A 71,465-nucleotide genomic window follows, 5' to 3' on the forward strand; every position below is an offset into this window, starting at 1 on the left:
ATTTCCTTTCCCATATTCGGGAAGTTTTCAACTATAATCTCTTCAAATATTTTCTCAGTCCCTTTCTTTTTCTCTTCTTCTTCTGGAACCCCTATAATTCGAATGTTGGTGCGTTTAATGTTGTCCCAGAGATCTCTGAGACTGTCCTCTGTTCTTTTCATTCTTTTTTCTTTATTTTGCTCTGCAGCAGTTATTTCCACTATTTTATCTTCCACCTCACTTATCCGTTCTTCTGCCTCAGTTATTCTGCTATTGATCCCATCTAGAGTATTTTTTATTTCATGTATTGTATTTTTAATCGATGCTTGATTCATCTTTAGTTCTTCTAGGTCCTTGTTAACTGTTTCTTGCATTTTGTCTATTCTATTTCCAAGATTTTGGATCTGGGAAATAGAATCTTGGATCATCTTTACCATCATTATTCTGAATTCTTTTTCAGGTAGACTGCCTATTACCTCTTCATTTGTTAGGTCTGGTGGGTTTTTATCTTGCTCCTTCTCCTGCTGTGTGTTTTTCTGTCTTCTCATTTTGCTTATGTTACTGTGTTTGGGGTCTCCTTTTTGCAGGCTGCAGGTTCGTAGTTCCTGTTGTTTTTGGTGTCTGTCCCCAGTGGCTAAGGTTGGTTTAGTGGGTTGTGTAGGCTTCCTGGTGGAGGGGACTAGTGCCTGTGTTCTGGTGGATGAGGCTGGATCTTGTCTTTCTGGTGGGCAGGTCCACGTCTGGTGGTGTGTTTTGGGGTGTCTGTGGACTTTTTATGATTTTAGGCCACCTCTCTGCTAATGGGTGGCGTTGTGTTCCTGTCTTGCTAGTTGTTTGGCTCAGGGTGTCCAGCACCGTAGCCTGCTGGTCGTTGAGTGAAGCTGGGTGCTGGTGTTGAGATGGAGATCTCTGGAAGATTTTCGCCGTTTGATATTATGTGGAGCTGGGAGGTCTCTTGTGGACCAGTGTCCTGAAGTTGGCTCTCCCACCTCAGAGGCACAGCACTGACTCCGGGCTCCTCAATTTGGGATGATGTGTTGTCTATTCATGTATTCCGCAGATGCAGGGTACATCAAGTTGATTGTGGAGCTTTAATCCGCTGCTTCTGAGGCTGCTGGGAGAGGTTTCCCTTTCTCTTCTTTGTTCTCACAGCTCCTGGGTCTCAGCTTTGGATTTGGCCCCTCCTCTGCGTGTAGGTCGCCGGAGGGCGTCTGTTCTTCGCTCAGATAGGACAGGGTTAAAGGAGCAGCCTCTTCGGGGACTCTGGCTCACTCAGGCCGGGAGGGAGGGAGGGGCACGGAGTGCGGGGCAAGCCTGCAGCGGCAGAGGTCGGCGTGACGTTGCACCAGCCTGAGGCGCGCCGTGCGTTCTCCCAGGGAAGCCGCCCCTGGATCCCGGGACCCCGGCAGTGGCGGGCTGCACAGGCTCCCGGAAGGGCGGTGTGGGTAGTGACCTGCGCTCGCACACAGGCTTCTTGGCGGCGGCAGCAGCAGCCCCAGCGTCCCACGCCTGTCACTGGGCTCCGCGCTTTCAGTCGCGACTCGCGCCCGTCCGTGGAGCCCCTTTAAGCAGCGCTCTTAATCCCCTCTCCTAGCGCACCAGGAAACCAAGAGGGAAGAAAAAGTCTCTTGCCTCTTCGGCAGCTCCAGAGTTTTCCCGGACTCCCTCCCGGCTAGCTGTGGCACATTAGCCCCCTTCAGGCTGAGTTCTCGCCGCCAGCCCCAGTCCTCTCCCTGCGCTCTGACCGAAGCCCGAGCCTCAGCTTCCAGCACTGCGCGCCCCGGCGGGCGAGCAGACAAGCCTTTCGGGCTGGTGAGTGCCGCTCGGCACCGATCCTCTGTGTGCGGATCTCTCCGCTTTGCCCTACCCAGGTATGTGGGGAGTTTCTTGCCTTTTGGGAGGTCTGGGGTCTTCTGCCAGCGTTCAGTAGGTGTTCTGTAGGAGTTGTTCCACGTGTAGCTGTATTTCTGGTGTATCCGTGGGGAGGAAGGTGATCTCCGCGTCTTACTCTCCCATGCTGAGTTCTTAATTTTCCAAGTGAATGGCCTTGTCTTATTTATCTTTTTATGCCCAGCTGCAAGTACAGGCTTGCAGAAACGCTTGTTCACAGTGGCATGTCTCCACAATGCTAGCTTTCAGGTCCCTCCATAGCCCTGGCCTAACCACTGTTTCATTCTGACCTTTTGCCATTCCTTTGACTCTCCGTGCTGTTCCAGACTGCTTTCCACAGAGTAACAGCATCACACAGGACAGGTGCAGTGACAGCATCCACAAACATAAAATGTATGATTAATGATAACAATGACCATAGTCAATGTAATTAATAAATACATTTCCAGGACCCAAGAAGTATGGAGTAACACTGCGGTTCTCAAAGCAGAGTCCAGGGAACCCTGGAGTCCTTGAGACCCTTTCAGCTGGAGTCTACAAGATCAAATCTCTTTTCTTTTCTTTTCTTTTCTTTTTTTTTTTTTTTTTTGCGGTACGCGGGCCTCTCACTGCTGTGGCCTCTCCTGCTGCAGAGCACAGGCTCCGGATGCGCAGGCTCAGCGGCCATGGCTCAGGGGCCCAGCCGCTCCACGGCATCTGGGATCCTCCCGGACTGGGGCACGAACCCGTGTCCCCTGCATCGGCAGGCGGACTCTCAACCACTGCGCCACCAGGGAAGCCCCAAATCTCTTTTCATAATGATGCTAAGATGCCTTTTGCACTTTTTCCCGAGGGTAAGGTAGAGTTTTCCAGAGTCAACCTAAGTGTGATGTTGTGGCTGACTGAAGTCAGAAACAGACATGATTACCCAGCTGTCTCCTATGAAGCCAGACATCAAAGTGTCGCAAAAGTGTAAAACAATGCCACTCTTTCCACTGAATTTCATTTGTTTTATAGATTTTTTCCATAAAATATGTTATTCATGTTAACATGTAATGGTTTTATTACTGTCATCTTTAAATGAATGAACAATTTTTTTAATTTCTCATTTTCAATTTTAATACAGTAAATATTGATATGTGTATAACCCACAGAAACAAGAGCTCTTTGAGGTCCTCAGTAAATTTTAAGAGTGTAAAGGGGTCCTGAGACCAAAATGTTTAAAGACTTGCTTAATTTGATGCTCCACAATGGAATGAAGAAAAACATTTCTCATGGTATCTTAGGTTATTGGGGTGGGGGTGGTCTTTACTCTTTTAACAATGACTTTATGTGTTTTTCCTCTTGATGATGGGGCAGGTACCACAGAATGCAAATTTAGGAGGGCAAACATGGAAGATTTTTGTAATCCATGCAAAACATCAGATGTTTGTACTAACAGTTTTTGTGCCTTAAAATTCTCTTTATTTGTTTCTATATGGGAAGGGTCTATAAATGGAATGCAGATCAGGAATCATGGATTCAGCTTGAACACTGCCTGCAATAAAGAAATGGGTTGTATTTGTTTGCTAGGGGTGCTGTAACAAAGTACCACAAACTGAGTGGCTTAAACAACAGACACTTAGTATCTCAGTCTGAAGGCCAGAATCCTGAGATCAAGGTATCGGCAGGGCCATGCTACCTCTGAAGGCGCTAGGGAAGGATCTGCGCATCCTAATAACTTCATTATAACTCAGTTATCTCTGTGAAGATCCTGTCTCCAAAATAAGGTCACATTCTGAAGCACTGGGGGTTAAGATTCCAGCATATCCTTTTAGGGGGAACTCAGTTCAACCCGTCACAATGGCCAATGGCACAAGTTAGAGAAATTATACAGAAAAGAGATATGAGTTAAAATCATGGAGCTCAAATCAAAGAAGCCAATTCCATATTTCAGTCCATGATAACAAAAAGCTGAGGTTGTCAGGCCCAAGTCCCTTATTGCATTGTTGCTTTTTGTCACCATGTGCTTCAAGACTTTACTTAGGGACCTGGGTCTTCTGATGTTAAGTTTCTTGCTGGACCTCACAGAGACCTGGAGTGTCTGCTGGGCTGGGGGAGCCAGTTCACGTTAAGTCAGCACTGCTCAGATGATGCAGATGGGAAGAGTGATCTGGACCTGCAAATTTTAGAACCAATTCCAATACCCTTGCGCCAAAAGCCTGGGAGAGGAGGCGGGATACGGAGGAAGAGAAAGAAGAAAAACGTGGAGTCTTCCAAAATTCAAAATCTTCTAAACCTTGGGACCTCGAGGCCATTTAAAGATGCAGCTTGCAGTGATGAGAAACGTCGCTAGGAATGAAATGAGTTTGGTCAGGGAATTTAGGGAAGGAGATCTTGTAAAGAAAGACAAACGAGGGCAAAAACACTGTCGAATTGTGGTAGTGAGTTGAGCCAGGAAAATAGCTGGAAGCTGACCAAAGGAAGCCCAGAGGCTGAGGAGTGCTGAGCCCCGCATCCACCACTCCGTGTGGCCTTGATGACGAGAAAGCCACACCCATGGGAAGGAGCTGCACTTACCTAATCCAGCCTCGTGTACCCTATAGCTACAAATTTCGAAGCTTAAAATAGTGCCCATTTATTATGCACAGTTGCCCTGGGTCGGGAGTCCAGGCACAGCCTAGCTTCCAAGGCTGCACAGAGAGCGTCGGCTGGCTGGGGTCTTCCAAATTGCTTTCTAGCCAATCCTGGCTTGTAATTGCAGGCTTTTCCTTTGCAAGAACTGGAGCTAGCCGCCTCCCTCCTGATGCAGACCACTGTTACGCATTTTTGCACAGAATGCGCCTCCATAGGGGATATCAAGAGAGCTCTCTGCTGATTTTGGAAAACTTCATTACCAGTCCTTGTTTGCCTCTCCAGTCTCTCTCGGTGTGCCAGGCCCTCCAGGCACACATGCATCCTGGTGCACATGGATCTCCCCTCTGACAGAACTGGTGACAGTTTCTCCGCTAGTCTTCCACCCTTTAGCCCTGGCTGGGCCTTTAAGACCAAGCTCAGAACACGTCTCCTCCATGGAGGCCTTGTGGATCCCCCTCAGACTGAGTTCCATGTCATCGAAGTTGATCTCTCTCTGGCCCACACACACACCCCATGCCAAGCACACTCAGCCCCAGGTGCTCTGTGCTGCCCGAACATAGGACACCAGTGCCTACAAAGTCCTAAGGAGGTGCCCAGCACTTAGCGAGTACTCAGTGAGGGCAGCTGCATTCCTGCCACCACTACCTTTATCAGGGTGCCTGGTGGCACAGGTGCTGGCCCTGCCAAACAGAGCAGCAACCCCAAGGTGTGAGTAAACAGGCCAGCAACAAACCCCACTAAATGCCTCCATCTCTTGGAGAGGAATGCACCAAGCATGGGGCCCTTTGTTGATAAACAATGAAAGAAACAGACCCCCAGGATCTTGACCTCTCCTCTGAACAAGTGTGTCCTATGTAAGTGTGTCTAGCATCACTAGATCTGCCGGGGCTCTGAGTCACCATGGGGACCACCTGCAGGGCAGGCAGGATGATGCCTCCCTCTCTCCCTCTAGGCCATTCTGGCCTTGGCAGCTCCTTTGGCCCCCCAGGCACTCCCCCCTCTTTGGGGGGTGCCTAGATACCAGCATCAGCAGGAACTTGCCCACAGTCAGAGCCCAGGGCCCTGAGGTCTGCAGGGCCCGCCCTCCATCCCCAAGTACCAGGCGTCTTTGTCTCTACCCAGGTGTGTCTCGGTTCTTCCCCCACCTGCTCTCAGGCATGCCCCTTCCAGGGCCTCCAAGGGGCCACTTGGGCCACTCTACCTGTTGGCCATCAATCACCCTATGCTCCCGCTAAATCACGGGATTCGCCTGGCATGGTTGGCAGAGAGCTGCCCGAGGGAGGGGGAGGGAGAGGCACGCACACCTTCTGCCCCTCTCAGGGACCCTTTCCCACGTAGCCAGCGTGCTTTATCGTTTGTTCCCAGAGCAGCTCCCCTCTGGGAGGAGTCAGGACCCGACCCTGGAACTGGAGCCCCCATCCTGTGCCCGTTCCTTGTCAATCAGACCCCGGGGGTGCAGAGACACAAGTAGATACACACGTGCCCCATCCAGGCAGGAGTCTGCAGGGGGCATGGAGTGGCAGGCCGGACATGCCCCTCCTCCAATGCCACCTCAACTCCAGGGCAGCCCTTCATCTGCAGCACCTCTCAGTGATTCCAGATCACTGGCAACATGCCTGCAGAATTGCCCAGAACATTTGCACATTGGTTCTCAGAGAGGTGTGGTGAAGGGCTGAACTGATCCAGGCAACAGGGGACTTCTGGGAGTTTGCTCCAGTTGCTTTTTTCATATGTAAACATGCAATGATTACATGGGAAAGCGATCCCAAGTGACCTCACTGTGGTCTTATCATCCTCAGTGATGGGGACAGGGGGAGCTGGATGTGGCCTTTCCCCTGTGCCGTGTAGTACTGGCCGTGGGTGGTACTCCCGAGCGCTGCACAGATGTGATGTGAGGATGCACACATGGCGCGTGTGTAGGGAAAAGCTGTGACGGCACTGCAGTTCCACACCCACTTCTGTGTGCACTGCTGTGGGCTGACTCAGGAGCTGTGGTGGTCTCCAGTATAAAGAAATCACCTGCTTTTGTTTTTTTTTTTTTTTTTTGTGGTACGCGGGCCTCTCACTGTTTTGGCCTCTCCCGTTGCGGAGCAACCATGGCTCACGGGCCCAGCTTCTCCGCGGCACGTGGGATCTTCCCAGACCGGGGCACGAACCCGTGTCCCTAGCATCGGCAGGCAGACTCTCAACCACTGCGCCACCAGGGAAGCCCGAAATCACCTGCTTTTAAATCGAGATGGAATTCCCTTTCCATACAATTCAGTCTTTTGAAGTGGACAACTTCACAGCGTTGTGTAGCCTCACCTCTATGCAGCCACAGAACACTTTCATCCGTCCAGACAAGACCCCGTCCCCATTAAGTAGTTACCCCACAATTCCCCCTCCGCCAGGCCCTGCCAACCACTACTCTTTCATTCCCTATAGATTTACCTGTTGTGAACATTTCATATGAATGGAATCAAATATGTTGCATTTTCCATCTGGCATCTTTCACTTAGATAATGTTTTCAATGCTCGTCCATACTGTAGCATGTATTGGTCCGTTATTTTTCTTTCTGGCTGAATAATACTGCACTGTATGGATAAAGTACATTTTATTTATCCATTCATCAGTTAGTGAACATTTGGATTGTTTTCACTTTTCAGCTATTATGAATAATGTTGCTGTGAACATTTCTGTGCAAGTCTTTGTGTCAACATATCTTTTCATTTCTCTTGGGTAGGTACCTAGGAGTGGATGCTGGATCCTATGATAACTCTATGCTTCATCTTTTGAAGAACTACCAGACCATTTTCCAAAGTGGCTGCACCATTTTATGTTCCCACATATGTATGAGCAGTGTGTGAGGGTTCCAATTTCCTCACATCCTCGCCAACACATGTTATTGTTCATCTTTTTGATACCAGACATCCTGGTTGGTGTGAAGAGCTACCTCATTGTGGTTTTTTTTAAATATGATATTGCTTATATGCAGAATCCAAAAAAATGGTACAAATGAACTTATCTACAAAACAGAAGCAGACTCACAGATGTAGAAAACAAACATATACTTACCAAAGGGGAAAGGGGGGGAGGGATAAATTGGGAGATTGGGATTGACATATACACACTACTATATATAAAATAGATAACCAACAATGACCTACTGTATAGCACAGGGAGCTCTACTCACACTCTGTAATGACCTATATGGGAAAAGAATCTAAAAAAGAACGGACACATGCACATGTATAACTGACTCACCCTGCCGTACCCCTGAAACTAACACAACATTGTAAGTGAACTATACTCCAATACAAATTTTTTAAAAATCAACTAAAATATTTTTCTATTAGGATTCACTAAAATATTTGACATCTTATAGGGGAAAACTATTTTCTAAGAATTCCATTTTACTAGTCATGATCATTCATTCATTCATTTCCCAATGGTTCCACACCCACCCTTGGGCAAAACAATGTCACATTAAACAGTAAAACCAAATTTTACCAGCTAACGACTGCCATCTTTTTAGCAGGAACCCCATTGCCTTGCAAATCTCAACCATATATTTTCTAGGACACACTGGGAGCTGTCTTCCACAAGTCCAGGATCCCTGGGAATCATTTCCAGCCCCCACGGCTATTCCAGGCATAGAGGAAGCCTGAGATTCTCCAGCATTGCTACCCTTGTCTCTACAAAGCTGGGAATCCTTTTCCACAAGTGCCTTTATCTCCCCTGAGCCAGAGTCTGAGGAGACAAGATTCAGCAGCTGCCACTGAGAACGAGGTGACACAGGGACCATCATCTCTCTCAGGCTCCATCTTTGCCATCCCTGGTATCCTTATGCCTCCTGAGGTTGTGACTAAAGGCTGCTCTAAGACGAGGTGGCATGCTCTGCTGGTCTTGGAGAGTCTCCTGGAGTGGCAGGGGGTGGCTACAGCTCACCCTGGAAACATGGACACTGGTGTCAGACATATTGGGGAACATTCAACCTCATAAACACTCCAGGCAGCTGCCATCTTGGCTATTAGCGCCAATACCTGGCCTCACTGTGGTTTTAATTCGTATTTCCCTGAAAACAAACGAAGTTGGGCATCTTTAATCCTTAATCCATTTATATTTAATGTAATTCCTGATAACACAGGATTATGTCTGTCATTCTTTGCTATATGTCTTATGTCATTTTTGTCCCACTATTCCTCCATTATGGCCTGTTTTGTGTTAAATAGATCATTTCTAGTGTACCATGTTAATGTGTTCTCATTTCTTTTACTATATTTTTGAGTTATTTTCTTAGTGGTTGTGCTGGTGAATACAATTCTGCCTTCCCTCTGGAGCGTCTCCCTCCCTGGCCCCACTGCAACCCCGAGTCACGAGAGGGAGTCACTGGGCTGAGGGCTACAGCAAAGGGAGACAGTGTGGGGAAAAGGGAGAGGGCTGGGTCCAGCTTGTAGAACAAGGGTCCTGGAGGAAGGGGTGAGCGCAACAGGGCTGGAGAGAAAGAAGAGAAGGAAGAGAAACCTGGGTCCGCATGGGGAAGGAGGGAGGACCCTTCCTAGGAGTGGCAGGGGCTGCCTGGAGGAGGCCCCTGGGCCCAGCTCTCTTCTCTGTGGCTTTAGAGAGAGGCCCCGCCCCCTGCACAGCTCGGAGCTGCACCCCTGGAGCCCCACAGAGGGAGGAGTTGTCCCGGAGCAGCCACGGATGCAGATGAGAGGCTGGGGGGAGCTGCCCTGGGGGCTGTGCCCGGCAAGATTGAGGGCCTCCAAGGACAGGGTATGTGCTTGGCTCTGGGTCAAGGAGGCACAGTCCTGGGAACATCAAGTACAGCCGAGGGGGACAGGAGGTCCTTGTTTCAAACCTCACAGGTGCTGCAGGATGAGGGCTGCGGCCCACAGCCTGGCAGGGGCACGGAGTCTGGAGTACACATGTGGGCAGTGGCTCGGCCCTGCTCACCCTGAGGCCCTCCTGCCGATCTGGAGCCTTCCCCAGGCCTCCCCCAGGGACCAGTCCCACCCCGGGAAGGACCCCGCAGGCCCTGAGATGAGGTGGTCAAAGACGTCCCCTCATTCAAGCTCAGCCCTGCAGGGCAACCCCCGCCCTCCTGCACAGCCTCATCTTGCCCCTCCCCACTTGTCCCGGGCTCCCTCCAACTCCAAGACTGTGCCAGGCCCCTTTTCGGCCCCTTCCTTGGCCTCTACCATGGAGCCTGACTCCCGAGACGGGTTGGGTGCCAGTGGGGGTCTGAGTCCCCCCTGCCTGGCGTGCACCCCACACCCGCACCACCGATCCGGCCCCCCCTCTGCTGCCCCACCTCATCTGGGCCCCCCACAGAGCCCGGGCGCTGGTCTCCGCATCTTGTGGCCTGCGGGCAGCTGCAGCATGAGACAGCACGTGGGGGAGGGCACAGGGCCCCCCAAGGTCAGGATCTGGGGTTGGAGCCTACATCCGCAGGCCCCCAGCTGGCGTCTGGCGAGCTGTCCAGAGCAGGGGCTCAGGGAGGTGAGCTGAATGGCCTGTCTCGGTTTCACCTCGGCCCTCTGCCGCTCTCTTCCTTCTCATTTTCCATTTTCGCCAGGACCTGGCCACCCTCACTTGTCCTCTCACTTGGGTGGGGAGCCTTGTGTGAAACAAGCTTGTGTTGCCTGAGAACCAGCCGGGCTGTGTGCACAGACCGCGGTGCACAAGGAGATACCCAGCGAGGCCCTGAGGATGTGAGGGGTGACATCCCAGGGGATGCCAGAGAGACACCCCAACACCTGCCCCGGAAGAGGCAGAGCGCCAGCAGCAGGGCCGTGCCTGGGGTCAGGGAGGAGCGGAAGGCCACGGGCCCTCACTCCCTTGTCACCACTGACAATGTGCCTCGAAGCCCTCAGGTGCGTATCCAGGACTGGCACTGCTAGCCACGTGTCTCCAGCCAGGGCTGTGACTGCTCTTCCAGGGCCTGGGCTGTGTGGTGTGCCGGCTTAGCCTGGAATCCCTGCACCTTTGCTGAGGAGCTGGGGCATTGCAGGCAAGTCTCTGAACCCTCCTGTGCCCAGTGTTTGCAACAGGAGCAGAGGGGTCGTAACAGTGCTCACCTGCCCCCCAGAGCTCCTCTAAGGATTTGAGCAGCGAGTGTGGCCCCAGGGGCTCCGCCCAGCGCCTGGTACATAGTGAGTACTCAGAGATGCAAGCTTTGGGGTGTAAGGCCGACTCTTCTCCCAGGCTCCAAACCCTTCAGCACCTTTGTAGTGGTGCGGGGCCATTAGTGCCAGGTTTCTGCTGTCCCTTGTTTCATCAGGTGGGATCATGGCTCGCAGACTGCCTTGTGGGACTGGAGGCAAGTTGCAGTAGTGCCATGGAAAGCATTGCCATGAGCAGCACACACAAGCACAGTGTGGACGGCATACAGCGTGGGATCACCCTGTGCAGGGCCCAGGTGGCCGTGTGCTAGGACACAAGCATCTGGCCTCAGGGAGAAGGTCAGGGCCCAGTCTTCAGCAGCACAGCGTGCCCTGGAACAAGGCCACAGGCCACAGGGGTATTCACTGGTAGTCTGGGCTTGCTGGCAGCCCTGGTGGAGAGAAATCTGCCCCAGCCATACTCTGGCATAGGAGAGCAATCTGTTAAAGGGGCTGATCTTCCATCTTTGTGATGGGGACCATGGCTTGCAACAAGGTGCTGGGGAGATAGAGAGCTAAAGCTTTCTACTGTGAGATAGACAGCCATGAGTTTGAGCCCAGGCGGGTAGCTGGGGAAAAAGCAGGGCAGGCCGAGGTGCTGACAGCCAGCGTGCTCATGGGAACCACCCCCGAGTACAGGGACAGCAAGCTCAGGCTCTGGAGGCAGGCCATGCTCCAGGCTCCAGGAGGAGGACGTGGGGTCTGGAGCAGGATGGCGGCCTTGAGAAGGGCTGAACCCCAAATGATGGGGGCTTCAAGTGGGGAAAATCTCAGAGGGCAGAGCCAGCTCCCGGGCACGGGGCCCACCTGGATATGGAAGAATTCGGGGTGCACAGCTCTGGGGGACCCCAGCAGCCAGGGGATGTGGGTCCATCTCCCAGGCCTGGGGAAGTGGCTCGAGATCACCTGGTCTTTGAACCTTGCCTACTGGCCCTAGGCGAAGGAGCCAGCAAGTGGGGGTGGGGTCAGGGAGAGGGGTGGTCCCACTGAACAGGCAAAGGAAAAAGGGAGCCGATGGGGGAAAAGTGCACATTCCTCTTTCCAAATCCTCTCCCTGCCAGGGAAAGGCTGGGAGGCAGGGGCCTCCAGGGGCTGGGGGCGGGGTCCTCTCTCTTCTGTGCCAGGCCCAGGAGGAGGAGGGCTGATTCCTGGGGTCCCTCTTGGGTCAGCCTGCCTGGGGGGTCCGGCCCTCCTTGGGAAGCCCCTGCCGTGGGAGGGGAGGGAAAGTGGCTGCCCCTCGCCACCCTAGGAGGACTCAAAACCAACAGCCACTCAACACGCACACACACTCTCACACACATTCAGGGACACACACCACTCCCACAAGCACACACTCAGATGCACCTGTGAGGTCTGACACACTCTCTTGCACACTCCCACTCACTCACACACACTCGCACCTGCCCAGGGAACACGTAAACACAGGTACACTCTGAATAAGGGAGAGACAAGGGACCAGCCCCCTCCCATCCCCTCTCTTCTTGTCCTGCCCCCCAGATGCTCAGGGGCTGCTGGAAAGGGGCTGGTTGCCATTGCCCTGCTGACGGGCACGGGCCCCACCTGGGGCCTCTCCTGGATCCTGCAATGCAGCATGATGGGACACATGCAAGTGTCCCCACAACAAGGGACCAACCAAGCCCATTGGGCCGAGGAGGCTGCAGGCATGGCCCTCGGGACCTCCTTCCCAACAGCCCCCTGCAGGGAGGGGCCCAATCCCTCCCTCCCTCCCCTAAAGACTCTGAATCGGTTCAAAGGCAAATGGAAGGAAGCCCCCAATTTGCAGCGGGCTCAGCCATCCCCTGGGGTGAGAAGGCAGGACCTGGGCCGGGGGCGGGAGATGTCGAGGAAGACGGTTCCTGGCTCCTAACCCGATGACAGCTGCCTCCGAAAACTGCCCCACCAGCCGCGGCCCTCCGGGAGGGGTATTCCAGATCAGCAGTGCCTTCCAGCCTGGCCGATGCCCTCCTCAGGTGGCACCGAGGGCCCCAAGGGTCCAGAGTCAGCCTCTGGGTAGGAAAGGGTCATCCCCGGGCCCCATCTACAACCTCCCACTCACAGCACAACCCTCCCCCGCCTCCTGCCTGCTCCCAGGACACAGGAGTGATGCAGGGGAATGGGACAGGGAGGGGGTGCCCCTGCCCCTTGGGGGGCCGCCCCGCCCGGGACTTCAGGTGGAGGACAGCTCTCCCTGCCTTTCGTGCCCCTATCCAGAGCCTCAGGGCTCTGGAACTCCTGTGGCCCCCTTCCCTCGGCCATCCCATAGCCCCAGGTCCGCAAACGTCCCTCAGTGCCTAGACCAGGGCAGGCCACTGCGGGCCGGCAGGGGTAGATGGAGCTCAGGCAGGTGGGCAAACACCCCCCACCCGGGAATCCTGCACCGCGTTCCTGGCAGGGGCCTCTGACCTCATGCCCTGACCCTTTTGTGGCCGGCTGGTCCTTGGGAGGGCACACGTGACCTCTCTGAACCATCTGGGTGCCCCGAGCCCCCACAGAGCTGCCAGGGATCCTGGAGCTTCGGGTCCTGCCTGTCGTCCCTCCCCCTCCCCCCGACGCCTAACCCACTGGTTCCCGGGGACACCCCGAGATTCCTGGGGACACGACCAGCCACGGCCCGTGCCCACAAGGCCCTGCCGCCCGGCTCCGTCCAGCCCAGGAGACCACACGAACCCTCTTGGACCCTGCCAGGACCGTACTTCTGTGCCGACTTGGGGTGCCAGGCCACTGCTGTTGCCCCCAACCCCGACCCCACCACAGCAGCCCCTTCCCTCCATTGCCCACAGCAGAGGCCAGACTCAGCTGAAACTTTCAGGGAAATTTATTAAACAGAAACATTGACTGAAACCATTGAACAGAGGGCATAACAACACACAGAGGAACTTCTAACGGCCACCGGAGCCAACGGGTCCCGGCACCCCCACCCCAGGGTCCCCAACAAGGTGCCCCCAATACACCACACCCGGCGGCCCTGCATCCCCCCCGTCTCCCTTCTTGAGGTCCCCGTGGGTGGCCTCTCCCCAGGAAGATGGGCGCCGGCAATGCCCGCTCCCCCCAGGGCAGACCCTCTATTTCTGGCCCACATGCCCGGGGCCTGGCCCTGCCCGATGGCGGGCACAGGACAGTCCCACAGCAGGGCGCGCACCACCGAGCCGAGGACGTGGAGTCCCGAGGAACAACGGGGTGGCCCAGCAGAACACAAGCCCTGGGGGGCCTCCCGCAGACCTCCTGCAGCCGCGGTCCTGGTCTTCCTTCCCAAGGTCCCAGGTGGGCTCCCAGGTCCTGGGATGGGCGCTGGCTGTGACCACGTCCATGCCGTCCTCCCCGCGGGCTCCTGAGACTGGCCTCGGGGTCTCCGTGCCAGGCAGGGGTGGGGGGGAACTGCTCAGAGGAGAACACACGCACATTTCCACAACAAGCAGCACTGGGCTTGAATGTACTCCCAGAAAGCACACGTTGAGCTCACGACACTGGCCCACAGAAACCAGAGCCTTGGCTGACACGTGGCGCACCTCAGGGATCTGTGGGGGGATGATGGCTAGGGTGTGTGTGTTGTGGGGAGGGGAGCGGGGACGCTCCCTGGGTCCCTCTGGGGCCTACAGGGACACATCCGGGCTTGCCAGTACAGGGAACAGCCTGCCCCAGAGGGGGGACACTGAATAGGGGTCCCCTCTCGGGAGGAAGGCCCAGGAACCTTGAGTGGCCCCTAACGCCTCCCAGGCCAGTGTGGGTGGCAGCCATCTGCAGGTGCCCCTCACCTAGGCCGGGGCTGGCCACTGAGGGCTGCTCCTGGGTGGCAGGCTTTGGGGCTGGCGCTGGCATTGGCAGCTGGTGAGTTGTGGTTCTCCAGGCCAGTCCCAGGTCTCCAGTGGCCATGCACAAACCTAGAGAGAACAAAACACTCCTCCCTCCCTCCAACAAATTCTCTTGGACCCCGCACGGACCCCCTCCCCCTCCTGCCCCTCCCCCTCCTCCTCCTCTGGAACATGCTTCCCTGCACCCCCACTCACACCAAAGCCAGTTGTGGGGTACTGGGCAACCAGCTACTCAGCGCCCTGCCGCCAAGCTGAGCTGACGCTCTCGCCTGGGATCGTCTCCTCAGTGTTTGCTGTCCTTGTCCCTACTGCCCTTTCAGGCTGCAGGGGGAGGAGACTTGCCCCTGCCCTCACTTGCGCAGAGGCTCCAGGGTGCTGCCTTCCTGGGGCTCCCCTCGAGCGGTGTAGATGATCCTGAAGTTGGACCCTGTCTCTGCCCCACAGCCCTTCCTCATCAGCGCCGGCGCCAGCGCCGGCTCCTTCTGGCAGGGGCGGCCCCGGGGGAGGCGCCTCTAGGCCCCGCGTGGCCTGGGGGCCCATCAGCGTCATTAGCTCAGAGCCCACAGGGTGGGCGTTTGAGGGTGGCCAGAAGACAGGGCTGATGCCAGAGCCCCCGACTATACCTTTTTCAGCCTCTGCTGTGCTGGGGTCTCTCTCTGAGGCTCGGGTACCCCTCGTGCTGCGTATGGTGGCTCCCCTCGTGTCGCCGGTGCCTCCCTGAGCTGATTTTGGCTGGGTTGGTGGAGTCCCTTCCAGCTGGTGGATGCCGAGGGGACTGGGCCTGGCTGCCCTGCCCCTCTGCCCCAGGCAAGGCCCCCACTCTTTCTGTGGACTGCCCCTTCCCCTCATTAAAATATTTGTGTTGCCTGCTAGGGGAGGGGGTGCCTGGGTATCTTGAGCCTATGCTCCCTAGGGCTTGGGGTGGCTCATGGCCCCAGCCCCCATCTCGTTTCCCAACTCTTCTGCTGCAGGCTGAGGCTTCTGCTTTGCCGGGGATTGGCCCTCATCCCTAGGACACGCTGTCTGGCTGTGGCCTTCCTCCCCAGTCCCGCAGCAGCATGGCACCTGCGTGCGCTTCAGTGACAGGGTGGCCCCTTCCTGGACGGTCTGCGTGCTGCTCTCACGAAACAGCCTTGCCTGCTCCCTGACCGGAGAGACGAGGACACTGGTTTTTGCCAGTACCTGGGCGCCAGAGGCCGTGCGGCCCCTTTCTACTTGCCTCTGCTTCTCCCTGATCAGTGCCATGGCGGCCTCTAACTCCTCCTCATCTCGAATGAGCTTCATTAACTCCAGGAAAGTGGGCGCATGCCCTCGCTGCTCCATGAGCTTGAGCTTGCCCTGGAGGGAGGTGCTCATGGAGGCCTGAGCCAGGATGTATTTCAGGCGAATCACGTCTGCCCTTCCCACTGACTCGGGGCTGTGCTTCACAGCGTTCTGCAGCATGGGCTCTAACCGTACCAGAAAGGCAGAGACTTTCTCTCTGGACTTCTGGAAGATCTGGAGGAACTTTAACTGTGAGGTTCTATAGTCCTCTTTATTCCCGAAGATCTGCTTCAGGGCGTCCAGGCACTGCGCTACAGTCATGGAGTCGCTGTTGGCCCGGAGCGCCCGCATGATGGACAGGGCGGGGCCGTGTAAGCCTTCCAGCAAACGCCGCTGCTTCTCTACCTCAGACACCTGCCACATCTGCATCAACTCAGTCACCTGTTCTAGCCAGGCTTCAAAGTTCTCTTCGCCTGGGCCTGGGAAAGTGTTTCCCGAAAACACCTTCAGTTTTCGGTACCACATGCTTCCTTTCAGAGGCTGCAGGTCTGGTGGCTTGACTTGAGCCAAGCCTTTTGGCTCTATGTCCTCAAGGTACGTCCCCACGGTTCTGACCACATCTACCATTCTCCGGCCCTCATGTTTCAGGAAGTACTTCAGTCTGTTGATAAATTCATCATCTGACGTACGGGGTTTCACCACCACTTCCCAGGTACCTCCCTTTCCTGGGATCTGACTGGGCGTCGAAGCATAATTGACCGTGTCGGCCAATGCAATGAAAACTGCCTTAGAGTTGTCTTCCCTTCTGAACATTGTGCCCAGCACACTGTAGGCACCCAGGGGCTGTAAGCCCGCCTTCAGGGTCTCTTTTACTTCCTCTTCACTACACTCCACAGGGATGCCCACGATGAGCAGGGCCTTCCTGGGGTCCAGGTCCATCCCTTTGCACCAATCCTCCAACAGATTCACAGCCATTGCTCCCTCTATCTACGGACTGATCTAGTACAAGGGGCAGTAATCAGCTCACAGAGTCTGACCAGGACTCAAGGAATTCTGAGTCAATGCCAAGTATGAAGGCAGAATCGTTCTGGGTTTGCACAGCCTATAATGCAAATGGGGTGAGAGCATCATTAACGCCCACCCTCCCACCCCGACTAAAAGCCCATGCACTACCCCCACTTCTGGTCACAGAGATTCAGGCCCTGCTTTTCAGGGCTTCCCCAGTCACTTGGTGGAGAGGTGTCTTTAGGCCAAGCTCCCCGCACCTCACCCCCTCCCTGCTCACCTCTGCTTGCCGTGGACTCCTCCTCAAAGTCCAAGGACTCTTCTGTGTGTACTGGAGGTGCCTGTGGTGAAAAGGCCAGCGTCAGGAGGAGGGGCCTGACAAAGCCCGCCAAACGGGAGAGGACAGCGGGCTGTCCCACTCCCTGGCTCAGGGCTGTTCAGGCCCAGGGCACCTGGTACCCACTTCTCTGGGGCAAAGGTTGGAGGACGGAGATGTGGAGTTCCCTCCTTTCTCAGAAAATGTCTGACAAGTGAGAAAGATGGTTGGAGCTCTGCACAAGGCAATGAAGCTGGTGGCTGTGGAGAACGTGTGACAAGCTGCAGTGTTGCCATGGATACTGAGAACAGCGTGGACCATGGGTTTCCATCGCAGAGGGCTGTTCTGTGGTAAGGTGAAGGGGCAACAGGTGATGTCACTGGCCTCCAACCAGAGAAGTGTCCTGTTGTTGTTGGAGGGGAGGGGAGATGGGGGGTGGGCAGCAAGGATCAAGTGCTGAGAAACAGTAGCCTACCGTTTCAAACTGTGTGGAAGCTAGAATCAGGGAGAGAAAAGGGACCCAAAAAGGGTCTACAGTGCCACACTGCTGAAACAGACAACTCTCGCCCTAGGTGTGACCCTACCCTGCAGACCCTGTAAACCTTGGCAGGCAACCCCACCCCTCCTGCTTTTTGCCAGGGTTACAGAAGCCTCTCTCAACATAGGTCTACGTCACAGCTGTTCACCATGCTGATTAGGGACCCACCGGCAGTGCAGATACGGGGATTCCACCCACACTCAACACTAGGCATGCCCTCCAGCTCTGCCCAGAGGCAGTTCCTGGTGCTGGGGAGGTGGTACTGCTTCGCTGCATCTGTGCAAGGCAAGGCAGAGGTACTTTGCTATGGTTCTACCCCACACGCCCCTGCTCAGGCTGTGCCAATTCTGAGCCTACAGAGGCTCTCTGGTACAGGGATACACGAAACGGCTCAGGGGGCTGGGGGGTGTGTGTGTGATGAATTGGGCGATTGGGATTGACATGTATACACAGATGTGTATAAAATGGATGACTAATAAGAACCTGCTGTACAAAAAAATAAATAAAAGTCAAAAATTCAAAAAAACTAAACCAAAACTGCTCAACTGGTATTCAGGGCTAGTACAGGAGGAATCCTACAGTATGATTATTGCCCCGCCCTCAAATCCACCCCCTCCCTCAAACTTTGCCCCCACTGACGCACGACGTAGGCCTTAAGCCCCACCCCTGATGCCAAGCCTCCCCTCACGGAAGTTTGATCCCACCAAGACCTACCCCCAACCCAGGCGCCACCCCCACTTAAGCCCAGCCCCTGACGCCAAGCCCCACGCTTATGGAAGTTCGATCCCTGCCCCCACCGAGCCCCACCCCTTCCCATATCCCAACCCCCCTCACTCAAGTCTGATCCCTAACAAAGCCCTGCCTCCACCCAAGCCAAATCCCTGCCCCCACTCAAGCCATGTCCCACCCCTTCCCAAGCATCATCCCTGTCCCAAGCCCTGACCTCACTCAAGTCCAACTACCGTCCCCAAGCCTCCCGCCCTCATTCCCCTGTTGTCCCCACCCACACCTAAGCCCACCTCCCTAAGCCCCGACGACCCCTTCACACACCCGCTACCTCAAACATTCCTCATTCCAGAGCAGGAATACATCTGGTCAGTGGAAGTTGCTGGAGACCAGGGGAGGAACGGCTGAAGCCACTCTCCCTCTAGGATAAGGCCCAGAACCACTAGTCCTGACCGCAATGGCTGTGAGCAGGGTTAGGTGTGGAATAGGTTCCCCTGCAATTCCTAGGCTGGTCGCGGTGCCCGGAAATGGCATGGAATTGATGCGGCGCCATGCCTGATGTAGTGGGATCCCACGTCCAGGGGAAACCTGTAGCCACCAACCCCTGGGACGCCAAGGGAGATGGCAAGGGTCATTGTGCGGAATCCCATGGGGTTTGGATGGCTCTCTGTGCCCCGGGCCCCGACCAGTACCTGCTGGAGATGCCTACAGGCCGAAACGCCTGGGCTCCACAACCACCACGCGACCGTCACCACTGCTCGCGCGGTGCACACTGGGTCGGGAGCCCGTGGAAAGGGGCTGTCCGGCTACAAACTCCCCGCCCACCCTCGCCCCGCAGAGCTGCACACGGCCCGCTCGCGCCTGCGCCCTAGTAGCGTAGCGCCCACCATCCCCCCTCGAGAGGTGGAGCTCTCGCCCCGCCCTGCACCAGTGTACGCAACTAGGCGGACAGAGTTCGAATTCAACCGGGGCACCTTAAACTGCAGAGCTGGACAGAATCCAGCCTTGGACTGTGAGCAGGGTTAGGTGGGGAATAGGGTCCCCTGCAATTCCTAGGCTGGTCCCTGGAAGGAGACCGCCAGAGCCACCACGTGCCACGCCAGGCCCAGCAGCCATCGTGGCTCTTGTTTAGCATGTCTATTCCCCATTGGACGGGAGCTGTGGCGTGACAGTCACCAGTCGCTCTCCCTATTTGAATATTCCAAGCGGTCAGCGCAGGGCCGGGTGCAAAAGTAAAAGCCCGGTGGGTGTTTACTAAATGAAATCCTGATCTTTTTTTTTTTTTAATTGGTCTGTTTTCTAGAGGAGGACGGCAGAAATACAGCTGCTTCCGGTAAAAATGCAAGGGCACGAAAATTTTTCGTATTCACCGAGACCGAAAGCTTTCAAAGAATTACATTCTCCCATTATTCCCTTGACTTCACAGCCTAGTACTACCCACCTAGTACCCAAACTGCTTCCCGCCCTTTTCCAAAGAAAATTTCTTCCACAGAAGGAAGACTGGAATATTTTCCCTGGGGCCCGCGGGACCCTAACTTGCTATTCCGGAAAACGGCGTGGGGGGAGCTCAGGTTATCGCACTGGAAATCTGCAAATCTGGTAGATCTTGATAAAAATGCAAGTTCTGATTCAGGAGGACTGGGGTGGGACTGAGATTCCGCGTTTCTCGAAAGCTAGGTGACTCCCATGCTGCAGATCCCTGACTACGCTTAGAGTACCAAGGCTCTGAAGCCTGTAGTCACTTTTCGGACCAGAAGTTGTGGTCATTTGTTGACAGAATAGATTTCTTTTGCTTTATTCGGGACACAGAACAAGAGGCTTTTCGATAACATTTTAATAAAAATATTAAAAGCAGACACAATTTTAAATTAAAGATTACCTTTAAGTGCAGATATTTCCTATGTCAGAGAAGGGGAACACAGACCTGAACATGCCTTACCTAATTAGAACATACTATTGAGAGACTGTTAAATCATTCTCCTTCCCATGCCAAGAAAAAGGGGTTACCTGCTGGTGTCAAAAAGTCTCCTGCAGACCTCCTGCAGCCCCGGTCCAAGTCTTCCTTCCCAAGGTCCCACGTGGGCTCCCAGGTCCTGGGGTGGGCGCAGGTTGTGACCTCGTCCATCCCGTCCTCCACGCCGGCTCCTGGGACTGGGCTCGGGGTCTCCGCGCCAGGCAGGGGTGGGGGGAACGGCTCAGAGGAGAACACACGCACATTTCCACAACAACAGGCAGCGCTGGGCCTGAATCTATGCCCAGAAAGCACACGTTGAGCTCACGACACTGGCCCACAGAGACCAGAGCCTTGGCTGGCACGTGGTGCACCTCAGGGCTCTGCAGGGGGACGATGACTAGGGTGTGTGCATTGTGGGGAGGGGAGCGGTGGCTGGGGGGTTCCTTGACACCTGGGTCCTTCTGGAGCCTACAGGGACACATTTGGCCTGGCCAGTACAGGGAGCAGCCTGCCCCAGGGGATGATGAATACGGGTCCCCTCTCAGGAGGGAGGCCCACACACCTTGAGTCGCCCCTAACATGGGGCCAGGAGGCTGCCTGGCCTGGCCTCCGCCTGCCTCCAAGCCTGGGGGCCCCAGGGCCTGCTGAGCCTACTGGCCCGAGGTGGACCCCGGGGGGCTCATCTCTGCAGCCCCATCCTCATTTCCAGGCTCTTCTGGGCCAGGCTTGAGCCCCTCCTCGGGGGTCTCCTCGGCCTCCTGGCCTCCTGCCTGGGCGAGGCCCTTTGGCTCCCAGCCAGGACGTCCTGGGGCCACCGGGGAAGCACTGCCCATCCGGCCAGGCATGGGGATCCGGGGGCATCTGAGGGTCCTGCCTGACCTAGGCCCGCAGGGGCGGGAGCACTTCCATTTTCCTGAGTGACCATGGAGGCCTTGCTGGTCTCCCCAGGGCCAGGGGCTGCCCTGGCGGCACCATGGTCTTCAAGGGCTGCCCTGGTAGCACCATGGTCTTCAGGGGCCACCTCGCCAGCCTCGGCATTGCCGGCAACTGCCGCACTGGCCTCTTCACGTGCCAGGTGGTCCTCGGCGCTACCTTCCTTGGAACAGGCGGCCTGGGCGGTGGTATCTTCACTGGCCTGGAAGGCCTTGGTGCCATGTGCAGTGGTGCCTGCGGTGATGGCCTCATGGGCCGGGGCGGCCTGGGCAGCTGCTGCCAGGACTCCAACGTCCACACGGGCCTCTTCTTCCCCTGGGAACTGCTCCCTGCTAGCCGGGTCGGCCTCCCAGGCCTCGGTCTTCTGGGTGAGCCGCAGCATCCCCACAAAGCCGGGAGGCCTCCTCATCAGCCGCATCCTCCTCAGCTTCTCCTGGAGCATGTCGTTCAGCAGGGCCCGCATCAGCACCTGCCGGGTGCCCAAATGGTCCGCCATGGCCGGGTGCACGGCCCCCTTCTCCAGGGCCGACTGCAGCAGGCCTTCCAGGCGCATCACGTACACAGAGAGACTCTCCTGGGGCCGCTGGGCACAGGTCACGAACTTCAGCGAGCGCTCCCCCGGGCCTCCTTGTTCCCAAACGCCTGCACCAGCGCGGCCAGGCAGTCCTGGGCAGCCAGCTCGGGATCTTCCGCCAGGAGGCCGCACAGGAGGTCCAGCGCGGGGCCGCGCAAGCTCTCCACCAGCCTCTCCCTCTCAGACACGTGGCGCCACAGGTGCAGCGTGTCGTTGGCCTGCTCCAGCCAGCTCTCAAAGGACTCTTCCCCGGGGCCCGGCTCTTCCATCCCAGAGAAGGGTTCCAGCTCCTGGTAGGCCGTATTGTCTAGCACGGGCTGCAAGGCCTGCCTCCACTGCTGGGTCCAGGGCCCTGCCTCATCCATGGGGCCCACCGCTCTCACAGCTGCTGCCTCAGCTGCAGTCATTGCGTCGCCCGCGGGTCCTGCCATACCCAGAAGTCCTGCCACGCCTGCAACATTTCTGTCACGTGCAGCTCCTTCTTCATCTGACACTCCTGCTCCACCTTCAGTTCCTGCTTGACCCTCAGCTCCTTCCCCACCTGCAGCTCCTGCCTCACCTGCAGCTCCTGCTTCACCTGCAGCTCCTGCCTCACCTGCAGCTCCTGCCTCACCTGCAGCTCCTGCGTCACCTCCGGCTCCTGCCTCACCTGCAGCTCCTGCCTCACCTGCAGCTCCTGCGTCACATCCGGCTCCTGCGTCAACTCCAGCTCCTGCCTCACCTGCAGCTCCTGCCTCACCTGAGGCTCCCTCCTCACCTGCACCTCCTGCCTCACCTGCAGCTCCTGCGTCACATCCGGCTCCTGCGTCAACTCCAGCTCCTGCCTCACCTGCAGCTCCTGCCTCACCTGAGGCTCCCTCCTCACCTGCACCTCCTGCCTCACCTGCAGCTCCTGCTTCACCTGCAGCTCCTTCCTCATCTGCAGCTCCTTCCTCACCTCCAGCTTCTGCCTCACCTGAGGCTCCCTCCTCACCTGCACCTCCTGACTCACCTGCAGCTCCTACTTCATGTGCACCTTTTTCCTCACCTGGGGCTCCTGCCTGACCTGCGTCATCAACCACTGCTTGTCTCTGGGGCTGTGCAGGGAAATTGGGTCTATCCTGTGACTCAGCATCAGGGGCCTGGGGCAGGACGGTGACAGTCCAGGCCCCTCCCTTGCCTGGTATTTGTTGGGGACTCAAACCTTGGTTGAAATTGTCAGCAGACTCAACCAGGCCACCCTCGACCCCAGCTCCTTTCTGAAGACCTTGCCCAGCACTCCGTACCTGCCCAGGCAGCCTGCACGGTCTGCCGGAAGTCCTGATCCTCGCAGTCATCTGGGATGCCCAAGGTGAGCAGACAGCGCTGAGCGTTCACACCCACCCACCTGCACCAGTCCCGAAGCATCGCCAGAGCCATCGCCCGGACCTGGGGGCAGGGTGCGCGATCCGACAGAGGAGCGCGGACTGTCGCAGTCTCCGCACTGCGGCCTGTGAATGCAGAGGGGACAGAGGGACACTGGCAACAGACAGCCCACCCCACCGCCCCCGAAAGAAAGCAGCGGCCTGGGGCTCCCCTTTCGCCGGTTCACGCTCCCCACCCGCCACCGCAGCGGCTCAGAGACCCCGCCCCACTGCACCCCTCACCTCCGCAGCGAGGAGACCCCCTTTCGCCTTGGCCGATGCCCCTGATCCGGCCATGGCCGCCGAGCCCCTCTCACCAGGGTCTGCAACCCGGCAGCCAGGAGCCCTCCCCTCCCAGACCCCCCAGCCAGGGGCCCTCCCAGCCTCTCTCTCCCAGTGCGGGACCTGGAGCGCCCCTGCCCCCTACGCCGACCCCAGCAACCTGGAGACCCCCCTCCCGCACCCCCCACCCCGAGTCGGGAGCCCCTCCCCCTCCCACCAGCACCTGCCCCTCTGCAGCTGGAGCCGCCCTCCCCTCCCCTCCCCCCGCCGCCCGCAGGCAAGAGCCCCACACCCTCCCCAGACCCGGCAGACGGGAGTCCCAATCCCTCCTCGCCAGCATGACGCCGGGACCCCCGACGCCCCTCCCGCCCCCACTGCCTGTCGGGGCAGCGATCTGGCCCCTGCCCGGGGCGCCCGCGGCAATTCTGGGGCCCCGCCTGAGCGCAGCCCCTGGTCGCCCGCTCACTTTCTCCGACTCTGTGGGCGCTGCCTGCGGGCTGCCGAGCCGACTCCAGAGGCCACCTCGAAGCCCTGGACGGAGCCTGAGAGTCAGAAGAATGCGCCTCAGGGCTGCGCAGTCCAGGGGTGTCCCAGGCCCTCTGTGCTGAGGCCACCGTGGGCTTCCCAGTGCTCCCAGAAAGCCCAGGTGGACAAGGGAGAAAGGCCTCAGCGTCTCTGTGCAGGGCAAATGGCTGGATGAGGAGAGCATTTGAGGCGTCAGTGTTGCCGCCACGGGACCTGCTTGGTAAGGGCTTGATGTGGCAGGGCTCGGAGCATCCGGGAGCGACAGGCGCGCTCGTTGGCCCTCCAGCAACAAAATGGCCTCCATCGGTAATTGTCCCAAATGTGTCGGGGGTGGGGTGCTGGAAACCCGGAGTTGTGGGGGCAGAGGAACCTACTAACAGGACCCCACCCTGCACTCACATCCTGCCCTCATTAAGCCTGGAATCTCCACAACAGACACAGGCTGGCTGTTCCCAAGCCAGGAGCCTCATACACACCTCTTCACACTGTAAAGCCTGCCCTCAACCACCCAGGCAGCCATGGCATTAGAAAGTGTGTGGGCTTTGGGTCAGGTGAGCATAAAGTCTCTTAACAGCTGAGTGGCCTATACAAGTCACTGAATATCTGTGCCTCACATCTGTGAGTAGGCAATAGAAAAACTTCCCTATTTATGTATTGCTGGATTTGACTTGCTGATAGTTAAATATTTTTGTTACACTGTTCATGAGGGGTATTTTTCCATAATTTCCCTTTTTTCCATAATCTTTTTTATCAAGGTTTAGTACTTAATCTTCTAATCACTTCCTTAGCTGTCTCCACGTTTTATTTTTTTATTATTATTCCATTTGAAATATTTTCTAAATTCCTTTATGCTTTCTTCTTTGACCCATGGGTTTTCTAGAAGTATGATGTTGAATTTCCAAATATTTGGAGATATAGTATTGTTATTAATTTGTAGTGGAATGCCATTATGGACTCTGATAATTTACTATATAAAATTTCTCTCTTTCTGTTGAGACTTGTTTCATGGCCCAGCATTTGATCTACCCAGGTGAATGTACAATATGCCCTTGTAAATAATCTACATTTTGCAGTTTTCTGAAGTTTTTTGAAGGAAAGGTGATTGATTATGTCATACAGATCTTCTATATATTTGCCGATTTCTTGCCTAGTTGTTGTATCGATTGCTGAAGCAGCAGTGTTAAAATCTCCAACTAAAATTGTTGAAATATCTATTTCTCCCATTATTCTGTCAAATTTTATTAAATTTTATTTATTTTATTTCAGATATTTTACGTTCTGTTATTGGGTGCAAATACACATGAATTCTATGTGTTCCTGAATGTTTTTTTTCTTGAGTGTCACCACATTATCTTGTTTCATCTAGTAATTAAGCATCATATCCTGGACATTGCCAATAATGTGTTCTAGTGGCTCTGGCTTCTTGCTTTCTGTTACATTTCTCCAAAGAGGTGTTATTGTTGCTGCTGCTGCTGCTTTAGCAGCCAGTTAACTTAGCTAAACTCAGACTCCAAACTCTGTCTCCCCTGTGTTGAGCATCATCTGAAATCTCTGCTCAGTTATTTTCTTGGAGTCTGCCCTGTACATACACATCCCAGTGTCACCAGAGATTTGGGCAGAGTTTATATGCCAAATTTGGGTTCTGTGCCTCTGGTTCTTTCCTGTCCAGGATTTTCCTTCTCACTTTCCCTCCACTGTGGTCACCCTGAACTGTGTCCTCTGGGTCTCTGAAGTTTTAGCCACCCAGCATGACATCCTCTGAAGCCTGCCCTCACATGTAAACAAATATGCAAGCGGGAATATCAAATTCTACAAATTATTTAAGGAAGAAATAATGTCAATACTACACAAACTCTTCCATAGATGTGAGGAGGAAAGAATACTTCCAACTCATTCAATGAGGCCAGCACTAGCTTTATATCAAAGCCATTCAAAGACATCATATAAAAGAAAATTACAGACTGATGTGTTTCATGGACATACATGCAAAAATTCTAGACAAAATTTTAGCAAATGAAGTTCAACAAGATACAAAAATGATAACATTATGACTAAGTAGTCTATAATGAGAATACAAGTTTAAACATTTGAAATTTTATCAACATAACTCAGCATATTAACAAAAATAAAAACAATATGACATATCTCTTAGTCTATTCAGGCTGGTATAACAAAATACCACAGATTGTGTGGCTTATAAACAACAGAAATTTACTTCTCACAGTTCTGGAGGCTGGAGGTCCAAGATCAAGGTGCCAACATGGTTGCATCCTGGTGAGGGCTCACTTCCTAGTTAATAGCCAGCAACTTCTTGCTAGGTCATCACATGCTAAAGGAGCACGGCATCGCTGGAGCCTGTTTTATAAGGGCATTGATCCCATTGGGACCTAAATACTTCCCAAAGGCCCCACCTCCTAATACCATCACCTTTGGGAGTTAAGATTTCAACATATGATTTTGGGGGGGGCAGGGGGGATACATTCTGACTACAGCAATATTCTCAATAGATGCAGAAAAAACATTTGACAGAATCCAACATCCAGTCATGATAAAAAAAAAAAAAACTCCCAGAAAACTAGGAATAGAAGGGAACTTCCTCAACCTGATAACTGACATCTATAAAAAACCTACAGCTAACATCATCCTTAGTGGTGAAAGACTGAGTGCTTTCCCCCTAAAATCAGAATGAAGACAGGGATGTCCACTCTTACACTTTCTATTCAACATTGTATTGGAGGTTCAAGCCTGGGAAATTAGGCAAGGAAAAGAAGTAAACAGTATCCAGACTGGAAAGGAAGAAGTATATAAGATCAATATACAAAAATCAATTGTATTCCTATATGCTAGCAATGATCAATCAGGAATTAAAAATTTTAAAAACAATACCACTCACAATAGCATCAAAAATGTGCAGTACTTAGGAGCAAATCTGACAAAAGATATGAAAGAACAGTGCATTGAAAAATACCAAATATTGGTGAGAGAAATTAAAGACCAAAATAAATGGAGAGAGACCTAGTTTATGGCTCAAAGAACTCAATATTGGTGAAAAGATGTCAATTCTCTCCAAATTGATCTACAGAATTTAAACCAGTCCCAATCAAAATCCCCAAATCCCATTTTTGGGAATACATAAAAACCTAGACTAGTTAAAACAACACTGAGAACAAAGTTAAAGAACTTACACTATCTGATTCCAAAGATTATTACAAAACACTAATCAAAACTTCATGTTATTGGTATAAAGATAGAAAATACATCAATAGAACTGTATAGACATCCCTGAATCCACAAATTTCTGGAAAACTGATCTTTGATATAGGCAAAAAATTACAGTAGAGATAGTCTTTTCAACAAATGTTGATGAAATAATTGGATATCCACATGCACAAAAATGAACTTTGACCCATATCTCACAAAACACACAAAAATTGACTCAAAATGGATCAGAAACCTAAGTAAATATAAAACCTAGAACCATACAACTTTTAAAAGAAAACAAGATCTTTGTGACCTTGGATTAGACAAAGATGTCTTAGATATGACACCAAAAGCACAATCCATAAAAGAGCAGATTGATAAATTTAACTTCATCAAAATTTAGAATTTGTGCTCTTCAAAGGACAAGTTACAGACTGGGATAAAATGTTTGCAAAGCATATACCTGACAAAAGACTTGTATTCTGAATATATAAAGAGCGTTTGCAACTTAATAAGAAGACAAACAACCTGATAATAATACTGTAAAATGGGCAGAAGGTTTAAGTAGACACTTCATCAAAGAAGAGTAACAGATGGCTGACATCAATATCACTAGTCAGGGAGGTTCAGATTAAAATCATAATGAGATTACACTACATACCTATCAGCATGGCTAAAATTAAGACTGGCTATACCAAGTATTGACAAGGATAGGAAACAACTGGAGCTCTCCTACACTGTTGGTGGGAATGTAAAATGGTACAACCATTTTGGAAAACGATTTCGTAGTGTTTTTTGAAAGTTAAACATACTTCTACTATATTATCTAGCCATACCACTCCTTGGTATTTACCCAAGGTAAAAGGAAATGTATGTCCATATAAAGGTTTGTACACAAATGTTCATAGAAGCTTTATTTATAGTTGCCCCAAACTGGAAACTACCCAAATGTCCATCAACCAATGAATGAAGAAACCCATTATGGTACATTAATGCAATGGAACATTATTCAGCAATAGAAAGGAGTGAACTGTTGATACATACAACAATATGGATAAATCTCAAAATAGTTTTGTTAGGTAAAAGGAGCCAGATACAAAAGTACACTTATTATACGATTCCATTTACATAAAACTCTAGAAAATGCAAACTACCCTATAGTGACAGAAAGCAGATCAGTGGTTGCTTGAGGACAAGAGGAAGAAGAAAAGATAAGAGAAAAGGACTACAAAGGGACACAAGGAAACTTTGAGAGTAATGGATATCTTTAATTGCCTTGATTGTGGTGATGGTTTCATGAACATATATATATATATATATATATATATGTATATATATATATGTCAAACCTTATCAGATAGTACAGCTTAAACATGTCCAGGTTATTGTTTGTCAAATATACCTCAAAAGAGCCGTTTTTCAAAAAATTACACCTACAAGTAAATAATAAAAAGACAAACAACGCATAAATGTGGGCAAGCTATTTGAACAGACACATAAAAACATCACACGCAACATGATTAGTCATCAGGGAGATGATAATTAAAATCACAATGAGTTACCACTTCACACCCACTTAAATGGCTAAAAATAAAGGCTTACAACCCCAAATACAGAGGAGGATTGGAAAGAAAAGGAACTTTCATACATATCTGTGGGAACATAAATTGTACAACCACTTCGGAGAATATTCTGGCAGTTTCTTATAAAACAACTCTACTATGATGTGGCAATTCCCTTTCTAGGTAGTTACTCAACTAAATGAAAGCATATGTCTACACAAACTTGTACACGAACGTTCACAGTAGCTTTATTTATAATACTCCAAAATGAAAAGAGACCAGATCATAAACTGGTGAATGAATAAAAACCAACTGGAATATATCCAGATAATGGAATACTATTCAGTTATTAAAGGAAAGAAGCAACACGTTAAACAACATAGATAAATCTCAAAATCATCATACTGAATGAAAGAAACCAGACACAAAATAGTACATACCATATAATTCCATCCATATGAAGTTCTCAAATAGGCGAAAGTAATCTAAGATGGAAAAAATTTAGAACAGCGGTTGCCTCTGTGTGGAATTGTGGTGGGAGCCGACTGGGAATGGGCACAGAGGAGATTTCTGGGGTGTTGATAATGTTCAGTATCCTGACAAGAGCTTGGTGCATGCATTTGTCAAAAGTCACTGCATGGGGCACTTAAGACTTGCGCATTTCACTGTATGTAAATTTTACCTCCAAAAACAACAACAACAAAAAACAGTAAACAGGTATTGATCTCTAGGTAATGCTGTGCGTGCTGAAGTGTTAAGGGGTGAAGTGTGCTTGTATGTCTGCAACTTATTGATACTTTGAAATGGATCAGTTAAATAAGGATGACCATGCAATCAAGCAAGTGTAGCATAATGCTAATTGTAGAATATTGGTGATTGGTATATGCGTACAAATCTTTCAATTGATCTGTATGTTGCAAAGTTTTCATAATAAAATGTGGAAGGTAAATAAGAAAAAAAGTTGGTAGCATCTAACAGATAAAATTGTTACAGGAATATTTAAGAAGTTGGTTATAATCATTATCATTAATAAAACAATAAATGTATATTAATAAAAAATGAACAAAAAAGTTAGACCGTGTCCTTCAGACTTAATTTCAGTGCCCAGCTAGTGTGGCTCTTTTTCCCTTGGCTTACTGCTCTCCAGCATTTTCCTTTTGATCCTAGAATATGCCCAGTTGTTTCCTATCACAGGGAATTTGCACTTGCTATTCCTTTTACCTGTGGGTGCTCTTCCTATCAACAACCTTCACACGGCTGAGTCCTTCTTGTCATTCAAGTCTCATTATCAACCATAGCCTCACTGAAATTCCCCACCCATCACTCCCAAACACCCCCCAAATTGATATTCTTCACAGTTCTTGTCATTCTTGTGTGTTGTTTGTTGACCCTTATTATTGTATTCCTTACGAAACAGGAATCTTCAAGAAAGCATCGATGGGCTTAGCACACTGCAGGGTGCAGCAGCTTCCTAGATCTTTGTTGACTGGCAGAAATTCCTCTGGAAGTGGCTGTCACTACTTGCAGCACCCCCGATCCAAGAATCCTGTTCTTTTCTCTTCTTAGTATGACCTGCCATTTTGAAATTAACTCAAGTGACTTTCCCCTCCACCTTTACCCGAGCACGCGGGCGCGCGCGTGTGCACACCCCCCCCACACAAACACATAACTCACAGGAGCTCTTGGGCGCCAAATGCACGCCCCCTGAGGGCAGGGATGCAGCCTGGTTTTGCTCACAGCTGTATTCTCAGTACCTGGCCCGGCGAGAGCTCACACCTTCCGTGACTGAGCGAGGCGCTTTGACCCCTCCAGTGGGGACTGGCTTTGCTCTGCGTCGCCCTCCGTTCTCATCCCTCCACCCATATTCCCGTCCTAAAGGCGCCCAAGGGGGAGGGGTCCTCTCCATTCCTTCGTTCCCTCCTTCGTGGGCTTGTTGGTTCATTCACTAGTTCATTCATTCATTCATTAGTACATTCATTCTACTCCTCCAGCCTCCACCCGAGCACCTGTCCCCACCGCGCAGCTCCCCTGGGGTCTGGCCTGACCCACCCACCCCAGGCTAGGCCACGCCCCCTTCCAGCCCCGCCCCCTCTCCGGGCCAATTGAGACCGGCGGGCCGGGCGGGGCCGGAGCCAGGGTGGGGCCTCGCTCTCCCACTACCCACGGCGGCGCCCGTGGCTCCGGAAACGCGCCGTGGAGCTGCTGGGCTCAGCCGGGTGCTGGCGGCTCCGTGGCGCTTCCTGCCACGCCGGGCCTGGGCCGCGCCAGCGCCGCTCCGCCAAGGACCGCGCGTTGGCCGCCGCCGGGCCGAGGTGAGCGTGCGGGCCACAAGAGGATGTGCGCGGAGCCCTGGAGGGTGTGCGGGGCCCTGGAGGGTGTGCGGGGCCGGGATGAGCGCGCGGGCCGCCAGAGGATGTGCTGGGAGTCGCGGATGAATGTGCGGGTCCCGGGTGATCGTTTGGGCCTCGGGAGGATGTGCAGGGGACGGCCCAGGAGAGTGTGCAGGACTGGGGTGAGTGTTCCAGAAAGTGTGCGGTGGGGGGGCAGGGGGCGGCCAAGCTTTGTTGGGGGGCGTATCTGTTCCCGCGGGAAGCAGCTCGGACCTGGGGCCAGGTGGAGCGGGAGACGGGTCCGGGATGGTGGGTGCGAAGAGGCGGAAGGCCTTCCCGTGGCGGACAGGGGGCGACGGTTAGGGGCGGGAATCGCTGGACGTGCTGAGGCCTACGCTGCTTTTGGGGTGACGCTAAGGGATGGGAACCGGTCGCTATGGGAAGAGGGGACCCCCCCCACCCCAAGCGCAGAGCAGGCCAAGTGGGAGGGGGCGTTGGGGGGTGTTAAAGGGCTTTTCCCCAGTCTGGGGGAGGGGCTGAACAGCAGTCAGAGACGCGGGGTAGGTGTACTGGGGACAGTACTGGGGACTTCCTGCTGGCGGAGTCTCTCCTTTCCTTTTGGGTGGGGGTCGAGCGTCAGCTTGTTGGGGAGGATGGGGGGCAGCCTAGAGCCCAAATGCTGTGAGGGAGGGGGAGGGGCAGCCCTTGCTGGGTGAAAACGAGCTCAAGGCCCTGGATCTGAACAGTGCTTATTCTGTCGCCCTTCTGGGGCCACCATCACCCGCTCCAGTGCCCCCCCAAACTCCTTTGCTGCCTCCTCTAGTCTATATTTGGGTGATTAATTACATGTCTTTTTCCATCCCCCCCCTACACAGTCGCCTGCTGCCCGAAGCCCATGGTCCCTTTCAAACACCAACCTCGCCAGAATCCTGGCCCTCTTCCCGGAGGTCCCACCCTGTTCCAACTGACACCCTCCAGCCAACGCTGGCCCAGCTGGGGGCCACCAGCCCCCTTCAGTCTCCTTGGTCAGTGAAATATTTCCTCTTCAACCTCAGACCTGACATTTTTCTTTTACCAAAGGATTTCAGATGGGATTGCTAGAACAGCACCCCCTCTGGGTACTAATGCTGCCTCACCCCATCCCCCATCCTCCCTCCTTCCCTGGGCCTTTGAGTAGAAGCAGCTTGCACAGTGCCTAACACAGTCCAATCCATTCCCCCCAAATGTCTTAGGATCTACATTTAGAATCCTATCGAACAGTGATTTTCAGCCTTCTTTGGGTGAGGAGACCCCTTAGAAAATCACTAGAAACTGTGAATTCTCTTCCCAGAAAGCTGACAGTTAGCACAGAGGGTGGGATCCCATTCAGGAGGCTCATGGGCCAGAGTCCTGTCTGATGAGCCCTGGAGGTGAGGAAGCCTCCAGATTCTAGACGGGCCCAGTGCTAACCAGGCACAGATCAGCATCCCAATTTCCTGAGTGCTGGTTGAAAATGCAGATTTCTCATCCCCACCTACACCAGCTACTCTGTCCCTTGAGTTCTTAGCAAACCCCAGGCCAGGGTTCTAACCCACCCATCCAACCCTGGCCCTACCCTGCCTGGGCTCTCCAACTGCCCAGGGCCCCTTGGGATTTGCACAGCATTCCCCCACCCCCATTTAGAATCGTTCATATCCTGGGCAGTGTGACTTAAGCGAAGCTATACTTAAAATTTATTTTGATTTTCAGTAAGAGAGCATGTGTCTTCTTGGGGAAATGGGAACATAAACCTTCCCTCAATTAAGTACAACAAGCACTACAAAATCCCCTTCTGGTCTACCTTCTGGCTTTTTATAGAAGGCAAAGAAAATGGAAACCTAAACAGAGAGAGACAGGTGCCCAGGCAGAGTGAGAGAGGAAAACAGGGAAGACGGAGACAGATGCCTCCCACCCACGCACACAGAAAAAGGCACACACAGACACAAACATCCCAAGAGAAACAGACTTTCCTGGTGAAACACCCTCTCTTTTGGCCCTTTAGGATTCACTTCTAGTAGCAGTGCATTTGCACAAGTACAGGGTGGGCCCAAATGGGGCCTTTGCAGCCACATCCTGGCGGGACGGGTTGAGAGCTGCTGAAGGCTAAGCCCAGCTCCAGCCCAGGGGCTTGGCTCAGGATCCCAACCTTGCCTGACTCAGGTGGATTGGGGTCTCAACAGTGTGTTCAGTCTCACAGCCTGTCCTTTGGTTGAGCACTCATGACCCAAAAAGACATGTTCCCGGAAGGAGTACCCAAATCTGCTTCTGTCCCCCCAAATTATTTCAGTCCAACAGGTGGGATCTTACCTGCCTGACTAATCGCTCAGAATTGTTCTGAGACACGATGCCATCCCTGCATCTCTCTTTGGGGCAAGTCTGGATATTTATAGACCATGTCTGCTGGCCTTAAAGCTGGCCATGCTGTTAGAAGACCCCATGGGGATGCAAGATGGTGAGAAGTATTATTTTTGATTCTGGAAGCACTTATATTTTTATATATGCCAGTGTCGTTGAACCATCTTTGCCCAGAGATAGTTCTCTCGATCTAAACAACACAACTCAAGGGAGGACAGATATCCAGTAAGGAGAATTTTGAATCTAGGTAATTAATAGGATGATTTAGGGTTAGGGTTAGGGGTGGGAGAGGGAGCTGAAGGAACCCATCTGAATTAGATGATCGAGAGTGCAGTCTCTCGTGTGACCTATAAAGATTCCCTCCAGGGCGTTTTTGCTCTGGCCCAGAACTGAAATGAATACCATGAGCCACCTGTTGTCTTCTGGGGCCTGAGGACATTCTGTTTCAGGTCCTTATCTAGATGCTCCAGGGAGTCCAGGTGTTTCTGGCACCCCTTTGAAGTTTCTGGAAGCTGCCAGATTGATCTAGTTTGGGTGACCTTGCTCCCTCTCCCCTGCCCCCCCTGCCCAGGGAAGGATGGCACCTGCCGAAGAGGTTGCTTGGCTACTTGTGCCATGGAATTAGTCTAACACTGATCTTTTAGGCTCAGAAGTGAACTTTCCTAGTAGCCAGACATCCTAAGGAGGGGTCCCGAGCTCAAAGGTGACCAGAATACACCTAATTATTCACTATTTTTTGTGACAACTGTTGGCTTTTGTCTCCACTGGGTTCAACTGTTAACTTCTGTTCTTTCAGATCAAAGTGAAATGATTGTTTTGGTTCTCAGTGTTTCTGATTCAATATGGAAAATTGGATTTAAATAAGTTGGTTAAAATTTACATTGCCATCTAAAGCACATTTCAGGAACATTTGTTCACTCACGTGAACTCCCATGTTTTAGGAAGCATGATTTTTCAGAAATGTGTCTGTGAAGCAGCTGCAGTGTCTGTGGTACTTGGCTAGGTCCAGAGTGGAATCCGCAGTCAACCTTGATAGGGCCTTCACTCTCTGGGAGAATATAGTCATTAGACTATATACTTCAGATCCCACTTAAAGAAGGAAGATAATATTTATATTAAGAGGCAAAGATTTGTTTTCCCATAGTCTTTCTACCAACTTCCTTTTCCTGGTTGGGTGAAGAAGTGCACTTACAAGATTTGGGGCATGCTTTTGCATGGTGAGTGAAAGTGCCTCACATTCAAGATCAGGATCACCCTCTGTATCCATCGGGTGCACTACAATGGTTTTCATATTGTGCCTGGAATTGCTTTGACCTTGATCTCCCAAGGTCGACTTTTGGAAGGCAGTAGACACCTGTATGTGTCACTTTTGTCACAGAGTGCAGTTTCTTTTCCAGATTAGTTCCACCATTTTAAAGTGGAGCAGTTGGGCAATCCGGCTTCTGAATTATCAGATTGTTTTCAGGATTGATGATGATTTTATTTTTAACTGCAGTGGAATTAATGTGTATTATCTTTTTTAATGATCTTCCTTTGCGTCTCATAAAGCTTTTACCCGATATACCTTGTTCTTTGTGCAGAGTTTAGCTTCCTTTTGTGAAAGCAGGGCTCACTTTTTCCCTCCCATTTTTATGAGCACCTTCGAAATGTTCTCTGTGTGTCCATGGGTTCTGTCACTGTGGGTAGTGATCTGAAGTGCACTTGGGTTAAGTCCCCTGGGCAAGCCTGGTACAGGAAGGGCCAGTCCTGTTGCTACACAGGAATTAAAGGATAATTAACAATTCACTTGGGGGTTGTGGCTCCAGGACTTCAACAGTTAATCATGCCAATTAAGTGAAAACACTTTGGTGGGAACACTTCAGGAGGACCTGCTCAATTAAACATGGGTGGCTTGGAAAAACTGTGAGTGAGAGAGAATGACATGTGTATCTGTTGCGCAGGGAAGGTCTGTCATGGCATGTTCATGGGAGAATTTAAAGCCAGTCCCCTAAACCCATACGCACCATTAGGCTTCAAGGACACTCAATGGCTGCATGGCCTTTGGATAAGGCCTGGTGTTAGATATTACCTGGTGGCATATTACTTCTCTCTTTTCTGGTGTGGTTTGAAATGTCTCAAATCTTGGGAGCTAGACCTTAGGCAAGTTAGTTCACCTCTCAGATCCGTGTCTTCCTTCTCTGTAAAATGGAGGCGGGAATGACTATAGGTGGCGATATGTGAAGGGAGAAGCACAGTGCCAAACGCATAGTAGGTGCTCTGTTAATGGAAGTTTGATGCATTTAACACACCCCTCCGCCCACAATTTCTCACATGCCCACTGAGTGTTAGGAGCTGCTGCAGATGCTGGGGATTCGGGGGTGACCAAGAAAGAGAAGGGCCCTGTCCTGTCAGAGGTGACATTTCCCCCAGGGAGAATCAGGTAAAAACAAGCAATTTCGGAGGATACGTTTTAGGTAGTGAAAAGTGTTATAAGTAAACCGTGACGGGGCTGGAGAGTGAAGTCATTTGGAGGAGGTGACACTTGAGTGAGGCCCGAATTCTTCAAAGGAGCCACCTGAGGCAGGTTCAGAGGCCCTCAGGGGTATTGCCTTGGCGTGTTTATGACAGGTTGAAGGCCGAGGGTCTGGAAGGAATGACTGAGACATGGGGTGCAGGATATGGGTGTGGTGGGCTCAGCCAGGGACTTGGAGGGGGTTAAGGCCTTAGGTCTCCGGCCTGAGGGTGGTGAGACGAGGCTTGTAACAGACCGTCTTCCTCAGGAGGCGAAGGTGCGATGCTCTCCTCTCCATTCCACTTGATAACAAAACCTCAATGTCAATTGGAAGTGAATTTTTTAGAATGAATTGTATAAGTAATCTATGACCAGTTCATTTTGTATTGGAAGCCAAAGTCAAACCAGACATCAAATGTGTAACAGGAAGAATCCAACTGCTCCGAGGGTGCCCTGCCCAGGTGACAGTGGGATACAGAGGGCTTGGCTGCTGGGCACCTGGGGCTTCCCTCACACACTGGGGAGCACCTGTGCTGGCAGCAACTTAAAGATGGAAATAGAGCTTCCGTGGACACTGGGGCCAAAGAAGGCCTTCTGCTCACACCTGTCATGGTTCCGATAACTTGGGGGGATGATCCCAGGAAGTGACAACCCCATGGACCTGCCTCTAAGCTTTCTAGGAGTGCCCACATATTCCTGCCAGCCCTGCTCTGCTGTGCCTGCCTTGCCTGTGTGGGCACCTCGGGATGTTGCCCAGCTTCAGGGGCAGTTCCCTGTTGTCTCCTTGGCATTAGCCCTGTCCTCTCGCATGCTGAGCATCTTTCTTATCCAAAGTCAACTGAAATCTTTTAAATTTGTTGTTTCTTTCTGACTACCAAAGAAATGCAGTTTGGTTACTAAAAATTCATTACAGAAACAGAAAGCAGAAGACCTTTCTAGACCTGGACTCTACCCCAGGGTGGTGCACATTGCAGTCTCGATGTGCTCATTCACTGTGAGTCACTCTCAGTTTATTCCTTTTTTCTCCTAAAACATAAATATATACCATTCTCTCCCCTTCCCCTACACTCTTTGGATTTTTTAATAAACAGTTACTGTCTGTCTATAATCTTCTTTGAAGGAGGATTCAAATTTTTGTAATCTGCTGTGTGTCATTCTGCATTGGCCACCTGTTGATTTTTTTTCATTTTCATTTATTTTTTAAATTTTTTCTGTTTTTTTTCTTGTCTCTTACCACCGATTGATTTTATACTTAAGCTCTCCAGTTTTCTTCCTGCTCTGAGTTCTAGGATTCTTCAGAAAGGTCTCCCTCATGTTTTTATGATGTTGGGATTATTGAGACTCTTCCTGTTGGTTATAGTATATTGTTTTCCATCCTTTTACTTTTAACCTATCTCTGTCTTTACATTTAAACTCTTTATATTTAAAGTTTCTTGTTGACAGCATATAGTTGAGTCTCATTTAAAAAAAATACAATCTGATGATCTCTGCCTATTAACTGGTGTGTTTAGTCCATTTATATTTAATTTAACTATCCATATGGTTGTGTTTATATTTGCCTCTTGGTATTTATTTCCATTTGCCCCATACATTCTTTTTCCTCTGTATTTTTTACCTTTCTTCTTTTGGATTATTTTTTAGAACGATATTTTATCTCCACTACTGACATGCATCAGGGTCTTGGAGGGCTTTGTAAAGCACACAGTCGTACATTTTATTTCTACATATGTTATAAACCCTGCACTACCTTATTATTTTTGCTTTAAATGTTCAATTATCTCTTAAAGATTTAAAAATGAGAGAGGTAAAAGTGTTTATATTTCTGCACATATTTACATTCCTGATGTTCTTCATTCCTTTGTGATCCAAGTTTCCATCTGGTATCATTTCCCTTCACCTGAAGAACTTTCTTTAATATATCTTGTAGTACAGGTCTGCTGGTGACAGATTCTTCCAGCTTTTCTCTGTCTAAAAAAGTTTTTATTTTGCCTTTATTTTTGAAGGATACTTTCCCTGAATATAGAAGTCTCAGTTGACATGTTTTTTTTTTCCTTTAGCACTTTAAAAATGTCATTCAATTGTTTTCTGGCTTGCACATTTTCTGATAAGAAGTTAGCAGCCATTCTTATCTTTGCTCCTCTGTATACAACATCTTTTTTCCCTCTGGCTGCTTTAAGATTTTCTCTTTATCACTAGTTTTCAGCAATATGATTATGATGTGTCTTAGTGTACATGTGTGGGGTTGTTGGGGTTTTTTTTCGTTTTGTTTTTTGTTTGTTTGTTTAGACTTGCTAGGGGGTAATTGGGCTTCTTGGATCTAGGTTTCATCAAATTTAGAAAACAATACACTTTAACCATTATTTCTTCAATTATACTTTCATCTCCCTCCTCCTTTTCCTCATCTTCTCAGATTGCAGTTACATATGTATTAGACCACTTTCTGTTATCCTCAAGTCACTGAGACTCTGTTTTTTAAATATGTTTTTCATTCTGATCTAAATTTGGGATAATTTCTATTGCTGTGTCTTCAAATTTTCTAATTTTGTGGGGGGGAGAGGGCTGTGTCTAATCTGCTGTTAATCACATCCAATGAAATTCTCATTTTAAATATTACAGTTTTCACCTCAATAAGTCCCATTTGGTTCTTGTTATATCATCCATTTCTTTCATTATGTTCCTGTTTTTCTTTAAATAGTTATACATTGTTAAACTAGCTGTTATCCTTGTCTGTGAGTTCTGTCATGTCAGTGATCATTTCTGAGTGTTTCTGTTGACATTATTTTCCTTTCCATGAGTCACATTTTCCTGCTTCTTGGCATTTACTTAATTTTTTATTGGATGTTGAACATTGTAGAGATTATGTTGTTGAGTGTCTGGATTTTGTTGTTTCACTGTGAAAATTGTTGGACTTTGTTTTGGGAGGTAGTTATTTGTGGAATAGTTGCATCCCTTCAAGGCCTAATTTCAAGTTTTTCTAGAGCAGATCCAGGGTAGCTGTGGCTCCAGGGATAGATCAGTCCTACTACTAAGGTATGGCCCCTCTGATTCTCTACTGACTACCCCACGTGATCACTGAGGACTCCCTGCTCTGGTTGGTTAGACCCTGAACATCTCCCTACCTTTGTGTGTCCTAGGAATTGTTGAACTTACAGCTCCCTGGTCATTCTTTTCCTAGTCTTTGGGAGTTTCACTCTATGCATGCATGGCTTAGTAGTTAAGAAAGACTAAAGGGGAGCCTCGTACAGATTTTTTGGAGCTCTTTTCTGTATAGCTCCCTCCTTTCTGGAACTCTGTTCTGCCTCAGCTTCCCTGAACGCTGGTCTGCCTCAGCTTCCCTGAACGCTGGCCACCAAGCTCTGTTTGGGTCCCCCTTCCCTATACTCTCAATCTGGAAATTGCTTCCAGGAAGAGATCTGGGACCCTGATAAAGCTCACCTCATTTGTTCTCTTCTCTCAAGGATCATGATCCTGTGCTGCCTGCTGTCCAATATCTAAACACTGTTGTTTCACATCTATTTTCTCCAGTTTTCTACTTATTTATGGCACGACATTAAATCTGCTCCTTGTTACTCCATCAAAGTGGAAGTCTCTGTCTAACCCTTTTAATATAACATCTAATTTTACGTAAAAGTATTTCTGGAGTATCTGGGTTCGGTACTCCTTGAGCTAGTGTAAAAATGCTTCCTTTTCATGTAACTGTGAACCGAGTTGACCTGACATCAGAATAGAAACTGTGTTCCTGTTTCTGTGAACTCACTGAAGTGGGAGGCCTGGGATGCATGCACACCTGTGGTGGGATCCAAAAGACAAAAGGCAACTGATACATGTGGTTCAGATCCTTTATTTAGCAACTTAGTCTTTGAAGATCTTTTTTTTTTTTTTGGAGGTGTCTTTTTCCAGGTATTTTGTTCAACTTTTCATTTTGTCAAATATATCACAGAAACATTGTTGTCTGCAAGCCGTCACCTGGTGAATTGTTTCGGTGGGGTGGAGTGTGGCCTTTAGAGGGCCTTACTGCTAGTCAGGAAGCCCTGGCTCCTGCTCTGTTATGTGTCTTCCCTCCAGTAGCCCAGTCTGTTTTTTTTGTTGCCCCTACAAAGTTGAGAAGGATCTCTCACTTCCTAGTTATTTCTTCTGATGTTCTTTTGGGGATGCTTCCTTCCTGTGCAGTGTGAGCATTGAACTCTACAAGGCCTACTGCTATGAGGCCTGTGGCCGACCTGTCTCTGAGGGCCAGTCTCCCTGCCACTGGCTGTTGGTCTGAGTTTGTCTTCTGCCTGTGCCTGGGCTAACATTCATTTGTCTTGTCTGGGTTCCCTCTGGCCTGCCTGTATCAATTCTCTGCCAGCCCACTTTCCCCACTGTTTGGGATGCATTTTGTTAGGTATATCCGTGCTCTGGCTTGTCATTCAGCCTCTGTGCGAGAGAAGACTCAAGAAAATTTAAAACAGGGGAAAAGGAAATCACCAGTCTCATCCCACGGGACCCAGAGGCAGGGCTGCTGTCACTCACGGCTCTTTTCACTTTCCTTAGCTCTGCCTGCCCCACAGGGTCTTGCCCTTCCCCAAGATGGATTCCTGGGAAACCAAGTCCTGGCAGGCCCCCTTGGGGTGCTGGAGGCCCAGGTGAGCTGTGCTTCCTTCAGTCTGGCTTGGGAATCTGTCACTGCTCCCTGATTCTGGCCTTGGACTCTGCCTTTTGCCCCAGCATGACACACAGCAGGGCCTGAACCCCAGCTGCTGCCTTCCCTCCCTCTCTCTGCTTCTCTCCCCAGAGTCTGCCAAGGAATGGTTGCCTGCTGGGCTTGTAATTCCCATCGTACTGATGGGGGAGCTGCATTTCAGTCCAGGAAATGATTGAACTGAAGTCCCTTGGGAGGACAGTGGAAGCCAGGGCCACGGCCCAGGTCTCTTGGCACATGGTCAGATTCTCTTTCTAGCACTTCTTGAGGCTTGTAGTTATATTTCCATGTTAGCAATGCACGCTCACTTCAGACTCTCACCTCTCATCCCTGGGGTTAGTGGCACTGCCCTTGCCTCATTCTAGAGTGGATGGAAGGACAGATTATCCCTGGGAATTCTTTCAGGATCCGGTGACGTTTGATGACGTGGCACAATACCTCCTCAAAGGGAGTGGCTGAGGCTGGATCCTGAGCAGAGGACACCGGCATATTGAAGGAATGTGACCTCTGTGGGTAAGGATGCCCCCAGCCCTTCCACAGGCTTTGCCACCAGCTTCATGGTCCTACAAAGCTGGGAGTAGGATAAGGGGCACCTGGCATAGCGTTACACAAGCTCACCTTCCAGGGGCTTATGCTCCCTGGGAATGGGCTGTGAGGAAATACAGAGGGTCTGTTACACCCTACATCTCAAAGTAGCAGGTGTCCCTCCCAACTCCTAATGGCATGGAAAGAAGCCCCCTCAGTCTTTCACTGGGAAAGAAATTAGAACAAACTAGCCACTATAATTAAATACTTTTTTAACATCTTTATTGGAGTATAATTGCTTTACAATGGTGTGTTAGTTTCTGCTGTATAACAAAGTGAATCACTTATACATATACATATATCCCCACATCTCTTCCCTCTTGCGTCTCCCTCCCTCCCACCCTTCCTATGCCACCTAGTTAAATGCTTTTTTAACCCACAAATTATATAAATTTCATGGCAACTTTACTGTAGTTTACTGTTGAGAGACGTTGACGTAGCAAGCTCCTTTGCACCATCAGGGGCTGCACGTGGTGAGGTGGGGAGGCTTCTTCGGAGGAGAGACTGCCAGGGGTCAGCTTTGACAGTTATGGAAGAACCCCAAGTTCAATGTGCAGACCTGGAGGAGGGAGGATGGGGAAAAGGGAGGATCAGCTCCTCAGGAAGACAAACTGGTACTCCACCCAGATGGGCCCAGAGCCTGCTTCATCCACAGCCCCTGGAAGGAGCCGACTGTTGGGAAAGGCATTTTAAATGGATGAATGACTTGACTAAGGGAACAGCCAACCCAGACTTTGGGGATTGAAAGGCTTTCCCCTTCAAAGGCCCTGAACCGTTCCTACGCCATCCTGATGTCATCTCTGGATGCTGCCATAGCTTGTTTCCTTTTCCGCAAGCAGGAGTTCCTGTTTTGAATCCTGACTTGGTCTCTCACCTGGTGCAAGTCAGACCCATCCCCTCACGTGGACTGAGCTGAGCATTCAGGTGAGTAAAAAAGAAACCTGAAGAAATGCCAGGGCATCGTTGGGGAGGCCCAGGTGAGCCTTTGGGATGGGAATGGTGTGCCTGCCCCTCAATCACCTTGACAGGGAGCATCCAGCAATCAGGCCCTTATGCCCCTTCCATCTACCGCGCTTGTTTCCAGCTGGGTGGGGAACCACCATCCTGCCCCGGTGGCCTCCAGGCCCGGTGCTTGGCAGCGGTCTAAGGAGGAAAGTGATTGTTGACGAAGGAGAGTAACCTCCTTCTTTCCGCCTCGGCGGACTGCAGTGTCTTGTGGTTTTCATTTCAGAAAGCATCTGGGTGACCCAACCGCCAAGGATGGGTGAAGTCGCCCAGTCACAGGAGATGGCGTCCACGAGCTCCCCGACGGCCAGTGAGCACAGCCCTGAGGTCAAACAGAACAGGGACTCTGAGGGGAGGGGAGGGAGCCCCCAGAATCTACCTGTAGAACATCATTTTGCATGTAAAGAGTGTGGGGATGCCTTTCGGCTTAAGGTCCTCCTCGTGCAGCACCAGCGAATTCACAGTGAGGAAAAGGGCTGGGAGTGCGGCGATTGCGGGCAGGTCTTTCGGGGGGCGTCTGAGTTCAACGAGCACCGGAAGAGTCATGTGGCGGCAGAGCCCCGGCCGGGCCCCAGCCGGGCCCTTGATGAGGCCATGGAGAAGAGAGAGCAAATGGAGAGGGAGGCAAAGCCCTTCGAGTGTGAAGAATGTGGGAAAAGGTTCAAGAAGAACGCAGGCCTCAGTCAGCATCTGCGCGTCCACAGCCGAGAGAAGCCCTTTGACTGCGAGGAATGCGGGCGCTCCTTCAAGGTCAACACCCACCTCTTCCGCCACCAGAAGCTGCACACTTCGGAGAAGCCCTTTGCCTGCAAGACGTGTAGCAGGGATTTCCTGGATCGCCAGGAGTTTCTCAAGCACCAGCGGATGCACACGGGCCACCTGCCCTTCGACTGCGACGACTGCGGCAAGTCCTTCCGAGGGGTCAACGGCCTGGCCGAGCACCAGCGCATCCACAGCGGGGCCAAGCCCTACGGCTGCCCCCACTGTGGCAAGCTCTTCCGGAGGAGCTCAGAGCTCACCAAGCATCGGCGGATCCACACGGGCGAGAAGCCGTACGAGTGCAGCCAGTGCGGGAAGGCCTTCCGACAGAGCTCCAGCCTCCTGGAGCACCAGCGCATCCACACCGGCGAGCGGCCCTACGCGTGTGGCGACTGCGGCAAGGCCTTCCGGGGGCCCTCCGACCTGATCAAACACCGGCGCATCCACAGCGGACTGAAACCCTACGAGTGCGACAAATGCGGGAAGGCCTTCCGCCGGAGCTCCGGCCTGAGTCGCCATCGGAGGACCCACAGCGGAGCAAGACGCTGCGAGTGCAGCGAGTGTGGCCGCGTGTTCAAGAGGCGGTCGGCGCTGCAGAAGCATCAACCGACCCACCGCGAGTAGGGAAGGCCCGCGGCCCCGTGGCCGGCAGCGGATTCCCTCGGGGCCCGGGGCCCTAGAGGGGGAGGGCAGAGTCAAAGGAGATGAACAGTTTTGTAGCGCTTACATATTTTCTCTTCAGAGAGGTTGAAACCAATTTATACTGCCACCAGCAATTTATAAGTGTTTGTGTTTCCCATCTTGCCTATCGAGAGTAGCTTCTACCATTTTGATTGAGTTTTGGCTGGTTCAACTGGAATCGAGTACCTTCAAGGTATTTAAATGCACAGGCCTTGAATTGGAGAACGAGAGAAGAGAAACCCAGATGTGGGGGTGGAGCTCGGGATGCTTGGTCCTCTCCTGCAAGCTCCCCCTTCAAGGAAACTGAGACCCAGAGCTATTCAATGTTGGTGTCCGTAGAATGTTACCCCGACTTTCCCCAACAGAAGATCGATAGCCCCAAACTTTTTTGGCCTACTTGAATTTATAAATTTTTAGGGTTGTAAATAGAATAATCAAATGTCTTATGATATTTAATTTATTAATTTAGTTCTACATACATATTGTAAATCACATATTATATAGAATAATATATTAATTTAGAGAAGATTCCTTTTTGCCCTAGCTCCACTCCATGAGATCATTTTATCCTAATTCCTCATATGCATTTCTAACCTCACCATCTTCACCAACCTCAGAGACCCTTTGGAGTCATCATTTTCAAAGCACACACCCAATGACTTCCATCCATCCGAGCTATGTGCCACATAGCACTGTGACAATCCCTGTACAAGGGTCTCACTAGAAATCGCCTCCCAAGCCATAAGTACAGGTTCATGTAACATTAGAATGATTGTTGTCATTTTTAAATTTATTCTGTAGCTGTACAATGCAACCACTTAAGGTTTTTCTTTTTTTAAATGACCTTTAAAAGGCTTTTTTAAAGCATCGAACACTTGTCATTGTGAGGTCGTACTCTTAAGAAGAAGTACTAAATCTGAGTTAAATTTCTTTTGTGTCCTTTTTTCTTAAACCAATTCAATCTGGTGACTCCCAGTCATATCCAAAGCTAGCATCGAATGGGATTTGTTTCAGGCTAATGGGTCTTGTCCTCAAACAGCACTGTTTTGTTCAAAATCAAGTAGTTGAGAGAGCATCCCCGTAATAACAGGGACGTCGCAAGGACTCAAGTGTAAGGTGACGCCTCCTTTTCGGGAACGATAGCCTCTCATATGGGACCTAGATGGTACTTCTCCAATCCTCCGTTTCCACCTCTGTAAAATGAGGATGATCACAGGACTACCTCCTAAGGTTATCGCAATGACTGCGATGCCGTGCCTGGCACGGAGGTACACACTCAGTGAAGTCATCTGCCATCATCACCATGGTTATTGCTGTTGTTCTATGACTCATTAGTACCCAAACTGAGGATGGACCCAGGCCTCCTGACTCCTAGTCTCATCTTCTTTCTCTCACGTGATGACTTAAAATACTGTTTCCGTTTTCTTGCATGCAGAGTACGTTCATCTCCTTTGACCAGTTACCAAGTTACCTTTGGATATATTGACTTTATACAGCAGCTCTTTCTGTATCGATTGTGATGATCTCTTTTCCAGTTTTTTTGCTTTGCTCTTTGTAGCAGTTTTATTACATTTTTGTTGTGTAAGCTTTTGATTTTTACGTATCCAAACGTTCATTGTTGTCAGTTAAGTCTTAACTTCCATTGCTTCAGTAGTTAGAGATGATGACATTTTCTTCTAGAATTTGAATTACAAATGAAAAGTTGAAAACCCTGCCCCACCAGAAGGTGGATGCTCCAGGTGGGCAGGCTGGATGGAAATGGGCCGGAGACACAGGCTCACTCCTCATCCAAGATGCAGACTCTGCATGTCTGTGGGCGGTACTTGACTATCCAACCTGGCCACTCAGGCACTCGAGAGGAATATCCATCTCGGATTGGCCAGCACACTCTGACTGTTCCTCAGTATAGCCCTAACCTTCAGCAGCAGGGCTGGGCCTCACCTAGATCAATGGGGTGGTCCGAACTTGGTCTTGGCAACAGCTGGCCAACCTTCCAGCTCCTGGGAGCCTTGGCCATGCTCAGCGTGGATTCAGTGCCTGAGCAGCAGATCCACCCAAGAGACATCTAAAACACAAGAAAACTTACCCGACTGACACTGTCACATGGATGGCATCCTCCTAGCGAGTGATTCTGGAACTAGAAAGAGGTCGGTTTGGTGGCTTCTGCTTTTTGCAACTAGGGGAAATTCACCCATGTGTTCTGACGTCACCTCCTGCAGCCACACCTAAGAGGGGCGACAGAGCAAAGGCTCGGAGACGAACCGTGCCCCACTGATGGCCACACCAGGCCTGGGCTGTGACTTGTAACAGCCTTGCCCAGGAGGGGCAGCACAACAAGGGTTTGGAGGGCAACGATGCCCTTCTGACGACGGCCCATGTGGCATAAAAGTAGAAGTTGGTCATCCTGGGGCTGGCCTGTCACTTTTAGCAGCAAGGGCTGGCCAGGAACCTGGCTCCTCCAGTGGCCTGCAGAGCCCACAGATAGAAGCTGGCCTCACCAGGGCTGTAGTGTGACTTCCCAGCAGCTGTGCCTGGGGTAGAGGCTAGGAAGCAGGGTCCCACAGTGACCCTTGTGACCTTAGCCAGAAGGTACTCTGGAATGGCCCCCAGGCCATGCCAGTGGCTCTCTGTGACGTCTCCATCCTGACCCCTGGGCTGGAGAGAAGCTCACAGCACTTGTTGCATAGTGATTCTTTCCGCTCTGGGGGCCTCAGTTCTTGCAGTAGTTGTGAATCTGTGTGTGAAATCACTACTTCCTTCTCTCATGAGTTTTCTCTTTTCAAGCTGTTATGACGTATTTGCTACAACTGTTATTTGGTAAGGAATGTTGGCGTCCACGGCGGGGCAAGTCTGGCACCTTAACCTGGAAGTACCTTGCCATGTCTTGCCCGGGTTTTATGAAGGATCCAGATGGAGTATTAACTCAGAACTTAGTGTCGCCGTCACCGCTGCACTTGTCCCCAGCCAGGGCACGGCATCTTGGCATCCCGTCATGCCCTTCTTTCCTTTGTTCCATTCTTGGTTCTATGATTTTCTCTCGAACAAACCGTCTGCCAGAGTGAACACGTCTTTTCCGTCACTCTGTTTGCAGGTGTAGTCCGTGCTCTCTCTGTGGCTTTAATGTGTGTCCTGTAGTTGCACCGAGTTCAAGTGTTTGCCTCTGGTCCCTGGGGGGTGGATTTCCTTGGACTCTCTAGGTCTACTGCTACGTCAGATGCAAAACGTGATGAGACTTGCTGTCGTGTGTGCTTGTCTATGCATTTGTGTATCTACCTCATTTCATTTTTCTTTCTAATCACACATATTCCTTTTGCAAGGCAAATGGAGAGCAGGTGGGTTATATAGAACGCTGGCTCTCCTTCGAAATAGGCCCTTTTCTTATATTCTGAAAGAAACCCTCCATTGCTTTTATTAAAGTTTTGAATACTTGCTGAAATTTTCAAAAGAAAGTAACTGTTTACCACTTTTGCTGCTTAATAAGATTAACTGTGTGGATTAGTTGTGTCATACCCATTACTTGTGTCATTCCAGACTGAGCCCCACCCGGTTACGGTGGGCGTCTGTCTCTCTTGCATGGGGTTGCATTCCACGTGCCTGGGGCTCCAGCCCCATTGTGTGCCATGTGGCCCCCACCCTGTCTAGGCCACATTAATTCAACCAGAACTGAGCACCTGACTCAAAGGCAGCAACCGGTCCACAGCGCTGGAGACACGGACCAGACCTTTCGGGTTCTCCAACTGTGAAGTACAAACAAGGAAACTGAGAGAGAAGTTTCTAGTTGGTGCTGGAAGAAAGAGGGAGCCACCTGGGATTTAGAGGAGTTGCCCCCATGGGCAGCACCAGCTTGAAGATCTATGGGCTCCGGCTGGGCACCCCCAGAGCAGCCTCAACCCCAGCACCGCAAGGGAGGCCTGACTGGGTTACCTTCTGGGATCTCTGGCAACTGCCCTCACTGGTCCACTTGTGTCCCTGCCATAGACCCCTTGACCTAAGCCAGCTTGAGTGGGTCTCTGCTTTTTGCAATCTGTCAAGAGCAGTTGCATTGTCCCATTTGGCTGCTTCCTGAGAAGAATAACACGGCTCGCTTTCCTCATGTCCTACCTGGCCCTCGTTCCTGGCCCAAGGCCCACCTGACTGTCGTAAACACCTGTTTTAAATGTGATACTGTATTCTGTTTGCTAGGGTGGGTGCAAATCTATGCCTCCTAGTCTCAGTGAGTTTGACCAATGCTTTTCTGTCTGGGCACTGTTCCTGTACTGACCCCATGTTTGCCCCAGGAAATGAGTTTAAGTCACCGCCCACCCTGTTCTTTATTTTGGAAGTGTCTCGCTACTTGTAGCAAATCCGTCAGATTGGGGAATTGATAACTTCTGTATGACTAGAATACTTACGTTGTGTAGTTCTCATTGCATCAGTTGGGTGTTTATTTTCAAAAGTAGAAATGGTCTCTTTAAACAAAAATGGCCTTCAGCATTCCTTGCAGATCTGAGAACAGCAATGTCCTGCCCCAGTTTGTATTTTGGTTGTTGGCACTATTTTCTCATTCCTCCCCAGTCTCCTTAACTTGTCTGTTTTATGGCACTTACTATAATCAGCTTTGCACTAGAGCTTCTCCCTCCCCACCCATCCCCCACCCATTAGATTGTGAGCTCTTAGAAGACAGGGGTGACCCTTCATGTCTGATTCCCCTTCCAGATCTAGCACAGTGCCTTGCATCGAGTAGATTTCAATAAATATATGTTCAATGGCATTGGTCTTCCTTGACTTATTTCGTCAAAGCTTGGTTTATCAGTTCTTCCCTTCCTCTTTTCTCCACACTCTGGAGTTACACCCCTGTCTTGCCCCCCCCGCCCCCTCCCCGCCCCTGCAACTGCCTGCTGGATGCCTAGAGGGGAAAGGAGGTGCCTTGAGAGAGAGGGCTGGTTTTCCTGGAAGTTTAAGCTGTCCCTTGGCAGAAGGGGCCTGTCATTCAGCCAGTTGTCTGCCTCCACTCCAGCTGGAGCTCTCCCCTGGGTCTGAATTCCAAGTGGAAGCAGAAGACTGGCTTGACCCTGAGCTTCTCCCCTAGGAATCAGGAATGGGGTGACAGAAGTGGCTTCTGGGACTTGAGAATTAGCCAGCCTCTCTGGGCTGCGTGGGAGTGGGGAGGTCAGTCTTCTTGGTGGCCAGTGGCTGGCCTTCTCTCTAGTGTCCATAGCCTCAGAAAAGGCAGGTGACAAGGACAGGCTGCTGGCTTCCTGACCCTCCCAAATGCAAACAAACAGAGATCGGCCATGGAGTCAGCTGCCCCATCCTGGAAGGCCAAGTGTAAAGTGGGCTCCAGGAAGTGCTTAGGTTGGGCCCTTCTGGGCCACGATGTGCTCCAACAAGAGGAAGCCACATTTTGGAAAGGCGCATGACTCCACCCACCAACCCAGTCTCCCTGGAGGCGCCCAGGCAAGGCCTATGTCATCTTTCCCCCATGGTCCCATCCTCATCACGCTGTCAATTATCCTTCTACCCAAATGCAGCTTCTAAGCAGGTGGTGTGATACCACCCTGCCCCACCCGCAGCCCAGCCATCTCTGCTTGCAAGCCAGTTGTTTGGAAAGAGCCATTCATTTGCTTTGCTGGTTTCATGATGTGCTTGCTACTAAGAGTTTCACCGATTTTTCCTTAAAACATGTGCAAGCTCTGTTCTGGCAAACTTCCCTGTGTAAAAGTCAAGGCCACAGGTCCACTTGAATAGCTAATAATGGGCCCAGGGGAGGGGGGACAGCCTGGGGCTTTTCTCTTGGGGCCTTGTGGACCTCCAGCAGGGGGTGGATGGAGAATGTTCATTTCTGCCCCTCTTCTAGTGCCCCTGCCTTCTGGAGCCCTGGAGCTTCTCTCAACACCACCTTCCTCTGAGGGCCCCCAGAAGTCTTTTGCTTACCTGAGAGTTCACAGTCCCCAGACCCCCCACCTCATGGGCCAGCGTCTGAGCCTCCGTCATTGCTAAGGAGGCTCCCACCCACGGCCCTCTGCCCCAGCCCACTTCTGCCCAGCTCACAGACCACCTGGGAGGGGCCGCTGGCATTGTCTTAGTCCATTCAGGCTGCTATAACAAAAATACCATAAACTAGGTAGCTTTTAAACAACAGACATTTATTGCTCACAGTTCTGGAGAATGGGAAGTCCAAGATCATGGTGCTGGCAGAGCTAGTATCCAGTGAGGACCTGCTTCCTCATTCATAGATGGCTGTCATTTAGCTGTGTCCTCCTGTGGTGGAAAGGGTGGGGGAGCTTTCTGTGGTCTCTTTTATAAGGGCACTAATTCCATTCATGGGGCTCCATCCTCATGACCTAAAAGCCCTCTAAAGGCCTCACCTATTAATCCCATCACATTGAGGGTTAGGATTTCAATGTATGAGTTGGCGGCGGGGGGGGGGGCACAGACATGCAGTCCATAGCCAGCATGTAAGTAGAAAGGGGATACTTCTGCTAAAATGCAGAATACTCCCAATAGTCTCCTAGCCCACTAGGCTGAAGCTTCCAGAGCTGCATCGAGGTCCACCCTCACCAGCTCCTCCAAGAGATGCTGAGCATCTGCTGGGTGCCAGCCCCGCTGGCCCAGGTCATCATCGGAACACTGGGCTAAAATGCATTTCATTCAGGGCTTCCCTGGTGGCGCAGTGGTTGAGAGTCCGCCTGCTGATGCAGGGGACATGGGTTCGTGCCCTGGTCCGGGAAGATCCCACATGCCGCGGAGCAGCTGAGCCCGTGAGCCATGGCCGCTGAGCCTGCGCGTCCGCAGCCTGTGCTCCGCAACGGGAGAGGCCACAACAGTGAGAGGCCCACGTACCAGAAAAAAAAATGCATTTCATTCAAAAGACTGACTAATGGGCTGCCACTAGCCTCACATTGAAGTGCACCGTTGATGTGAGTCTGAGGTGGTCCAGCAGGACTGGACTGAAACTATCACACTGGTGATGAGAGAAAGAAGAAAGAAGAAGAGAGAAACTCGTGGGCAAGGCTGCCCTGCCCACCATTAATGGAGGTGAGGGGACTTGGGCTTCTCTTGGATTCATGCATTTATGAGTTTGACTTATACTTTGGTGAACTGCTTGACCTTTTTCCCACTGAGCACATATTACTGCTTTAATTAAAATATTTTAAAATATATAATAAAAATATGGCCCCCAAATTTTTTCAGGCAAGACAGCTTAGAAAAAACCCTGTACTCTCTCACCGCTCACCCCTTTTCTGACCTTCATTCAACAAGCATTTATTGAGGACCTTGTTTTCCAAGTCCGAAAGAGAATGACGTAACCCCTGCCCCCGGGGACAGAGCACTAGAGCAAGACAGACCCATAACCAAAATGTTACCACAAACGGGACCTAAGTTCACAAAGCTGGGCTCCTAGGATTTGTGCAGTTTAGTGGATACCGGTTACGCTTGGGTTAAAAATTAAAAAAAAAAAAAACAACTACAGAGCCAAACACACGCGCATAATATTAGCAAATGAATCACCCTCCCTCCATCCTCAGGTCCTGTTGATTTTGCTTCACAAAGACCTTCCTGTCTGGGGCTCCCGGCCTCGGAGTCCATGGCGGTGCCCATGATGCTGCTCAGCCTGGTGGAGCAGCTCGGGGAGGCCGACGAGGAGCTGGCGGGCAGCTACGCGGAGCTGGGGGACCGGTGCGCTCGGAGGATTCTGCGGCACGTCCAGGTGGGGGCAGGGCAGCAGGCGGTCAGCGGCTGCCAGACAGGGCCTGGGGAGCTGGGGGGCAGGGCGACCCCCTACTCCCCACCCCCGGGGCGCCTCCTCCGCCCGCACCCACCCCCGGAGCCAGGCCCCGATGGCTCCCTTTACAGGCGGGGAGATGGGGCGAGGTGCGGCCCAGAACCCTCGGGAAGGGAACGAGGGCCCCGGGGGAGCCGGGGTGGGTGCCAGAGCCCCGGGCACGTCAGGGAGCAGGAAGCCTGGCCAGGCTCAACTTCGTCCCAGGCCTCTGTGTGTTCCAGGACAGCCACTTCAAAGTCTGGTTGGAGATGACAGGTGAGTGGCACGTGCCCGGAGGATGGGAATGGATGCAACCTCAGCCTTGACTCAGAAGCCCCAACCCCCAGACCGGGAGATGCCTGCACTCTGGGAAGCTGAATGGGAGGTGCAGAATCGTTGGGGGTGGGGACTACTGACCCTGAACCTCTAGAAGCCTCACAGCACCAAGCTGGCTCGGAAGATGGCCAAGGCCAAGTCCCAGATCTCGCTAGCAGAGAATGAACTTCTGAGATTCAATAATTCTGAAATTTTCTCCAAATGTAACTGTTATTACAATTTTGTTACATACTTTCATCCTCCGACTTTCAGGACCCATGCTCTCAGTTGCCTGTGACTGGTTCATTGGGCCCTTGTGCTGTGCACTTGCCTCAGCATGACCTCATGTTTTTCGAGGATTTGAGAAGAAAGGTTTCAGTAGTATGTTTTCCACAAGGAAGTTTGTACTGATAAATGGAATAGTTATAAATGGAATATTTCCTGCCATATCAAGAAACAAAGGATGTCACAGTCACCAACGATTGCAGCCCTCCAAAGTGAGCTGGTGAGCCCTGAGGAAACTCAGGGCTAAAAAGAATACCTGCCATCTAGCAGCCATCAGACTGCAGCCACTCCCCGCGGTGAGCCCTGAGGATGTGAAAACACAGGATACTGGCCCCAGATAGCTGAGGTGCACATCAAAGGAATGATTTCAGTGAGCCCAGACTCTTGCATCTTCCCAGACATAGAAAAGCACTAAATTCCTTGCCTTGAGATACCTGGTTTTCTTTATTTAACAATAATATTTTGATGTTCCCAATTACCTGCTCTTCATTGCAAAACTCCTCTTTATCCTGGCCCCTCCCCTCATCCCCTCAGAGAAGTTTCTCAGAGCTCTCTGAAACGCTGTCTCCCGGGCTGCAGCCCTCATTTTGCCCCAAATAAAACTTAACTCGCAGCTCTCACGCTGAGCATTTTTTAAGTCAACAGAACCTAGGATTAACAGTTTGGTCAAATCTCCAAAGCCCATTGTCTTTAGTCACTGAGTACTGTCGGCATCTATAGCAGTTCTTGTGACAAGATTTCCTTTAAATTTTTTAGCAATTTAAGCATTTTGTAAAGTCTGGTTTGACGTTTGTTTAGTTGAGACCAAACTTGTTTTGTTTTGTTTTGTTTCTAGCCTTCTGTTTATTTTCTTTAACAGCTTTGTTGAGATACAACTCACATATGATACAATTCACCCGTTTGAAGTGTACAATATGATGATGTTCAAAACCACCACCAGTTAATTTTAGTACATTTTGTCAGCTCAAAAAGAAACGCTATACCCTTTTACTATCACCCCCCCATCAACCCCCATCCCTCCTGTTTTGAGAGCCTCGTTTTTCTCTAAAACTTGATTCTTTTCTTCATACCTTCAATTCTTTATTATTTCAGGATCAGAGATGATTTATCAAAGACAGAGTTGTATACAACTTTGGAGATTTTCCTTCTGGAAAATCTTACAAAATGAGAATTCCCCGTAGGACTTTTTCTGAAAACATTCATGACCTAAATGGAATCAAACAACTGAGTACTAAATTCCATTCTTAAAGTTCTTTTACTCAGTGCAGTGGATGCTGTGCTGGTACCCCGAACCACTGAATAACATTATTATTCTGTACTGTATTATTACTTTAAAATGTATAAATATTCTGTATTTTATATTCTTTTAAATTTGTTTTAATTACACAAGCAAAACATGGATACAAGCTCATTTTAAAATATTAAACAAATAGGGATAAAATAGAAGCCATTTTAGCCATTCTTTAGGCCCCTCCTAATCCCCCCCAAAGGATTGTTCCTGACATTTTCTGCACATTTACATGCATATAGATACATATACATGGGAGAGTTTCTCATACTATATGATTATTCTGCAGCTTACTCTCTTCATATAATTAAGCATGCCTGGGATAGAGGTTCTAACTACAGCTCAGTATTCCACAGCACAGATATAGCATGGTTTGTTCCCTGCTTCTGCTCCTTGGTGCACATTCAGGTGTCTTGCAGGGTTTTGGAAACAACGCTGCATGGGCAGCCTTGCCCCATCACACAGGACAGGACGGATGCTGGGTCAGGTAGGGCGGCACTAGACGGCTTCAACAAAGAGTCCACCAATAACGTGGTGGTTTATGGAAGACTGAAGATTATTCCTTGCCCACGGAAGTCTGAGCTGAGCGGTCCAGGTTGATGTGGCAGCTCTGCCCCATACAGTCACTCAGGGACCCCAGGTCCTTGCATCTTGTTTATTCTCTCTCCTCCAGACCAGTTTATATGCCCCCCCCCACAATCCACTGCAGACCAAGACTTTGGTAAAATGCAATAAAGATGTCATGGCGATGTTGAATTGCTATAAAAGCTTCATAACACTTCTTCCTGATGTCTGTACTAGCCTCATCATCGACCACTAACAGACAGCTAGTGGCTGAGCAGTGGTCCAGGGACCATGCCCAGGAGCTCGGCTCAAGGACATTGCCTTGACTGCGAGGTCAGCTCCCGCAATGGCACACCCGTGCTCGGGCACCAGTGAAGTGAAGGGGCCACCACACCTCCCCCATAAGAGACTGGGAAACAGTCTAGCTGAGCTGTCCAGCATCCAGGAAAGATAGCCTCGGGTGGGGACAATGAACAGTCTCCTCCACAGATACTCAGAAGTGGCATTTACTGGGTTCAAAGGATATGGGCATTTTAAAAAATAGATACTGTCAAACTTCCCTCCAAAAGAGCCTGTATCAACAGTATATAAGAGTTCCCATTCCCCCCCGCCTTGCCAACACTGATGGGACAATGGCATCTCCTTGTTATCATTGGCATTTTCCTGGTTACTAATAGAGTCAGGCTGAACATCTTTTCAAATATTTATGGGCCATTCACATTGACGCCTCAGCGAACTGCTTGTTCATATTCTTCGTCTTTTTTCCTTTTGACTTGTAGTCTTCTTATCTGCTTGACATTAGCCCTTCACCTCTTATACATGTTGCATATGCTTTCTTCCACAGTTATTTATTTTTAACTTAGTTTATAGTACATTTATTGTGATGCAGAAGTTGTATTTTTTATCCTCATGCTGTCAAACGTTATCGAGTTTTCCTTTTGTGGTGTCTGCATATTTGCTAAATAACATCTTTATCCAAGGACTAGAAAGATATACTCTAGTTTTCTTTTTATAAATTTGTTTTTATAGTTTTACTTTTTATAGTTCTGGTTTTTATGTTTATATTTTTTTAATCATTCAGGAATCTCTGACACATCATAGACAATCACTGTTTGTCAACTGAATGGAAGAATGGATTCAATGCATGGATGGATGGATGGATACTAAACTGCCAAGTTTTCTGGGGTGTGTTTCTGGAATTCCTGTTGTTCCATCAATTAGTATGCTGATCCTTGCATCAGTACTATACTGTTTCAATTACTATAGCATCATAGTATGTTTTGATATCTAATAAGTTCTTTCTTTTAAATTTATAGGCCAATCTTGTGCATTTCTCTTCAGAATGAATTTAAGAATCAGCTCATCAGTTTCTATTAAAATCCTCTTGGGATTTTTATTGGGGTTGCATTGAAGTTATAGATTAATTTCAAGGGAACTAACATCTTTAAAACTTGAGTCTTCTGTCCAAGAACATGGTATATCTCACTGTTTATTCAGGCCTGCTTTTATGTCCTATTATGAGTTTTTATATTTTCCTTCACATCTGTCTTACACATTTTAATACATTTTAGTCCAAAGAATTTTATAGTTTGTATTGCTCTTGGGATCAGGAGTTTTAAAAATATTACATTTGTTAATTGCTAATTGCTGGGAAGATAGAGCTTGTAAAAAGCTCTCATATGAGCTCTAATGATTTGCCAGGCAAACTTTCCTACTGCTGCCAAACTGATAAGTGGAAAAAGGTAGCTCACTGTAGTTTTAATTTTGATTTCTCTTATTTAGAAGTCATTTGTATTTCTTTCATGTGAGCTGTATTCATAGCTTTTGCCCATTTTTCTATTGAGTTGTTGGCATTTTTCTTACTATTTTGTAGGTACTATTTACATAATGGGAAAGCTAGTCCCCTCGTCTCTGAAAGGAGTTGCAAATAATTTTCCCTACTTAGCACTTTCCTTGGACTTTGCTAACGGTAATTTTTTTTCTTTCTTTTTTTTTTTTTTTTGTGGTACGCGGCCCTCTCACTGTTGTGGCCTCTCCCGTTGCGGAGCACAGGCTCCGGATGCGCAGGCTCAGCGGCCATGGCTCACGGGCCCAGCCGCTCCGCGGCATGTGGGATCTTCCCGGACCGGGACACGAACCCGTGTCCCCTGCATCGGCAGGCAGACTCTCAACCACTGCGCCACTAGGGAAGCCCAGTAATTTTTGTATTAAAGAAAAATTTTTTTGTTGTTTTTATGTATTTAATTAGGATCCCTTTTCTTTTTTGGCTTCTGAGGTCTAAGTTGTACTTTAAAAGTTGTTCCCTCCTCCAACATTATATTTTAAATGTACCATTGTTTCTTCTAGTAGTTTTATCATTTTGCTTTTTTAATCTTTAAATCTGATCCATCTGAAATTTAGTTCGCTGTATGTTGTGAGGTAGGGATTCAACTTTATATTTTTCCGAGATGGCCACTTAGGTGTCCCAACACCATTTATTGAGTGACTCATTTTCCCCTGAACTGAAATAACAGTTTTATCATATACTAAATTCTTATTTCTATTTGGGTGTATTTTAGACTTTCCTTTTTTTTCTATTCTGTCATTCTATTCATACACCAGTACCATACTTTTTAAATTACTGTACCTTTATTATGTTTTAATATCTGATAGGACTAGTACCCCTCTCATTAGTCTTCCTTTAAGAATATTGATGGCTATTTTCACTCCTTTAGTTTTCCATAGTAATATATGAGAATCACCTTGAAAAGTTCCAACAAATTATATCGTATTTTTGAGATCATTTTTAATTTATAGATTGATGTAGGGAGATTTTGCATCTTTTTGAAGTTAAACTTTCCTGCCTGAGAACATGGTAGACCTTTGCATTCAGTCAGGACTTTTTTTTATGTCCCAGAGGAACATTTTAAAGTTTCTTTTCATAGGTCTTGCATATTTCTTGTTAAGTTCATTTCTAGATATTTTATCTTTTTTGTTAAATGGAGTTTTTTCTTTCATTATGTCTTCTAGTTTGTCATTTGTCTAAATGGTTCTGTACCCAGCCAACTTAGTGCATTCTTCTTAACTCTTTGTAACATTTTAAAGTAGATTCTCTTGGATTTTCCAGATATAGAGACATATCATCTGCAAATAGTCATCATTTCAAATCTGTTTTGTAAAGTTTTAACCTTTCAAATTGTGAAGTACAACATAGATGCAGAGAAGGGTGTAAATCATATATGTTTTACATGCATTTCCTGAACTTTAAATAAAGTGAACATGCTTTTAGGGACTTCCCTGGCGGTCCAGAGGTTACAACTCTGCGCTTCCACTGCAGGGGGCATGGGTTTGATCCCTGGTTGGGGAACTAAGATCTCACGTGCTGTGTGGCGCAGACAAAAAATAGTGAATATACTTTTATAACCATCCCCAGATCAAAAACTTAGAGTCCGGGCCATGGGCTCATGGGCTTCCCTGGTGGCGTAGTGGTTGGGGGCCTGCCTGCCAATGCAGGGGACGCGGGTTCGTGCCCCGGTCCGGGAGGATCCCACATGGCACGGAGCGGCTATGCCCGTGAGCCATGGCCGCTGAGCCTGTGCGTCTGGAGCCTGTGCTTCGCAACGGGAGAGGCCATGGCAGTGAGGGGCCCACGTACCGAAAAAAAAAAAAAAAAAAAAAAAACCAACTTAGAGTCCTGCCCTCTGGCCCCAGCATGTCTGCTTGAAATCATCTCCCTCTCCCTCCCTAACTTCTATGGTAACCATTTCCCTGCTTTTCATCAGAGTTTTGCCACCTGAACATACATCCAACCATAAATAATGTGCTTTAAGTTTTCCTCTTTTAAAACTTTATATAAATAGAATTGTAATTTATGTATTCTTCTGTGTCTTGCTTATTTCACTCAGCACTGTCTTTAAAATTCACCCATGCTGTAGTATATAGAGAGTTTATTCTCATATTTTGGTAGAGTATTCCTCTGTATAACTTTTTATTTATTTATTTTTGGCTGTGTTGGGTCTTTGTTGCTGTGCGTGGGCTTTCTCTAGTTGTGGTGAGCAGGGGCTACTCTTCGTTGTGGTGCACGGGCTTCTCATTGCAATGGCTTCTCTTGTTGCAGAACATGGGCTCTAGGCACACGGGCTTCAGTAGTTGTGGCATGCAGGCTCAGTAGTTGTGGCTCACAGGTTCTAGAGTGCAAGCTAATGGCACACGGGCTTAGTTTCTCCACGGCATGTGGGATCTTCCCAGACTAGGATCGAACCCATGTGCCCTGCATTGGCAGGCGGATTCTTAACCACTGCTCCACCAGGGAATCCCTCCTCTGTATAACTTTACCATAGCTTTTATATCCATTCTATCCTCGCTGGATATTGGATTTGTTTTCAGCACCCAAATGCTATGATGAACCATTGTCTCAGTTTCCTGTGACTGTCTTAACAGTACCACAAACTTGGTGGTTTACTACAACAGAAATTTACTGTGTCACCGTTCTGGAAGCCAGAGGTCCAAGATCAAGGTGTCAGCAGGGCCATGCTCCCTTTGAAGGTTCTAGGGGAGAATCACTCAATCTCTGCCCTTGATCAATGACCTCTTCTGTCTATCTAAATCTCCCTCTGCCTTGCTCTTACAAGGACACTTGTCATTGCATTTAGGGCCCACCCAGCTAACCCAGGATGATCCTATCTCAAGATCCTTAACTTCGTCACACCTGCAAAGACCCTTTTTCCAAATAAGGTCACAGGGTCTGGGAGTTAGGATGTGCACGTATCTCTTGGGGGCTACTGTTGAACCCATTACAACCACTTACACTTGTTTCCTGGTGCCAACGTACATAAGTTGCCAAGTATACTTGGCAATGAAATGTTGGCTCACAGAAGTATGCCTTCAATCTTCTTACAAAATGCCAGCCTGTTTTCCAACACACATTCCCATCAGCAGTGTATGAAATTAATTTTCCATTGCTCCACAGGTTTGCCAACTCTTAGAATCGTCAGACTTTTTGGTTCCCACCAATCTGGTGGGTGTGTAATGATAACTCACAGTTCTGTAATGACAAATGAAGCTGAGTACCTTTCATATGCTTGTGATTCATTCGGTTTTCTTATAATGTGAAAAAAAATGTCTGTTCAAAACTTTGGCCCATTTTTATACTGTGTTATTTGTCTTTTTCTTGTTATTTTGTTCCTTCTATCTTCTAGTTATGAGAATGTTGTCAGTGATGTGTGTTTCCCTTCTCTTCTCCAAATCTCCCATCAGAATCTCTTATGTGGCCCACCCGAACTGAAACCTATAGGAAAGGGAATTCTGGGAAATGTAGTTCAGGGTACTCAAGACGACAAGTTACAAAACCACTCCAATCCCTTTATTTAACTCTCCTCAAATTACTTAGTTTGCATACACCATCTGTTTCCTGTCAGGCCACTGACCAATTCAGATGGGTAGTATTTTTTAATCATTCAATGAAACATTACCTAATTTCCATCATGTTGTTGTCTTTGAACCCTGGGTTATTTAAATGTGTATTTCTTCATTTCTAAACATGTGGGGATTTTCCTAGTAATCTTTTTGTTATGAGTATCAATATGCCCAGAAACACAACTGTAGATGAACAAGTTGGGCCTATTACTCTCTGTAGTGAGTGAGATGCACGTCATGGGGAGCTGTGGGGTGTCTCAGAATGAATGTACTAGAAAGAACCTATCATAATATTTGGGCTTTAGTTGGGTGATTTGGGGGAGAGTCCAAGGAATTGAGGGTTTGCGTTAGATGCAATCAGAAAGCAAGGACAATTCTGTGACTGAAAATGTCAGTAAATCTTCTTTATAGAGAGATCAACTACAGTGAGTCTAAAGCTGTGATTGGGAAAGTCAGGTAAGAGGGAAATGTTTGGTATCTGCCGGTTGCACATTGACCCTGGTTTTATCTGTGCTTAGAAAAAAATCATGAAATGGCCTTGCTTCATCTGACTTTATCATGGTCTCAGAGTAACCTTGTCTAAGCTTGGTATTCCATGAGAGGGTTTACATCCAGTAAAAGAACAGCATGGCCTGGCTCTCATAGCCAGGCCAGCCTACAACTGTCAGGGGCTGCTGTTTTGTTCTTTTTTTCCTTTCTCATGGGTTTCTAGCTTAATTACACTGTGGTCAGAGATCATGTTATGAATAATTTTGATCCTCTGAAACATGTTAAGACTTGCTTTACTTCCAGTATGTGGTCAGTTTTTGTAAAGTTCCCTTGTGTGTGCAAAACAATGTGCAGTCTGTGGTTGGGTGCAGTGTTCTGTACATGTTCACTAGATAAAGCTGCCAATTACTGAGAGAAGTACGTTAAAGTCACCCAGCTCCACATATGAATTATTCTTGCTAAAAAAAAGAAAAACTTGAACCCAAATCTGGTCAGCCCTCTAGATCCAACTAACAATTTAGAGAAAATAATAAGCTCAGAGGAACTTGTTCAACTACCCCCACAGGGATGCAATCATCAACATACAGACTGTGGGAACTCTACAGTACAAACAACACAGTTTTCCCCACAAATCAATTGCAAAAAAAAAAAAAAAAAAAACAAAAGAGCTAGAGGAAGAACCTGCCGTTTAAAAGACACTTGAAAACAGGGCTTCCCTGGTGGCGCAGTGGTTAAGAATCCGCCTGCCAATGCAGAGGACACGGGTTCAAGCCCTGGTCCGGGAGGGTCCCACATGCCGCAGAGCAACTAAGCCCATGCACCGCAACTACTGAGCCTGCACTCTAGAACCCACGAGCTACAACTACTGAGCCCGCATGCCACAACTACTGAAGCCCACGCACCTAGAGCCTGTGCTCTTCAACAAGAGAAGCCACCGCAATGAGAAGCTCACGCACCACAACAAAGAGTAGCCCCCACTCACCACAACTAGAGAAAGCCTGCGTGTAGCAATGAAACCCAACGCAGCCATAAATAAATAAATAAATAACTTTATTTTAAAAAAACTGAACACACAGAAAATCTGAAAACTATTAAAAAAAAAGACACTTGAAAACATATCATTCCACTTGACCTCATTTGGTTCCTAATTCAAACAAAAAAACTACATATAAAGAAAAAATGTGAAAATGGAGAATCTGAACACAGACTGGATATTTGACAATGGTACAGAATTGTCATTAATTTTTAGTGTGATAACGATATTATAGTTATGTTAATAGAATCCATCTTTTAAAGGTACATGCTTAAAAGTTATGCAAGTGACAACCCATCACCTTTGCTACATCAAAATATTTTAGAATCTTGATGCTGTTATAAATTAAATATTTTCCATTTTTATTTGGAAATCATTTCAAACTGACAGAAAAGTATCCAGAATAGAATAAAAACAACCCATATACACTTTAACCGGATTCACCTACTCTTAACATTTTGACCCATTTACTTTATCATTCTCATCCTCTCTTTCTATCTTTGCTACTAAAAACAAGAGTCCTGTCCATTTGTTTATCCATCTATTTATCTCTTTATTATGGGTGTGGACTCACAGGTTTCCATCTTTCAATGTCTTATAATTCATTACTCTCCTTACTTATTTGAGCACTGCCTTACTTTCTGCCCCAGTTCTGAGATTGGCTATTTCTCTGAGGAGCCCTGGTTTCTTTTAGTAAAGAACGATATTAGGGACCAAGATCTGGGTGTTGAGTGTATTAGTTGCTACTGGGCTTTTTTCACTGGAAGGAGCTAAGAAACATATTCATGTACTTATTACTATACACACATACATATTTACACACACGCATACATATACATGTGCACATATGCATGCATATACATCTATACATTCATTCCACATTCATCCCCCGGGCTTCTTATTTGTCTTCCTCTGTTCCTTATCTGTACCTCTCTTATTCCAGTGAGAACCCTTACTCCCAACTATGACACATTCAGTCAGACATTTGCCCCAGCCTGTAATATAGCAAGCTTGCTTCACACTTCCACTACCATAAACAAACCTACTAAGAGCTTGGGCCTCTTGGCAGTCCCCCTTGGCCCAGCAACCTTGCCCAATACTGAGGGTAAATAGTCAAATAATCTTAAAAATAATTTTTTAAAATAGTGTTGATGAGTTGGTGTTTTATTTCCTCCTCAATGTGGTTATAATATTCAGTTGACATCCAATCAGGTTCGTTTGTTTTCTGTTTTAGGGTTTTTCCCCCCTTCCTATCCTTATTGATTTTATTTTCTGAATATGAAGAACATTAGCATGATCATAAAAGTCAAAACTAATCAAAAAGACATACTCAGAGAAATAAAGCTCCCTCCCATACCCTTTCTGCTCCATTTCCCCCACCTCTTGTAGATAACCAACTTCTTTGTTTTCTGGGTTATCCTTCCTGTCTTTGTTTTTATAACGATTAGCAGGTGTGTGTATATTTCCTTATTTTCACTTCCTTATTGTACAAAAGGCACCATACTATATATTATCCTTGCACTTTGCTTTTTCCACTTAACAATAACTCTTGTAAATCACTTTACATCAGTGCACAGAGCTCTTCCTCGTTCTTTTTTTACAGCTGCATAATACTCTATTGTGTGTATATATCCTAGTCTCTTCAATCACTCTCCTATGTTTAGACATTTAGGTAGTTTCCAATATTCCAATATTTTTCAATTGCTAGTAAAGCTGCAATAAGTAACATTGTACATATGTATTTTCATATTGCTAAAGGTATATCTTGAGAGTAGATTCCTAGAAGTGGGATTGCTGCATTGAAGGATAAATTATATACATGTATATATAATTACTGCTTGTTGCTGCTCCCTCCCTCATATGTGCTATCTCCTTTGCTTGCTTTATCTTACCTCTTATCACATACCATCATCTGATACTTGTATGGTTATTTTCTGCCTCCTCTCTCAAGAGTGTAAGCTCCAAGAGGGCAGTGACTTCATTTTGGTCACTAACTGGAATATAACAGAATTAATGAATCACTGTGCAGCATTTGATCATATATTTAAAACGTATTTACATGTCTTATTAACATGTCTATTCTCTTCCTGATGGATGTTAGGATTGTTTCCAATTTTGCCCTATTATTTTAAAAAATGCCTCAACGAAAATCCATGTATATGTCCTCATGTATACATAGACAAGATTTTCTCAAGGGTATAGCACCAGGAGTAAATTGCTGAGTCATACAGTGTTCATTCTCATTTCACTTGTTATTGTCAAATTGTTCTCCAGAATGGATCTATCAATTTACACCCCCATCAGAAACGTAAGAGAATATAATTTTCCCTATGCCCTTGCCAGCATTTGAAATTTCTTTGGTCAACTTGATTAATAAAAATGGTACCTTGTTGATATCTTAATTTATATCCCCATGACATCTAATCATATCTAATATCTTTTATAGATGTGTTGCCCATTTTTATTTCTTCTTCAGTGAATCTTCTGCTTTTATCTTTGCCCATTTTTCTGTTGGATGATTTGTCATTTTCTTCCTGATCTGTAGGAATTTTTTATAAGGTCTTGAAATTAATTCCTGGTCTGTTTTATACATTGGAAATATCTTATTCCAGTCCATCATTTGATTATAAACCCTGTTAATGGTGACTTTTATCAACACAGTTTTTAATTTTGATGTGGTAAAATGTATATTTGCCTTTGTGCTTTTGTGTCTTACTTAAGAAAATTTCAGAAAATTTCCTAGTACAAATCATTTGTCTCATATTTTATTTTAATGGTATTTGAATTTTGTTTTCCACATTCATATCTTTAACTCCTCTGGTGATGATTTTTGAGAATAATGTAAGGTAGGAATCTATTTTCTTTTTGTCCATGTGGAGCACTGAATTTTCCAATCACCATTTATTGAAGACACTCTTCTTTCCCACTGGTTCGTGATGTCATATACCAGATGTCATATACTAGATATGTAAAGGTCTCATCCTTTTTCTGTTCCATTCATCTGTCTATTCCTGAGCCAATACCAGGCTTCTTTAATTACCAGAGCTGAAAATGTCTTGATATCAGATAAAGCAAGTACTCTTCTTTGTGCTTCTTTTTAAAAATATTCTGCACATTCTTTATTCATCCATGTTAATTTTAGGATCTGTTCGTCAGGTTTTTACAAACCTATTGGATTTATATTTGATTCAGAGATTAATTTGTAGAAGAATTGTCATGTTAGCAATGCAACACCTTCTCCTTCATGAGTGTGGTATATCTCCCCATTCACTTAGGTAGTCTTTTCTACCCTTCACTTAAGTTTGATCATTATCTCCATAAGGGTGTTGCACATTTGTTGTTAGGTTTACTCCTAGATACCTTCTCATTGTTATAGCTTTGTGAATTGTATCTCCTGTGTCTCTATCTCATCTTCTATTTGGTGATGTATAGTATATAGGAATACTAATGTTTTCTATGTGCTGACCTTCTATCTGGCTACCTTGCTACACTTTTTATGAATTTTAGTAAGTTGTTCATTGATTCTCTTTTTTTTGTAATATAGAATCCATAATCCAACAGTCCTCAAATACTGGTAATTTAGTCTCCTTTTTTCTAATCTCCATCCTGCTCATTTCTTTTTCTTATTGCATTGGTTAGTACTTCAGATGCAAAGGTGAACAGTGGTGGTAGTAACAAGCAGTGGGAATTTATTCTCCATTAAGTATGGTGGCTGCTGTAGGTTTTGTGGTAGCTAACCTTTATCAGGTTAAGAAAGTTGTCTTATATTCTTAGTTAGACAAGAACTTTCATCAGGTACAGGTGTTGATTTATGTATGTCTAATCCCTTTTCTGGGTCTATGGAGATGGTAATATGATTTTTCTCCTTTAATCTGTTATGCAGATTATTGTTTGCCTTTTTTTTTTTCTTGATCACTCTTGTCTGAAGTTTGCACATTTTATTAGTCTTTCCAAAAATCAGCTTTTGGTGGTGGTCATCATTTCTGCTTTGTTTGTTATTTCATTATTTGTTTGTGGTTTCATTAGTTTTCACATTTATCTTTATTATTTATTTCACTCATCTTTCTTTGGCTTTGTTCTGTTGCTCTTTTTCTAGCTTCTTAAGCTGAACAGTTGCTAATTCACTTTCATGATCTCTTCTTTTAAAATAAATGCCTATAAAGCTATGCATTTTCCTCCACAAACTACCATAGCTGAATGCCACAGATTTTGATATATATCAAAATTTTGATTTCAAGTTGTTCAGAATTTTCCATTACCTCTTTAATGGATTATTTGCAAGTGTGTTTTAAATATTTGTAAATCTATGGGAGAGGTTTTTTTTTTTAGTGATTTCTATTTTTGTTGCACTGTAGTCAGAGAACATTTTTGAGGAGACTGTGGCCTAATGTGTGGTTGAGTTTTATAAGTATTCTCTGTGTGCCTGAAAAGCCTTCTCTGTTGGGCACAAGCTTTTGTGTGAATGTATGTGTGCACATTCACATGTGTCTAATATATACTTATTTTTATGTTAGACTGTTCTTATCTTTTGTAGATTTGGCCATTTCCTCCAATGACTGATTTTATAATTTTTAGAGATAGATAGATAGATGATAGGTAGGTAGATAGATTGATAGACTACATTGTTAGAAAAGGAAGGATAGCATAGCAGTTAAAAATCATAAAATCTGTATTGGACTATGGATGTCAAATCCTGGCTCCTCTCTATGAGTGACTTAATGTTTGTGCCTCAGTTTCTTCATCTGTAAAATGGGGATCACAATAGTACCTTCCTCATCAGATTTTTGTGAGTACTAAGTGATTTGATAGTATAAGGTACTTAGAATTGTAAGTATCTGCTATTATTAGTTACAGATAGGTTAATTCATTTTTTTAATGTCCAAAGTAGATTGTTTTGTTTATCAATATAAATGCTTCTTCTACCTCTTATTTGCCTTAAATTCTATTTTGTAAGATAATTAACATTATAATAGTTCTTCTCCTTTGGTTAGTATTGAGTTGGTTCGTCTTTTTCTTTTCCTTTATTCTCAGTCTTTCTTAACCACTTTGTTAGATGTATCTCTGTTTTATCTCTCCAATCTGAGACTCTATTTTAATTAATTATTTAACCTACTTATCCTTATTGTGATTCTTGAAATATCTGGGGTTTACATCTTATTTCATATGCTGTTTTTATTTTTCCTTTCTTGTGGTCTACTGGATTGTTTACTTAACTTTTTCCCTTTATTTTCCTTTACTAGTGTGGAATTTATACATTTTGTGTCTATTCTTTTAGTGATTATCCTTAATTTTAATATACATGCCTTAATTTATATCTTTTTTTAAGAAAGATTAAGGTCAGTCATCATCTCTAGCCTCTTTCCAATCACGATGAGAACTTTCATGCATTTTAATATCCCTCCCTGCCCCTACTTCATCCTTTGTGTTGTGTAAATTTTCACCACCCCTCCCCAATACTAATTTACATTTTTCAACATCTTTTGCCAATTTATTTGCTCACTATTGCTTCTCTATACAACTCTTTACAGGATAAGTTTTATTCTTACAAGAGTACACCCTTTAGTTGTTGTATAAGTAATGACTACGTTTGGATGCTTGTAATAAGGAGTCCCAAGTCAGCGGTCCAAGATTAGCCCCGCTGCTCAAGGACTTTTCAAGGACCCAGGTTCTTTTTGTCTTCTTTTTGTGTCATTCCTGAGCATGTGGCTCACGTCTTCATGGTAGGAAGATGGCCTCTGAACCTCCTGAATGGTGTGAAAATTCCTGGCATAAGGAAGGGAGACAGTTGGAGAGCCAATATGCATGTCTGACTCTTTCCAGCCGAAGGTTGCTGAGTAAACAACTAACAGTAGCTGCCACAGTAGTTCTTTTAGATTTGTCTGTGGGTAGAACAATCCCTTAAGCTTGGTACATCTGGCCTTTCCTTTTGAGTGAGACTACACGGGGATGTAGAATGCTAGGTAGACAGCTTTCTTCCATCAGAACTTGGAATTCCTTTATTGTTGTATGATGCATACTTACTATCAATCTGTCTTTTCTCTTGAATGAATTTGAAGATTTTATCTTTGTCTTTGATGTTCTACACTTTCACCACAATGTGGTTGAGGATGTGTTTTGTCTTTTTTTTTTTTTAACCTTGTTTGGCTCTTGGTGAGCTCTTGAAATTTGAGAACTTGTATCTTGATTCAAATCTGGAAAATTTTCAACCATTAGCTCCTAGAATATTTGATCTCTCATACTGTTCTTTCTTTCTTTCTTTCTTTCTTTTTTTTGTGGTACGCGGGCCTCTCACTGATGTGACCTCTCCTGTTGCGGAGCACAGGCTCCGGATGCGCAGGCTCAGCAGCCATGGCTCATGGACCCAGCCGCTCCGCGGCATGTGGGATCTTCCCAGACCGGGGCACGAACCCGTGTCCCCTGCATCAGCAGGCAGACTCTCAACCACTGCGCCACCAGGGAAGCCCTCAATCTGTCTTTTATTAAAAAGGAGTCTCCAGGGGGAACCAACCCTGCCCACACCTGACCTCAGACTTCTGCCTCCAGAACTGGGAGAGAATGCATTTCCATTGCTTTAAGCCCCCCCAGTTCATGGCCCTTTGTAATGGCAGCCCCATGAAAGCCATACCCCTGTGAGTGCACCAAGCAGTAGTGCCCGGGGCAGAATGCAATGGAGCTCCAGAGTCCAGTAGGGATGGGAGTTGAATCGGGCTTGATCCTAAGGAAAAGGAAGGCTTTGAACAAAGGAGAAGCGTGAGAGAATGGCAACTTCAGCAGGGTGGGGTGTGTCCATCCAAGAGGCGGTGTTCACTCTGGTGAGTTTTGTGTGCAGAAGGGTGGGGGGACGTTGAGGAGATGGGGCCAGTTCTGCTTCTGGCCTTGGCCTCTCGGCTGGGGGCAGCAAGGGGCCACTGAGCGGCTTTAAGCAGGTGAGGGCAAGATGTGAGTGGCATTTGCCAAGGACCCCTCTACTGCTGGGTGGAGGAGAGTTTGGAGGAGACCGACCTGGAGGCCGGGAGAACCACAGGGGGCAGTCCCCATGGTCCAGAGGACAGAGGGCACCTGAGAGCTCAGCCTGGAGCCTGCTAGGCCGAGAGAATGTGAGGCTGACAGGAAGGACAGAGCCCTTTCAAGACCAAAGAGGGGCCTCGGATTCACACACAGTAGACTTTGCTTCATGCTCAATAACCCAAAGGAAGCGGGAAATGCTACCACAGCAGGAAACCAGGCAGTATGGGAGTGCCCCCGCCCCCAACCTGTTTGAACCATCAGGTGGTTCCCAATGGATCGATCAATCCATCAACTTGTCCCTTTTTTTTTTAATCTTTATTGGAGTATAATTGCTTTACAGTGGTGTGTTAGTTTCTGCTTTATAACAAAGTGAATCAGCTATACATATACATATCTCCATATCTCTCTCCCTCCCTCCCACCCTCCCTATCCCACCCCTCTAGGTGGTCACAAAGCACCGAGCTGATCTCCCTGTGCTATGCGGCTGCTTCCCACTAGCTATCTATTTTATGTTTGGTAGTGTACATATGTCCATGCCACTCTCTCACTTTGTCCCAGCTTACCCTTCCCCCTCCCCATGTCCTCAAGTCCATTCTCTAGTAGGTCTGTGTATTTATTCCCATCTTGCCCCTGGGTTCTTCATGACCATTTTCTTTTTTTAGATTCCATTATATATGTGTTAGCATACGGTATTTGTTTTTCTCTTTCTGACTCACTTCACTCTGCATGACACACTCTAGGTCCATCCACCTCACTACAAATAACCCAATTTTGTTTCTTTTTATGGCTGAGTAATATTCCATTGTATATATGTGCCACATCTTCTTTATCCATTCATCCGATGATGGACACTTAGGTTGCTTCCATCTCCTGGCTATTGTAAATAGAGCTGCAATGAACATTTTGGTACATGACTCTTTTTGAATTATGGTTTTCTCAGGATATATGCCCAGTAGTGGGATTGCTGGGTCATATGGTAGTTCTATTTGTAGTTTTTTAAGGAACCTCCATACTGTTCTCCATAGTGGCTGTACCAATTCACACTCCCACCAGCAGTGCAAGACTCTTCCCTTTTCTCCACACTCTCTCCAGCATTTGTTGTTTGTAGATTTTTTGATGATGGCCATTCTGACCGGTGTGAGATGATATCTCATTGTAGTTTTGATTTGCATTTCTCTAATGATTAATGATGTTGAGCATTCTTTCATGCGTTTGTTGGCAATCTGTATATATTCTTTGGAGAAATGTCTCTTTAGGTCTTCTGCCCATTTTTGGATTGGGTTGTTTGTTTTTGTGATATTGAGCTGCATGAGCTGCTTGTAAACCTTGGAGATTAATCCTTTGTCAGTTGCTTCATTTTTTCAAATATTTTCTCCCATTCTGAGGGTTGTCTTTTGGTCTTGTTTATGGTTTCCTTTGCTGTGCAAAAGCTTTTGAGTTTCATTAGGTCCCATTTGTTTATTTTTGTTTTTATTTCCATTTCTCTAGAGGTGGGTCAAAAAGGATCTTGCTGTGATTTATGTCATAGAGTGTTCTGCCTATGTTTTCCTCTAAGAGCTTGATAGTGTCTGGCCTTACATTTAGGTCTTTAATCCATTTTGAGTTTAATTTGTGTATGGTGTTAGGGAGTGTTCTAATTTCATTCTTTTACATGTAGCTGTGCAGTTTTCCCAGAACCACTTATTGAAGGGGCTGTCCTTTCTCCACTGTACATTCATGCCTCCTTTATTATGGTCACCAACTTGTCCCTTTCAGGTGACTGCAGTGGCCTTTCCCTCCACGGGCTGTGATTCTGAGCTCATTGGACCCCAGCTGGGCCAGGACCTTTACAGTCCTTCCCAGTTCCTGAGTAAGCATAATGGATTTCTAGGTACGAGGGACTCAGCCGTTACAGGGATTGAATCTTCTAGGCCGGCTTCCCAGTTCTTACATTCCATTCGGATTGTGCTGTAAGTCCCAGCAGAAAGCAGAATTTTCCAGAGGGGGCAGACTCTTCCCTGGCTGTGCTCCCAAGGCTTCTGCACCTCCTGTACTGCTGAGAGCCCCTGTAGCCAAGGGCAGTGGACTTGTGGTGGCCCCCAAAAGATGTCTACATTCTAATCCCTGGAACCTGTGAATGTGACTTTATATGGCAAAAGGCACCTTGCAGTTGTGCTCGAGTTCAGGACCTTGAGACCGGGAGGCAACTCTGGATGATCTGGGAGTGCCCGAACTGCGATCATGTGAATCCTTATAAGAGGGTGATCTGAGCCACAGAAGCGAGAAGGCAATGTGATGGCAGCAGAGAGAGTTAGAAGATGCTGCACCGCTGGCTTCAAAGATGGACGAAGGGGCCTCCAACCAAAGATTGCAGGTGCCTCTAGAAGCTGGAAAAGGCCAGAAAATGGATTTTCCCCTAGAGCCTCCAGAGGGGGCACAGGCTTGCTGACACCTCGATTTTGACCCAATGATACTGATTTCAGACTTCTGACTCCCCCGATAGGGGGAGCCTCCTTACCATAGGCTCCTTCTCAGGTCCTGGGAGGGGCACTAGCAATATTGTATTTGTAATTTTATGTTGTTTTTCTTAAACAGGGCCCTCCAAATTGCATAAGCTTTAGGCCCCACAAACCCTGGATGCACTTGTGGCCATACCGAAGCACCCACTGGCACATGGAATGAGACCCGCATGAGTGGCTCACTATGGTCGGCAGAATTCCTACTCTGAGCCCTCTTCTCCACAAGGCCTCAACCTTGGCTGATAAAGACTTGAACAAAACACTAACACATGGTGGGAATGTAAATTGATACAGCCACTATGGAGAACAGTATGGAAGTTCCTTAAAAAACTAAAAATAGAATTACCGTATGATCCAGCAATCCCACCCCTGGGAATATGCCCAGAGAAAACCATAATTCAAAAAGACACATGCACCCCAATGTTCATTGCAGCTCTAGTTACAATAGCCAGGTCATGGAAGCAACCTAAATGCCCATCGACAGACAAATGGATAAAGAAGATGTGGCACATATATACAATGGAATATTACTCAGCCATAAAAAGGAATGAGCTTGGGTCATTTGTTGAGACATGGATGGATCTAGAGACTGTCATACAGAGTGAAGTAAGTCAGAAAGAGAAAAACAAATATCGTATATTAATGCACATATGTGGAACCTAGAAAAATGGTACAGATGAACCGGTTTGCAGGGCAGAAATAGAGACACAGATGTAGAGAACAAAAGTATGGACACTAAGTGGGGAAAGTGGCGGGGTGGTGGGGGTGGTGGTGTGATGAATTCCCTGATTGGGATTGACATGTATACACTGATGTGTATAAAATTGATGACTAATAAGAACGTGCTATGTAAAAAATAAATTAATTAAATAAATAAAATTAAATTTAAAAACTAAAAAAAAACCAAACACTAACACAGTTTCTAACAGCTCTAGTCTGCCTCCCTAGAATGACCCTAGCCTCCTTAGAGTGCTGACCTGAGAAAACTCAAGGCTGCCAAAAGAACTTGAAGTTTGTGCTAGGCCACGCCTAAAGATGGGCCCTGATCTCCCAGCCTCTGTGGGATGGCAGGAGCCTAACTTTGAGAAGCAACAGTTAGCGAAACCATGCAGGTTTCACGTGGACCACCCCCACTTAAAAGTCCCAGTCCCCTCTGTACGGATTGGAGTTGTGTTGAGCTCACACTGGGCTCTTTTCCCCAGTGCAATAGTATATTACTAATTAACATTTGTTCTTGCCACTTTAACTAGGGTTCAGCTTTGAT

At 48.3% G+C, this 71,465-nt stretch overlaps 2 protein-coding genes across 8 annotated transcripts; one reads left to right on the forward strand and one right to left on the reverse strand.

Moving 5' to 3' along the window:
- Positions 1-19,402: 19,402 nt before the first annotated feature.
- Positions 19,403-23,124, reverse strand: LOC309796336 (paraneoplastic antigen Ma6F-like; the record flags this gene model as incomplete). The annotated part of the gene is given in 7 exon segments (XM_082609369.1): positions 19,403-19,453; positions 20,534-20,687; positions 20,874-21,024; positions 21,099-21,758; positions 21,761-22,942; positions 22,945-23,001; positions 23,004-23,124. Coding segments are annotated over 7 exon segments (2,376 nt in total).
- A 7,753-nt stretch (positions 23,125-30,877) lies between these two features.
- On the forward strand, positions 30,878-48,326 carry ZNF275 (zinc finger protein 275). 7 transcript variants are annotated; one of them, XM_082610098.1, is made up of 7 exons: positions 30,878-30,990; positions 31,884-32,033; positions 36,786-36,866; positions 40,406-40,497; positions 40,959-41,066; positions 41,978-42,062; positions 42,370-48,326. In XM_082610098.1, the coding sequence occupies exon 7, from the start codon at positions 42,399-42,401 to the stop codon at positions 43,524-43,526; it is 1,128 nt and encodes a 375-aa protein (XP_082466224.1). In that variant the 5' UTR covers positions 30,878-30,990; positions 31,884-32,033; positions 36,786-36,866; positions 40,406-40,497; positions 40,959-41,066; positions 41,978-42,062; positions 42,370-42,398; the 3' UTR covers positions 43,527-48,326. The 7 variants fall into 7 exon arrangements, with proteins under 7 accessions (XP_082466224.1, XP_082466222.1, XP_082466227.1 ...); XM_082610096.1 differs by lacking the exon at positions 36,786-36,866; XM_082610097.1 differs by lacking the exons at positions 30,878-30,990; positions 36,786-36,866 and adding an exon at positions 31,005-31,190.
- The last annotated feature ends 23,139 nt before the right edge of the window (positions 48,327-71,465 follow it).

The sequence above is a fragment of the Mesoplodon mirus genome, assembly GCF_964341445.2.
Source record: "Mesoplodon mirus genome assembly, chromosome: X".
Classification (NCBI taxonomy): Eukaryota; Metazoa; Chordata; class Mammalia; order Artiodactyla; family Ziphiidae; genus Mesoplodon; species Mesoplodon mirus.

Coding starts and splice junctions, on each gene's coding strand:
- ZNF275 (XM_082610098.1), top strand. CDS start 42,399: ATGGGTGAAGTCGCCCAGTCACAGGAGATGGCGTCCACGAGCTCCCCG.